The 53,586-nt window shown below is 40.3% G+C and overlaps 3 protein-coding genes across 3 annotated transcripts; 1 reads left to right on the plus strand and 2 right to left on the minus strand.

The window, feature by feature from the left end:
* The first annotated feature begins 228 nt into the window (after positions 1-228).
* Positions 229-25,938, plus strand: crip3 (cysteine rich protein 3). Its single transcript, XM_088933683.1, has 9 exons — positions 229-422; positions 4,865-4,959; positions 13,926-13,983; positions 17,541-17,681; positions 20,001-20,075; positions 22,607-22,701; positions 23,535-23,592; positions 24,196-24,287; positions 24,481-25,938. Exons 1-8 carry the CDS (start codon positions 380-382, stop codon positions 24,270-24,272), a joined length of 642 nt encoding a protein of 213 aa, XP_088789809.1. The 5' UTR covers positions 229-379; the 3' UTR covers positions 24,273-24,287; positions 24,481-25,938.
* A 1,447-nt stretch (positions 25,939-27,385) lies between these two features.
* Positions 27,386-35,125, minus strand: LOC148819929 (solute carrier family 22 member 7-like). The gene is made up of 10 exons (XM_088933682.1): positions 34,742-35,125; positions 33,624-33,727; positions 32,623-32,777; positions 31,808-31,976; positions 30,708-30,831; positions 30,451-30,560; positions 30,026-30,240; positions 28,430-28,538; positions 27,750-27,956; positions 27,386-27,470 (listed from the first exon to the last, which is right to left on the minus strand). The coding sequence occupies exons 1-10, from the start codon at positions 35,123-35,125 to the stop codon at positions 27,386-27,388; spliced, it is 1,662 nt and encodes a 553-aa protein (XP_088789808.1).
* A 3,897-nt stretch (positions 35,126-39,022) lies between these two features.
* LOC148819930 (solute carrier family 22 member 7-like) lies at positions 39,023-50,176 on the minus strand. Its single transcript, XM_088933684.1, has 10 exons — positions 49,802-50,176; positions 46,937-47,040; positions 45,191-45,345; positions 43,264-43,432; positions 42,198-42,321; positions 41,893-42,002; positions 41,075-41,289; positions 40,340-40,448; positions 39,356-39,562; positions 39,023-39,116 (listed from the first exon to the last, which is right to left on the minus strand). The coding sequence occupies exons 1-10, from the start codon at positions 50,162-50,164 to the stop codon at positions 39,023-39,025; spliced, it is 1,650 nt and encodes a 549-aa protein (XP_088789810.1). The 5' UTR covers positions 50,165-50,176.
* Positions 50,177-53,586: the final 3,410 nt, after the last annotated feature.

The raw sequence follows: 53,586 nt of genomic DNA on the forward strand, positions 1-53,586 counted from the left end.
AATTTGATCCTCTTCTTAGCCTGAACCGATCAAAGGGCAAGAAGTAACGTACATTATGATGTTAACGAACGTACCCGTTACTGCAGCCAGTGATCAATTCACAGATTAATATCCGCCGCTAGGATAACCTAGAGTATTTCAAAGGTGTTTAAGTGATGTGGTAGCGAACCTATCACAGTCAGCACCCTGCTATCCTACCCGAGTGAGTTCCTGAGGAGGCGGGTCGCTGTGGTTCTTTAAAGTTGAATAAGTTGGCGGCGCGGAGCGCAGTTCTGGGGAGTCCGGAGCCCGGAGACTGGATAGAGATCCGTGAAGCAGGAGGGAGAGAGAGAGCAGGCGGAATTAAATTTTCAGTGGCCAGGGACTAAACTTGAGCAGAATGACCTCCAAATGCCCCAGATGCGAAAAGCCTGTCTTTTTTGGTAAGACTTTGCCTTGTTTTCTCGGCGTGTTGCATGGATGTACACATACTGTACATTGTTAGGAAGAATGCAAGCTAACCAGCTAGTGTAGCCGAGTGTTATTGTTTTTAAGGTGACGTGCAGGCAGTCCCACCACTTCAATGTGTTACTTTTGTTGCAGTGTTATAGTGATTACAAAACGGCACAAGCTGCGATCATGTTGTAATGTTTGGTTTCCTATTGTCTTAATTATACTTCTAAAATGAGAGGGCTGTGTGGCGTTATGGATTTATTTTCCTGTTTAAGTTTTTAAGCTAACCTTATCTATATATTTTAATTCTGTAGCCGAAGTAAATATTTTTTATTGCTTAAAGCTTTCTTCTCTATGCACAATATCTCATTTGAAAATTTAATGTCATTATCTAATCCTAGTTGCTCAAGTCTCTTTTGTTTTCCATATAATTCATCTTAATGCTCTGACGTCCAAAACTTGTTGTTCATGGTTACCCCTTTAATCGAGCTCGACAGACGCGTATTAAACTAGACTTCCAGCTCTTATCTTTTAATTATTATGGATGTTTGTAAGTAATTGCCCACAAATGCCCTCTCTGCAATGCGAGCTGTTGTACAGTATTGTGGAGAGGACGGATGCCGTAGAAACACCAGATCTTCTACAGCGTGGGCTGTTTTCCTCTGTTGCAGCTGCAGAAGGATATCGCAGAAATATGGCAAAAATACATTAGTGAATCAATCGGTTTTTGCTGAACAAGCCTATCGCTTGCTTTTCAACGTTAATACTGAGAGCAATTTAAAAGGTTAGGCGTTACACACTGTAGTTACAGCTTGTGTTTAACATACAGTAAGTAGCTTTTAGTGGAGGTTTGAGACAGACTGGTGTGCTGGCAGATTGTCAATGGCACTGGTCTATCGCGCCAGTGCGGTATCAGGTGCTGCTACGGACATAATCAAGCTATCTGATACAATAGAATGAAGGCTTGTAAACACCCTCCTAACTGCTATTAAAATAGGTCATAACAAATAAGTTATGTAACCGTTTGGCACATGCTGTAACGCTGGAGCTCCATCAATAGTCCGTTGTCACTGCAAAGGATGGCTGTTTTTGACAGGAAGCCATTCAGCTATGCCTTAATTGTGTAGGGAGAGTTGCAGAGTGCTCGCAATGCTCATAGAGGCAAAAGACATGGACTGCCTGCCCGTTCTTATTCGGGAAAAAGACACGGGGACATAGCCTTGTGCTGGAACAGAAATTCAGGGAGTCGTATACTATGCACATACTTAAAAGACCCAAAGGTGAGGATGTAAAAGACATTAGAATTTGTTTTAAACTTTCTGTAATTGAAAAAACTGGTATCTGGGCATTTTTAACTTTTTAGTGTTAAAGAATATGGAATGCTGCGATTGACTGGTGTCCTGTCGATGATGTATCCTTCCTGTGCCTGCTGCTTGCTGGGATAGGCTCCGGCTCTCCTCACAGCACCGAACTGGATGAAGTGGATAGGAAATGGATTGCTGAATATGAAATGTGATCTGCGGATGTCATATAGAGAACGTCTTGTGTTTTCCTTTGAGTGAAGTTATGGATAAACCAGAAAGCAGCAGGTTATTTCATTAAATATTTTGTTCTCGTCATCATTTGTGTTGAACAATAGAAGGATATGATCCCAGTCTAACAAATTCTCTTTCCAAAGGCCCTGCATGTTTTTGTCTTTAGGGGAACATTTTCTGATTGGAAGTACAGCAGGTTAGAAACATTAATGGGCTATGCTATGGTCTTTTTCCCACACGGTAGTTTCTGCACAATTTAACTTATTACTAACCATTGACTTCAGTTTATATGCTGTAGGAGTTGAGGAACCAAATTCTTTGGCCTTTTGTGCAGAGTAACTTACTGTTAATAATTGTTAGTGATGGATGAATACATTTATGATGGGTTGATTGATGGCATTACATTAATGTTTTGTGTAGCGTTAAGGTTAGTGCTAAAGGAAAACGCCCAACCAATTTAATCAAACATGCACCAAGGCTGTTTTTGTATTATGCATTATTTCAGTGTCAGGTTGTCACATCAAGCAATAATTTTAATTATTGGCTCTGCAAAAAACATAGCAACTTTTGCATTACACATCCTTTCTCCTCAATGTTCACCACATTTTCAAAATGCTCTGATGCTGGTTCATGATCATTTCCATAAAGATTGCCTGTTAAAGAGAGATCAGAATTTTTATAGTTAAATACGGGGTTAGAATTCATCTTGAGTTTTTTCTTGTGTAAGGAGCAAACATGCAGACAGTACATCCTTTCTATGTGCACTTTGCAGACTATGTAACAATATAAAAACCTTTTTCCTAATGGGACTTGTAAGGCCTGATAAACTTGCCATGTTCTAATAGTGTCAGTATTCTGAGGAGTTACAGTTCCTTAATGCAGAGGAATATGGTGCATTGAGGTTTAGAAGTCGGTGCCAGACCCCATCTTTAGTGATTAGCTACAGGAAACTAAAGGTAAGCAGTTTCCTCACCACCCTATCCCCCCTACAAAAAGCATACTAGTTAATTAGTATTCTCTGGAGATTTCCTGAAGCTAGTTCCACTACCGTCTGGTCTCTACAAGGAAAAGAGTGCCAGTTGCTAAAAAATGAATGGAATGAGATCAGGCTGTACAGTCATCTGGGTTGAGACTTTAAAGTCCAGCTGGTATTGTCCTTACTTTAAAATATAAACTGTAACATGCAGGACTTTTCCAGTCAGCCTTTTACTGTGTAGTCTACATTAGCTTTTCCTGGTCAGTTGTAAAAAAGTTTAAAAAAAACCTGTAATGACATTTCTCGACATCGCAGAAAAGCAGATTGAGAGATGACTTGCTTGTCTTTTAGGGTTCTAGCTTTCTGTGTATAGAAAACTAAAACTCTTCATCTAAGAGGATGAGTGAAAAAAAGGAGATTAGAATTAGGAGAACAGTTCATCAAATTCACCATTTGTTTTGCAAGTTAATCAATAATGGGTTCAAAACTGTCCTGGAAATATCTCGTATATTACAGCAAAGTACTTGCTGCAGAAAAAAAGCTATCTGGCCTTCTGGAGCTGATGCAATACTTCCTGGAATGCAAGATGTTTTTAGTTTCAAATGCCAGGTTTCCAACTTGATGTCACCCAGCCTATTACACATCACACAGGGAAGGTGTGGAGACCCCACAGTGAGAATCTATCACATGCATTCTCACGCATTAAATGTGCTGGTGCCTGATTAGTGTTTACTCATGTATGAAATAGCCAGGAATAGTCATAACACAGGAACAGTAATGACTGGTGTTACAGTTTATTATTAACTTGCAGACCACATACTGTACCTACCTGAGGCTGTCTAGAACTGTTTTGAAACGGCGTGGTTTGTATGTGTTGAAATAATAAAGTACATGATTTCGTTAATTGCACTGACAGCCGCTATTGAAGTACAGCAGCTTTGAAAGCGGGGGGGGGGGCATTGTTTTTAAACAAGAGGCTTAAACCTTTCATATTTTTGAAATCTTTTAAAAACAATGTTTATCTGGGAGGAAAAACATGTTCCAGGCTTTCTTTTTTTCGGAAATAAGACCCAGTTTGCTAGATCTGTCAGCTGCCATGGATGCAGAAAAACAAAAACTCTGAAACTGAGAAATATCAGACTTGACTACATCTCATATCCTATGTTATCCTAATTTAGGAAGTTTATTAATATTATGCTTTTATCATAGAACATCTGTATTGTATATTAAACACATCAAGCTTCCACAGTATTAGTGTTTCTGAAGAGTATTAAACTCACACACTTACAATTTGTCTTCTTAGGAGATCTCATCGTTCAGAGAGCTTTCTGGTGCAGTGGTTCCTCCCGTTTCTTAGCCTGTATTAATCTGGTTTCAATAAACTGTGTCTGATAAAACCCGGGGCCATCCCTCCATTATTTCCTCAAAAATGGGGCTTGTAGCGGCTCCCTCCCAAATTCTCCTGTTACAGAACTGGAAACCGGCTTGGGAACATAATGGACTAAAGGTCCTTTTTTCTCCTTGTTTTTCTATAATGGACTACATTTTTTTTTTTGTGAGAATATTTTGTCAGACGCCAAAATCCCCCGAGCTGTGGGGGAATGAAATGAATGCTTGTCCACCACAAAAAAAAAAATCCAAAGACTTGAGCCCCAGCATTTCTTATTTTCTGTGTGTCTTCTGCCTTCTTCACAGGCTGTAGAACAGACAGGAATCGCCAGTATTGCTTAATTGGGTATTATGGCATTAGAGCATTAGGCATACTTGTCCCAAAACCCTGTGTTCTTTCCAAAGCATCGATGTACTGTAGCTCAACCTGGAACACTATCATTTTCAAGTCCCTGTTCTAAATTCTGAACTGCGCGGGCGGTGCTGACTCTTTCTTCTTATTTTGGTTTCTTTTTTGCCCTCCACACGACAGCTGAAAAAGTGAGTTCCCTGGGGAAGAACTGGCACCGATTCTGCCTGAAATGTGAACGCTGTGACAAGACCCTGTCAGCAGGCGGACACGCCGAGGTAAAGCCCTGCTGGAGACGCTCAACACTACCAGGGGCCCGGGAGACGGCAGGGAGAGGGAGAAATCTTGAGCCCCACGAGGAAGGAAGGCGAGATTCAGGGGGGTTGTGGTGATATGGGGGGGGGAGGCTAAATATCTGCAGCAGTGGCTACCCACGTTGGTGCCAGAGAACCAGCCCTTCAACTCTACCTTGCATAGCCTCTCAGTATCCAAATATCCTGATCTCCAGTCAGGCATCTGAGAGCTCGTTTAGGAGGCAGGTCTTCATGAGCAGGCCAGGAAACCCTAAAGTAAAAGCTCTGTTTACTCAAGTGAGGCATGACTCCAGACACTGTGGACTACAGGGATTCTTTATTCTACCACCACAGCTCTCTCATTTCACAAACAAGCATTCATTTTAATTGGTCCAACTTAAGATCTGTTTTTTTTTCAGGCCTTAAGCTGCAGAAAACCAGAAAAACAGAGCTGTCACACTTAGCGTAGGCTGCTGAGCTGGATGTCTGCACTTGTATAGCTGTGGTGTGAAGTGTTAAAAATAACAGCCTTATACAGTTTCTAAAGTGACCTTATATGATGAACCCTAGAACCCGGGCTCTTGTTTGCAGACCGCATCCAGGAGGTCAGTCACCCACCATCAAAGTGTTCATTCTTGGAAGTTACCCAGATAATCGGGTGTAATTATGACATTTGAGGTGATTTGCTACTGTACATAATGTAATCTACACTGTTGTCTTTGTAGTTTATTTTTTTGACTTATATTACTTGATTTCCTGATGGTGGGAGTTTTAATGCATGTTATTGGCTGCAATGTTATGTCTTGGAACCTTGCTAGGTAAGCACTTTTTACAGTCTCCAAGGTTTGTGAAATGTTTATGTAATCTTGAACTTGCTTAGGGTCGCATACCTGATGTTCAAAATTTGGCAGTTTTCACTCCCACACTGTTGGCGCGACTTTCTGGTGCAGTGTGCTGTTGGGCCCTGCCAGGACAGTGTGGATTTGGAATGGAAAACCCATTAATTTTATGTTGTGAAAGAGCAGCTTTGCCCGAGAGGTGCGTTTAGACATGTGCCTGTCACTCGGCACATATTCTTAAATTAGAAAGTGCTGCCGTGGAATGAGCCAGTGAGATAGAGGTGTTTGAAAGCTGGGAGAGTAGGGGCCGAATCCTATGGGCTGTAAGCTCAGCACTTCCTCTCACACCGTCCTGATCAAACAGAATCTGGTGTCCTTGTTCTTGGCATCATGCTTCCTTTACCGTTGCGTGGTTGTCTGTGCGTCACGTACGACTTATGCAGACTATGATCTTGTTATGGAAAAAATCTAAATACGGGGGTGCTTTAACTTCACAGTGTTCATTTTCTAAATTATCCTGGTCACAAGTGGGCAGCTCAGGGGATGTTACTGAGCAATGTGGATGAAGTCTTTTGGTTAATGCCAAGTTAACTGGACAAATGTAAAAACAACTTCTCCCAGCTCTTCAGGTGCTGCTGCTTTAAAGAGATTTTGACAACTTGCAGGCACTGGTTCTCCAGGACCAGGATTAGACACCCCCTGATGCAGAGTATAACACTAATTGTTGATTTGCTGTTGTTTGTAGCTGGATGAACTCCAAGTTCAGACCTTTGGTGCCAACTCAGATGTGGCACATGTGACCTCTGACCCTCAGGTCAGAGTGTCCAACCATCATGTGATCAGTGTAGCTTAGTGGTTCTCCTGTGAAAAGACAGGGAGACACATTTATATTTACTTTCAGTGAAAATGTGTATAGTACTGAATTCCTGCTTGGGCATACATATGTTATTCAAACGGAGCCAGAAGGGATGATCTTTCACAATGTGCAGGGTGTTGTCTTCAGTGTTTGCATACTGTAGATAAGATGTCTGCATGACCACATCTAATGTATTGCCCTAACTAAGAAAGACTCATTTTTCTGCTTTGGAGTAGTTCCTATACAGTACATTACCAATGGAGTGGACTTGTGCATCCAATGTATTCTTGCAAAGAAGGTAATGGAGTTCTACCTTCTTGAGTTACCCCCCAAAAATCAAATAAAATCCTAAATGTAGCATGGTTCGGCTTCCAAAATGTGCTCAAAGCATGTCTTGGCAACCTTTAAGCTGATCACTTAAATTAGTCAATTTTAATTCCATTTCTCTTTGCGTCATGTAGGTCCATGTTGTAGCTTTTTGGCTCTGTTCCCACATCAGTTAGCTACACTGTCACTTGCAGGTGGAGAATGGACTGCTGTTTTTAGAACCTCAATGGGGGTGGTATCAACTGGAACAATCTGTAAAGTAGTCACATGAATCTTCATTCATATTACGACATCATAACTGGGAGAGCTGACAATGTAGAACCTGGAGCCACCAAGCACCCTGATGCGGTTGTCTTACCTGGCATTGAATTCGAGAAACGGAAGCTTAAGTCCCACTCAGTTCCAGTAGCAGATGGAAGGAAAGCACTGCAAATATGAGGTTCCCAATAGTAACACCCATCAAGCCATACTGTATCTTAATCGTCCTTCCTAGGATTTACTTATGCAATGAATGTTCTAAAAGCAAATGGCCAGGGGCCCACCTGTCATAGTCTATCCTTGTCTCGAGGTTTAGAAACTGAAGTGTTCTTTTCACGTCCAGAACAATAGTTGGGTACACATAGTCATGAAAGGGATGACGGTACAAATTCCAGTATAAGTTTTGGTTCTAGATCTGAGATCTGTGAGTAATTCCACCGGGGAATTACAGGTCAGATGTTTGGAAGTATGAGAGTTTCTCTGAGGGCTGTGGGTATTGGAAAAGGCTTTAATTCTGAAAACCGAATTCCATTAAGAAACAGAAGTTCTTGGATCAATAAACTAATAAAACGTAATGGTCAAGGCAGGCCAGGTGGCCTTTGCTCAGTTGAGATCTAAGTTCTCATGTAACCTTTTCTCCTTTGACATCGCCATGAGCTGAAAAAGTGTAAAAATGCCATTCATTGCCTCGGTTAACCTGATACCTGTCCATTGACTGCAGGAATCCATCTCCACTGCACAACGTGTGATACACAGTGGGGTAAATGTCATGTTCAATTGTCCTGCGCCAAAAAAACCTGAGCATTTTCTGGTTCGTTGATCTGAAACCTGCCTGTTACAAATCCAGGACTTCTATTTTTGCCATGCTTGCAGTCCCTTGAGCATGCAAAGAGGTCTGCTACTAGCTGATTCCTGTTAATTTTTAATGAATCAGGGCTAGGATTTAAAATGAGACACATTAGCACTTCGATTGCACAGCAGACCTCATTTTGAAGTATCCGATTCTCCCAGCACTTGTCAACTGTGAACTGGCTGAAAAAGAAAAAGGCGGGTTTCACAATCTCTGATGAACTGAAATACCTTCGCAGTGCTGTCTGAAAGGAAGTTAAAGCAGTGGAAGAAGAACCTCACACAACCAAATGTTCAGCAAAAGTTACATAAGTGTTTGGGTTCCATTTCAGCCACCTTGCCTGTAGCTGGAAGGCAGGCAAGCTGTAATACAGGGGCCTGTTATTTACAGAACACACAATCCTACAAAACCAATCGGAGACTGTTTCTCATTTTGCAGTAGCCCAAGAGGAAGTCTTTACTACTAAAGGAACTCCCTACTGGAAACATTTAAAGGTTTTTAAAAGCTGCAGTGTGTTTGGTTTCATGATGGCATCTGAGGTCCATGTTAGAATTTTTTCAGAATAAGTTTTGTTTACTTTTTCTGCATTGCAGCAGCTGTGGTCCTTTTAAATATGCACAGGTGTGTTGTAGCACAAGTTACTGTACGTGTTTGATGGGATTTGCACTTTGCCTTTTGCGCTTTTCTCTACTATCTCCAGTGCTAGAATGTGAAGAAGAGCTGGTGTAGTGCGGTATTTCTGAAAATTGGTATTTGAAGAAAGCCGTTTTTGTGAACTCATCACTTACTATGATGTCTTCATTGCCACATTCTTATCCCAGCCACCCTCTCAAGGATATACAGAGCATTCTGATGTTCGTTTCAATGAACCTTTACTGGTAATAGTTTAGTTTAGCCAAGTAGTTTTGCATCTTCTGTAGTAATAGGTGCAGGAGTCCTGTTTCTGTAGCCTGGGAGTTTGGGAGGCATGGCAAAGGTCATATCCCATCAAGAAATAACATAATCAGTCTCTGGAAAGGATCGCCTTCATTTGGATTATTAAAAACTAGGGAAGAAAAAATCAAACTTTGAATTATCACAGATTAATTTCATGCATATGTCAGGCTTTGTATATGTTGCAGTCTAAGAGGTCTGTGCTTCTTAAGGCTACAGTATACTGGGTGATTTCTCAAGATGTTAGATATACATGAACTTCTAAACAAAAATATGAAATTACTGCAATTGTCCACTGTTCTTGTCTGAACAAGAACTAGTCCCATGATCATCTATATATGACAAGGCAAATTTAATCTGTATTCTAATTAAACTCCTCTCATTAATAACTTTTCTATTGAGAATTCATCTGATTTTGTTCCCCAAAATATTTGACAAAGTTGACCTTATCTGAAGTAATATAAAGCAGTTTATATCATAATGCAAATGGTGAATATGGTTTAGATTATCCATTCCAAGAGTCTTTAAGAAATTAATTTCCATTGGAGGGAGTGTTGGACTACTAGAGCTGAGCTTTAAACTAGGTGCATCGATTCAAAATTGCTCTTGATTCAGTTGCAGTTTATGTACCTTTTGTTCATTTTGTTTTTGTTACTTGTCTAGGGCCATCGGCCCTGTAAGTTGTGGGGTCACCTTGTTTTTGTTGTGAATAATGACCCTAGAAGTTGGTCCGAATGGCTGCCTTGCTTCTGAATAGTGAGTGTGGGATTGTCTCTTCAGAATACCTTTGGTTGTTTGGAGACTTTTGGAAGTCTCGTCAGCATTCTGCCAGCATTAGGCCTTTGTGTGCAAACCCACAATGCCATCTCTGATCAGAATGATGCTAGTGTTCCTCCTCCCTGTGGATCTCAATCAGCTGTTATATAAGTGCTCCCTTGTTTGGGAACTCTGGAAGCTGGAATAAAGCAGACTTTTAGGAAATAGTTTCCAAAATGTAAGAAATGTAGCTATCACAGCAGTCTTTACAGAGTGTATGTTCTCTTTAAATTTAATGTTATTTTAAAAATCTTTGCATTGAAAACTTTTTTTCTAACATTGAAGAACCCAGCTTCACAGAGCCATGCAGTTTTGCCTAAATGCTGCCTTAACATGATGGTTTTTCCACAGTTGCACAGTTAACAAAATGTGATCCTCAATAAGAAGAGTTCTGAAGGGCTGCAAGCCATTTCAAAATATAGCTGCTTTAAGGCCTTAAGCACCAGCCAGAACAGAAACTTTCATTTAAATTCTTGATTACCGAGATGAAAACAGAACCAGAATATTCAAGGGCTGGTTGTGTTAAGGCAATTGCATGATTCAAGATAGTGTTTGTTTACACAATGTGAATTCCTGCCTTGAAAGTTCTTTTCCCAGCCGTGTTAATTAGACATCCATAAAAGTGAACATCTTCAAAACTAATGTTTAGCCTTACAGTCCATCACTTAAACTGTGAAGTGCCTAGACTGAAGGCTGTGGCTGTATATAAAAAAAAGACTGTAATCATTATGACTGGCTGTCAGATTCCACAAAATTACTGAGTCTTGTGAAAAATGACAACCATATATGATGCTGTAAAACTTCTATTTTTAGGCATCTTTAATGCCGAGGGCTGATTTAGATGTTCATCTGTCTGCTGCTGATTAACGGGGGTTTCATATGTTTGATCTTCTGCTGGACACTTCCCAAAGTTGGGAAACAAGTGGACTAAGAATTTCCATGTGTCCTGAGTTTCTTTATCCTAGGAATTGTAGACTGTGTGCTATGTTATGCACAGTGAACATCACGCATGAACATCCATACATGAGAACCACTCCTTCGAGCCCAGGAATCTGCTCTGAATTCTCTCCAGTCCCATTGCCTGGTCCAGATGTACTGGGAACACCCTTCCAGTACTGGTATCCTAGCCTGGAGTCCAACCCAAAACCCTGGAGCTGTGTGGCAGTAGTGCACGCTGACAACATGCCACCTCCAAAATAGAAAACCTGTCTCTTGTTGGGGAATTGAACCCCACTCTCATGCATGGCAGACTAGGATACTTGGCACTACTCTAACTTGAGTAGCGGTATATAACTAAGCAGGAATTAGTGCACATACTGTAGTATTAAACATTTGTTCTAAAAGATCTGCTAAAAGCCATTTAAAAGAAACAGGTTTCTTAAATGAAAGCATTTGGAGCCTTGCAGGTCAGGCTTGGTTTGAGCAGTGCATCAGTGTCTAGCAGTTAGTACCAAACGGAGTAGGAGCAGGTCCTCATTCTGGACTGAAATGAAAGAGGGTTCACCTTTGAATGACCTTGGCGTATGGGGAGAATGTTGGGCGCGTCCTTATCTAGCTCCTGACGGTCTGAGCCCTGACATCACCTTGCATGTCTGTCTATTCCAGATAAGCTTAAGGGTGACAATAAGCAGCCACCCGCGCACAAGCCATCCCAGAAGGGGCACAAGCTCGAGAAGGACAAGGCAATAGGAGCTGCTGCCCCCAGGGGGGGAGAGCGGTCTTTTTCTTTGGAGCCGCTGGGGGTTTTTAATGGAGTACTGGGAGACGCCATAGGCTGTTATTGGTGGACATGACTCTTTGCTCTGCTTAAATCCACAAAGGCTTCTGCATTGCTGTACTTTATTGGTTCAAATGTTTCTAAAATGGTTGCATGCACAGAATCACTGAGTATTTTCTACCTCAGATAAGCGGAGGCTATAGCTTTTCAACATTGATTGGCATAAGGTAAAGACAATGTAGGCACAGTAATTACAATATCTGAGGTAACACTTTTAGGAAGATGGTCCCATTAGATTGTATTGTAATCTTTTTAACAGTGTTCTGCCCGAGTCAGCTGAAAGCTTTTTCTGTCTTACTTTAATATTTGGATGTTGGGGTAAGGTAGTGGTACTGATTTGTTCACAGGCCCAGCCGACCAAGTGAATTCTTGAAATGTTCTTGTAACCAAACCACCGGCCCGGGTGTCTGGGTTGCTTTCACTTAAAGCAACATACCACCCTACGATCACATTACACTCCTTTTTCTCCCAGATTGTTCTGTGTGAAATGTCTTGACAAAGGCAATCTCTTTTTTTTGTGTGTGCCTGTTTTTGCTTTAGAGCGCTGTGAGTTTTGCTCTGTAAAGTGTGTCCCCGAGAAACTCTTCCATGTAGGGATCGAGTGGATGGCTTATTTGTGGTACACGCAGTCTGCTTGAAAACCACACTTCGTGTTCGAGAGGAAACCCGTAACGGTTATGGAATGTTTTCACATAGCAGTGTTGCTTTCTTTGAAGATTGGCTCTGGCGGATTGCGTTAAACATTCTTGATTCTCCCCCCCACTCCAAAATTGATACTAACGTCAAGACTTGAACTGTGATCAAATTGGTATTGCCGGTTCGTCTCTGTTTTTTCCCTTTTAGCTGCATACGGTATGCAAATATTTAAAATGGATGAATCTGTTCAGTGGAGTGTTTTAAGCCTTTGCAGTATGGCACATGCTCTTTCAGGATTGTCTGTCAATGTGCAGTTGCAGATGTCGAGTGGCAGTGTTTAATCTATGAAACATTTACTTATACCTCTGAATTCCCAGAACAGAACAGAGTTATGAATCTGCCATAAGTGACAAGTCGCAAGTGTTTAAATCTTATTTGAACCCACCCTTCTTTGGCTGTAATTCACACAATGAAAACAGTGGTGTGTAAATACAGGTCACACACTGAGGTGTGGCGAACACTGGTCCAGGAAAGCAACAGTCCAGTTAGATTATTGGGTCGCACTTTCAGTAAATGATCAGTTTGCTTGAAACAATGGTGGTTTTAGTTCAGTTAAGTAGCTTAGAAATGTGTTGCTCTCAAGAACAAATCGAACCAATTATGGCACTAAATTGATTAAAACTCACATGTGGTCCAAGTCTTTAAACATTGATGTTTTAAGGTAACTGTAAGAGCTGGTGGTTTATTCTTTATTCTTCAGTATTGGCCATCTCCGTATTAAGAAATTTTGCACCTGTCTTTCAATTATGTAATTGAACATAACTTTCCAGTTATGTAACACTGTGCTGAAGAACTGTTCACTCTCTCTGTAGGAGTCTGTGAGCTGATATTCAGCATTTATTTTAAGAAATTGCGAGGGTAGGAGGTCGCATTATGGAGCATTGAGGATTTTAATGAATTTCCTGACTGCTGCTTCTCCGACATTAGTTTTTAATACAAATATTTTATTGCTTTTAGGACCTTGGAATGTGAAGAGCATATGGAAACTGTTTGCTAAAAATATCGAGATGAGAGAAGTGTTTGAAAGGAATTTTTGGCAGAGTTTTCACAGAATGCTTGTCACATCATTCAAAAAGCTAGTTCAATCCGGAGACTGAAATAGATCTTGTTTGAGGAATTATTGTCCAGTTGGTCAACTAGTGACCCTACTCTGGTCAATAGTTGTATGACGAGGCAATATTTATGAATATTTATTTATAAATAGAATTTATTTATAAGACTCTATAACATGTTTAATGTCTGTCCATCAATTTGAAAAGATTGTTGTGGATTTTGAAACAAAAAAGCTGGTGTTCTCAAGTGTTAGGAAACTGCCTCTATTCCTTTATTATGGCCATAATCAAGTTAAATTAGAAATAAGTCTGTCTGCAAACACCTACTGTATATTCTGTATTGCACTTTTCGGTTTTTGATCTCCCTGTCGATGTTGTATATTGATGGCAATACATAAATAGAAAAGTAGTCTTCTTATGTGTTTTTGAAAGTTGTGGGTTATTTCAAGGAATGGTTCACCAGGCTGAACAGCTGTAAATATCACCTGTTAGACCAACATTGCATCTGGAAAGAAATTCTAAAATGTTTTCCTCTTTCATTTTACAGCATGATGGAATGCCATATTGCCACAAACCATGCTATGCAACTCTTTTTGGGCCCAAAGGTAAGAGCAACACAAGGCTTTTCTTCAGGATATAGGCATGCAGGACAATTCATAGTTACTGTATCAGCCACCCAGAAAGTGCCGTCTTTTCCTTTATCTCATTGCTGATTTCTATAGAGAAGCCTAAATATCTTGCCCATGAATGAAGACCGCATGCAAATGAGATCTTGATTTGATCCAGTGCAACTGCATGTGGTTTTGCATATTTGTGTGAATGTAGCTCCTGCGTTGAGCTGTTGAGCAACTGGAAACCTCTTGCGAGAGACTGTGGTCCTAATTAAACTAGAAGCGAGGAGTGACGCATGAAGCCTTTTACTACAGGCTGGTGTGACATTCTTGGGCATTTCCCGCCTGTGCCTCAGTCTGTTAAATCTTTTTGGTTTCTGTTCTCGTATGCATCCCACACCCTTAACAGCCTTAAAGCAGATTGTCTCCCTGTTGATGTTGGATTTCGAGGCCTTTGAACATGGTGCATCTCTATAAAACCCTTGTTAGAACACAGTTCAGCTCTTGTGCTGATTGAATGCTGACTGGAAGTCAAGTGACCCATTTAAAACAAACGTCTTGCAGACATTGTGTAGGATTAGTCAAGGGGTCTTTCTATATCCTTAACTGACAGACCAGAACCTTCCTTGGAATCGGTGTCTCTCCTAAGTCAGTTAATATGTACTTTGTGTGGCTAATCTGTTATTAATTCTGGGATTGTCCTATGTACTAGGCAATGCCCTGGTCAAAGATGTTCATTTCTAAAATGGGGTTTTAGTAAAGTACTCGGTTAGATTTGCCGATTTTAAGTTTTCCTTTTCCATTTTGTTTTCCTGTGGCACACCTACATGTTTTTTTTTCCCCACAATAAAATAGACAAACCTGCCATTAACATTCCATGGGGAGTAACAGTATAGCGTTTACTAAGAGGAAAGCACTTTTATAGACCACAATCTGAGAAATGTTTGAGAGAACAAAGATAATTTACAATGTGAAATAGTAACAAATTAGACACTTGAGGCTTATTATAGTAAATACTTCACTGTAATTGGAAGGATGAAGTTGCACTGTAATGATATAAAATATACTCAACAGTTATTGTTGGTTTGCATGCCTGCTTCTCATTCTTTCTTCATTCCTGCCCTTTGAAAACCAGTCAGGCTCCTTTTCCAGGTGACAGGCTATCTATCCTATGGCACGATACGCCCTGAGGCTTGGAAAAACTGGTTGGTACAGCAGAATATTTAAACTGTCGACCCACTGTTTAAATATGTTTGGAATTCGCAATTCAATTTGCATTTGATGTACGTATCGAATGTTCACAGATGCCTTGCACAACCCAAATGAGAAATATTCAATGAAGTTGCAGTGGCATAAAATGTCATTATGCAGGCATTGTCAGCATTGCTGACTCAGTGGGTGACAATGGGAAATGTAATCATTCCTAATTAAAGTATCATCCTAGAATGTATTTGCATCACGCCTTTGGTCTTGAAGACTGCTAAAGCTTTTGTGTTTTCTTCCAGCTCTTGCTTAATAACTAATTTACCCAGTCGGAAATATTTAAGATGCTTTTTAAAAAAAGTGCTTTGCAGTTGTTAAAGACATGTTGAGGGGTGGAGAAACAGTCTGGGGCCTGGGAAAAGTTTAATTCAATAATTTGACAAATTATATGCCAAGGGTCTGGAAATGAGTTTGACAATGTTGGGCAATTCTCTTAAAGAGGTTTCAAAGGGAACCTGGTTTTATTGAACTACAATCCTTGGTCACTTGGTTGCTAGTAGCTTCTTGATTCAAGTTCTTTTCCAGATGTTTCCCTTAGGATCACAGGGAATCAGATTCACCAACATGGCAGATCAGTTTACACCAAGGGCTCTCTGTACACTTGGTATAAATGATTGCTTCTCAATTTCAATCCTAAATGCCCTCTTCCTTAGTTTCCACATGTCAGGTCCTTGTTTCATTGTTGTCCAAAGAAACCCTCTAGGCAGACTGTCAAGCCCTTTTTAGGACTGAGGGGATGCGATACAGGTATTCTAATCCTTTCTTCACAAAGGGATTCATTGGCTTTAATCTCCTTTGTAAGATATCTAAAGACATCTTAAGCCAGGCAGTGATGTCATTTTTCTAACATGGTGCCCAAACTTCTGGACATGAGGTCTTGCCTTTGCCTTTGGTATAATTTTAACATGCCTTCTTTTGACTTAAATTGTATTTGTTTCACTATACAATAATTTTTCGTTGGTCTTTTTTTTTCATCCTAGTCATTGGTTTGCCCACAAACACACCTTCTTATAAACAGAATGTATATTTCTCCTTTCTCACCAATCTTGGTGACATGAAATTTAATTTGCTATGTATCTGAGTACTACTGTGTGGTGTAAGACTATTTTGTCTGCATTAAGATTTCTAAAGTGTCGATTCCCTTATTTCAGTGCGTTTTGCCAGGTTTGCCTATACCAGAGTCTAGATTAGTGGTATAAATCAAAGATGCAGGCCTAAAGGTAGACCCCTGTGATGCACAACTCATGAACACAGTCCAATTGAAATTCTCTTCCCTGAACTTTTATATCCGTTACTCAGTCATCATAATCAGTCCATTTACATCATAACACAAGAAAAACAAATAGCACTACCACTCGGTGCTATATTAAGCTTTCATTTTTGACAACCTCTAGATAGTTGGTACATAGTAATGGTGCCAATCTCTAAAAGCTGGTACCCTGGTAACTTTCAAGAAATGTTTGAATGAGATCCTGGGATCAAATAGCTAGTATAAACAAATAAATAGTTGGGGTGATGACATATGTTTAACTTCAGTATTCCTTCTGCTCAATTGAAACAATATACTCTATGGCAAAATAGCCTTGAGAAAGAAAAGAGCTACAAATGGAGCCTGTGCTAAAGTTCAATGACTCTGAAAGTAAACTGGAAAGTAACCATTACTTGGTGTCATTGGCTGTAAAAACATCAGACTACTGCTGACCCTCATTGTGTGAGGAGGAGTCTGGGATACAGTGAAGCCAGATGCCAGAAATTCACAAGCATAATTTTAGATGGTGTTTTCTTCTGAGTTAAAGCCTCATGATACATAACCTGTTGTATGCACTGCATGGTTCCTAATTATTTGCATTGCCGTTGGCTACTTACTGTGCATGGTGTGTTTGTAGGACATGCAGCTTGATTGTGTTATTGTGATGAGTGAAAACTGGGTTTAACATGAAGTTCAGTTACCCCTAAACTGCAACCCCCTCTCCATACAAATTTTCCACTCCACAGAATTTCCTGTTGTCCAGAATTTGGCTAAAAAGGTGTAACATCTTAACAAAAAGGAGGACATCGCAGATGAGGAACATGGAATAAGTAAGATACAGTACTTCGATGAAACAATTTGCTGTACTTCACAAGTAGTTCACACGTAGTTTTCTTAATGGGAATAAATTCTGATTTCTCTGGGATTTGAGCCGCTGGTAGTTTCCAGGTTTACAACAGACAGCATTATAACCCTCGCAGATGAGCTGTGTGTGGGGTCTAGGCTGGAGTGTCACCTGGCTGCTCTCTCTGTTCCCCAGGTGTTAATATCGGGGGTGCAGGGTCTTACATCTATGACACCCCACCACCCACGCCGGTCAGCAAATCTGCGGACAGCCCCGTCGAATGTTCTCCAACCACCCCCTGGACTCCCACCCAGGTGGCTCGCCCGCAGCCCAAAGGTAGGGGATGCTGGGAGCAGTATTGACTGGGAGAAGTCTCCAACTGCAGCTTGGCTCCATTTTACTCGTCAGAAGAGCTTGAAATGAATACCAATCCCTCTGCAATTCGCGAATTGGATTATCATCAGATTATTTGACTTTGTTTCAATTGCTAAGAGAACTTTTACTATTACGGGGACGTACCATATAGCATTGTTTCATTAAAGCAGGACGTAATTAGCATGCCCTCATTTTGTAGAGCTGTGCACCAGATCCTGTTGGCTTCTGTGCTCTAGTGAGCATGTGCTAGCTTTTCCAGAACGAACTAAATGCATCTGTTTGAAGTTCATTATGAATGGCATTATTCCTAACTGTTTCAATTTGGTCTCTGTGCAAGATCTAGTTTTGTCCAAAAACACAATCTATAAAATAATGTGCCATATGTTGTTCGGTAACAAATTAATTGGCCTAATTAAGTTGAGTTTTTAATATATTTAATAAGAGTAGGCTCTGTAATCTTTGCAAAGTAAGAAATCACAACTCATTTTCTTCACCAGCCAAGCTGATCAGTGTGGACAATCCTGTTATACAGTAGAAAACCTAGATTGTTTCCGTTTGTGGTCAAGACTATTTTCATCTTAAACCTTGAGTAAAATCATAAAAGTGCACATTGGGTTTGTGTGAATTTGTTTAGCTGTTTTGTTTTTTTTATTATGAAGGGGTGATATGGTGAATGAGAGCACATCACTGTGAAACTGGGACCTCAGCAGCATGTAGCCTGAAGAAACAGGATTTCAATCAGACAATTTTCTTTTCGGTTCCAGAACATTCTTCAGAACTGCTCTGAAATGAGCTAGTGGGCTTAAAATAGAAGTACTGTATTATTACAGTGTCAGGGGAGTCTCCACTAAAGTTTTTAATGAGTCTCTGTGTACTTAAGGGAGGAATTTTAATTGATCAGATTTAATCTTGTTTCCTAAAATCTTTGTTTTAATGGGTCTTTTCCTACTGGAGAGCAGACAAAATATCTCTGCACTTTAGATTTGGGATATTCAAAACACAGGCCATGGGCCTTGTTTGCTCCTTCTGTGAGGGAGTCGGGCTGCGTTGTTGGAATTTGAAATTGCTTCCTGTCATCTTGCTTGTAAAGTTCAAACCTTTTTTCTTTAATGGGAACATTTGATTTAAACATTTTTCTGATTTTGATGTAGGAACACAGCCTTCTGGAATTCTCCTTTTAATGAAAATGTTGGCTGCTATTTTAGAACGATCTCTCAAAAAATGAACCTAAAACAAGATTTTTCAGAGTTCTCAACAAAATCTCTTTGGTGAAATATAACTTCATGTGGTAGTTTTCCTTGTTCTGTCAGATTTGAAACATTCCTTCAGTCATACCACAAAATATCCTCAAATAAAAATACTAGACAAAGTGCTGTATAAGACATCGTCTTTCAGGGAACTACTTTTGAATTATTGCAAGCTTGTAAAACTAGTTTTTTAAACTAGTCGTTTATAGATGGTAAGAGAAGTTAAAGATGCGACTGAGAAACCATGCAACTGTCTGTGTTGCCTGGACATTGTGCACTAGTCCTTTCTAACGTTTGGTTAGTGCCAGAGAAAATAAAAATCAACTATACTGTATATAAATCCTTTTTCTGCTGGTTGGAGGTAACATGGACATGCAAAAGTGTATTTTTTTAAGGAAAATGAAGGAGGATAATTACTTTTAAGTCTCGTTTATTGGTGAATGACATTCAAAAGAGATTTTGGATATCTAATTAGGAGATTAATCTTACCCCCACTAGCACATGGATATACACGTCTCCCACCCACAATGGGGTCTGTAGTCTTCATTTACATATTGCAGATAAGATCGGCTGTTCCAAGGCGGTGAAAATGCTGCAAACAGGTCTACACCTGAGTGGGAGTTGCAGCAAGCTTGTTGCTATGGTGACTTGAGTTCGCACAATGAGTTTTAGGACTGCAGGGCTCTGCTTATGCCTTGAAACTCCTATGCTCCCTAACTGCTGGGAATTAAATGGGCAGCTCTCGGGCTGTTCTGTTTAAACCAGGTAATGGTATTTCAAACCAGCCCTTTAAGCTAGCAGTGGTGACTGAGGGTTAACTGGCGAGATGAGAGAAAAGTTGACATACTTGGACACCCTCTCCAGACCTAAAAAAACCCCACACATTTCTAAAATGGTGTGGCATGTCGAAGCATCATTGATTTGAAAGTAAGTAATACAGTATAGTGTCATACACGGGGCTTAGATGTCATGGATGTAGATCTCTGGATCTTGGCCTCAAGAGTTTAAAGTGTGTTCACTGATCTGTCACCAGTTGGGCCAACTTATGTGAAGACGTTCGCTGGAGAGACATCACTCTGCCCTGGGTGTGGGAAAGTTGTGTATTTTGGTAAGTGATCAAATTTCCCCCCTTTGTCTGGAAAAAAAGCAGGTCAGTTCAAATACTAGCATGGTGTAAAAGGCAGGAAAGCCATGTTCATCATGAAACAATGTACAATTTACAAAAGAAACATGTGGAGTAGATTAAAGAGCGCTTAATTAGCAGAGAATGGAATAACATAAAGTGGAGAATTTGAATGAGGTTCTATGGAACCAGCCTAAAACTGCATACAGTCTACATAACCACGTTATTTTAAATAACATGTCATATACAATAGCCTTCATGAATATCCTAACCATAACACATTCTATGATTTTCCTAGTGACAAATGTTTTGTGCTCTGAATACATTTAATGTTTTGGAGTAATGGTATCAAAGAACCTCATTCAAAGTGTTACCCCGCTCTCTGCTAATTAAGCACTCTTTAATTTACTCATAAACCAATGTGGATGTTGTTATAGTGCCATAATGTAACTTCTGTAAGTATTGTGCTGGTTACATAAGACCGCATTCTAATGTAACTGTTTAATGTCTAATGTAATGTTCTCAGTAACTTCTTTGACAGTCATGTTGAGGTGCATTCTTCTGAAGTATATTTTAATTGTGGTCTGAAGTAGGAAGATTCCATGGCACAATATCAGATATTTTTCATTGTACATTTCACATTTTCAGCCCTAAGGATCTTAGTAAGAAGTATGGCTAAACTCTGAAAGGAGAGAGACTCCAATGTTTCAGTGCTGCCATTTGACCGGCAAGAACAGAAAAATACAGACAGAATTTTCTGACCGGAAGGCTGAAAAGTGTAGCTCAAGACAAAATTGTTGAAAGGATTTGCTTTGAGTCTAGTAAAATAATTACGGGTTTCAGTATTGCTCCAGATGTACTCTACAATTAGGCCAGACTAGGCAAAGTCATAGAGAATAGCATCTCTTTTCCTAAAGAACCTCAGCTCAGTGTGTGTCATTTCATTTATTTTGGCTTGCTTCTAAATTGAAGGGGAGCAGCTCTTTAAAAGCACAAAAAACTGGGAGGAACATCCATGCACTGACAGTGGAGAGATGTAATATTTCTCTTGTAAAACCTGTCACAACCCGTCATTTTCCTTGACATTTTTCTGTACTTGGTGGCATGTGGAAAGCTGAACCAAAGGCCCCTTTCTGGACCTGAGTTAGCGGTGGGACTGTTTTAGCCAGAGGATCATGTTAAATGCTCCACGTGGCTAAAATGTTGAGGCTGGTCTCTGTGTGGCAGCAGCTGGGAGCCTATTTCCTTTTCAGTATAAAGCTGAATGTACAGATTGTGCAGTTTTGTGCTTTTAAGGTCTCAGCATTTCAATAAAGGAAGCATGTCTATTTCAGGGTTGGTCCCAGGTTAAAAATAACTTGGGGAGGCTTCTCACGGCTTCACAGCATAGCGTTTTTCCTCAGAATGAATGGCTTATAGAAAAGGCAAAGTCGCAGCAGATGTATGTTCACAAATCTAGATCAATATTTTTCTTTTTCTTTAAGGAAAATTTATTTTTCACCTTGAACTGAACTGTTATTCAAATAAAATCCTGGTAATTGATGCTGAACTCTTCAATCTGTGCCTGACATCAGCCTTTTGTCCATTTCAAAGATAGCATAGTATTCCTTGGTGGGATTATAGTGCAGAAAAAAAGTCCTTATGCAGAGTTTTAAAGAAACTCTTGCTTTGGTGAGCTTGCTCTGTTTGGAATGATGAACGCCCACGCTGTGATCTTTTAGATGCCCAAGCTGCACTCTGTCGGCTGTGTGCATTGTCAGTGCTTTTTGCCTGTTGGATGTTTTCCACCACAAGTCACCAGGGGTGGCACCCTTGCCCTCCCTGTACTACAGACTGAGGCCTGTCATGAAAACTACACCCAGGCTAAAGTCAGCCTCGAGCTACTAGGATCTTAACAGCTAAAAACCAGCCTTGATACCTTTTTAATTTGCTGTCATTTAGAAAACCACCTTTCTTTATTTCCGGGTTAAATTCTCCAGTTTTTCAATTCAATTTCAGTTTTTGCTGCACTCCCTCAGCCATCAGTAGTAACCACGTGTTTGCGTGTTCTGCAACATACTTTTTAAGCCCCTTTGTTTGAAAAGGGCAGAGCTGGTGATGCAAATGCCCCAGAGGGTCAGAGATGTCAGGCCAGCGAAACCCCAAGTGCATGTGAGGAAGACCGCTTCCTTGATTTTTTTAGGGGGGGGGGGGGCTTCTGCAAGGTTAACAACATTGGAACATGAGGCTACTACCAAGAATCAGCCATTCGGCTCATCTGGTCATTGAGTAGCTGAGGTTGATTTGAGGACATGAGGTCACCCCATGGTCTTCGTGTGAACTGAGTTTTTGCACAATTAAATATAGTTTCTGTGGTGGTGTTTACAATAACGCGCAGAAGAAAAGTTCAGATCTGATACAGTTTTAGTAGATGTTATAAAACAAGGAATGTCGTAGACCTGGCTCTTTTCTGCACACCTTCTGATCAAGGGTTCAGTGGCTTAATTGTTTTGCTTTGCTTTGGCCCCTCTCTGCAGCCGAGAAGGTGATGTCCCTAGGCAGGAACTGGCATCGGCCCTGTCTGCGCTGCCAGAGGTGTAAGAAGACGCTGACCTCTGGTGGCCATGCTGAGGTATAATCCCTTTATTGCACTGGAAGAAGGCAGATTTGCAAATGGGTCTCCCCTGTTCTTCTTCATGTGTTGTGGGGCACTGGCTAGTCAAGAGTCTGTCCTGATAACACCCAAGGAAAGATTTTATTGACCTTTTGATTGCAAACTTGATCGTTTAATAATGCCATACACATGCACATATGAATGCGTTTAAGAATTCAGTAGGTGCACTGTTTTGCAAAGGAATATAAGAATTTCACTTACAAGACTGAGGACTTAATGCATAGTGGCAGTGTAAAGGTATTCCATAATTTGATTTGGTATAAAGGAGCGTCTGAAGTGGAACGGATTGTTTGCCTGGGATAGCATTGCTTTACTTGACATCACTTCATGGAATCTTTAGTCTTCATCTGGCAAGACTTTTCAACACAAAACAGTAGGCTGCCCTCTGGTGGTTTACTAATAAATTACACTTTGAAAACGAGAGCCCTGATGTCTTTTTTCTGGGTAAGAGCAGCTTTCTGCTACAGACTACACTAATGGGGTACATAGATTCTACTTGTTCAACTGAAACAACTGGGGCAGATACCTTTTCAGATGCAAAATTTCACTTTTAAAGTAGAAATGCTACATGTACATAATAGGTAGCATTTCCAAATTAATTTTAAGATGCATGTGATCAGCATTATGAATCAATGTCTGTACAGCTCACAATGACAGTTGCAACAAAGTGCTGAGGATTGATCTTCCTTCAGGCTTAAATAATGGGAATAACAGAAATCAATGTCCTCACTGTATGTATACAAAAAATGTGATATTGCAGTATGTGCTTATGTTGTATTTTCTTCTTACAGCATGAAGGGAAACCATACTGCCATGTTCCTTGCTATGGATACCTGTTTGGACCAAAGGGTCAGTTGAACTGTAACTTGATGGACTTCACTGAGCCTTGTGAACCCAGCTGCTCCTGCAGCTTGTGCAGGATTTTTTTGAATCTCTTCTTTTGTGTCTTTGACAGTGTGCACGCATCGATGCTCCTCAGTATAAGTTCAGTACAGTTACACATTTAGAATGACCCCTATTTATAAAGAGAAGAAAAACCTCTCTATTCCAGTATTCAAGCTTTGTTTCCCTTTAATTTTCTTCATTTTGCCAAAAGTGTGTGCCAAGTTCATTTACCAGTCCAAAACATATACTATAGATGGAAATGGGCTATCCTGAGTGGCTCACATGGCTGGGTACTATTCCATTTCCTGTAGCATGTAAGAAATATCAGACATCCATGGAGGGAACATTAATCTTCCAGGCTAGTGCTCTGAATACCCTGATGCCTTTGATCAATTCAGAGGTTAAGTATTCTACTTATGGCTACAATATTAGTGTCCGCAGTGCGGGGTCTGAAACTTCCTCCTGATCACTGCTCTGTGCTCCTAAACAGGCTGTTTGCATTCAAAAATGAATGTACAGTAGACTGAAAGAGGAAATTACATCGCCTGCCTTATCTTTCTGCTCTAGGAGTGAACATCGGTGAAGTTGGGTGCTACATTTATGACAAAGATAGCGAGCAGTCAGAAATATCCAGCCAGTCTTAAAAGGGAATGCGCAAGGTAGGTATTTTAAATGGTAATGCTTTCAAATTATTAAAGTTTAGTCAAGACTATACAGTACTTTGTTTTTACACTTTTTATGTTTAGCAATTTTCAGAATTTTGAAATGTGCCTTGGTTTTAATGTGACTTTTTTTTCCATGGTCATGGATGAGGCTCTTGTTTTATAACTTAATATAAATGTTTTATTTTAGATTCACTGGAAGGAACAAAAAAATGAACAGCTGCCGATCTTGACATTTTTGAGCTCATAGTTTTGGACTTACTGCTCCTTTTTATAAAACTAATATAATTCTAAGTGTATTAAATATGAAATGGTAGCCTTGAAAGTTGCTTTGTAATTATGTAATTAGCATATGTCATTCCATTAAATATGTATTAAAGAACAATGCCTTGCAATACATTATGCTCTGTATACTGCCCAATCTCTGCATTTAATATCTCGGTTGAAAAAGTGCTCTGTATTCAGATTGAATTTTCATTTTCGATATAAGCTAAAACTTAGCAGTAAAATGTATTTAAATAAAATTGGTAAGAATTCAGCCTTATCTCCTATACTTCTATTGTTTTCCCCCCCACTTTCCTGTGTCCAATCCAAATTAAGTTCTGTTTTGAAATGTGTGAATTTACTATTTTACTGCAATATTGCATTTCAGAAGGAGCCTAAATAGATGGGCTCTCTCCCTTTTAGATGTGTGGGAATCAAAAATTCTCCCATTGCAGCCAGGTCCTTATTTAACCTTTGATGCAGTATAATAACTTCAGCAATTTCATCAGTCTCTCTAGTGACCACTTATTTCTGCTGCTGTGAGCGCAAGGGAAACAGAGCACTTTTGCAATGATTGTGCTTAAAGAAACTCTCAAAATGTATTTCAATTTGTAGGATTTTTAGTGGATAACAAATGCAATCCTCAGATGTTAAAATCGCTAAGTGTATTTCAATCCTGTTGAGTTGACGTTGGATTGTTAGATTATAGAGAAATATCGTGTGCATTTGGTTATTGTTTGCATAGGCTTTGACTACATTTCTGTATGGAAAGTGTTTTGCAGTTGATCTGAACTGTACTGTATTTTACATTTGAAAACCTGGTGGCTTCTTGGTCAGGCATCAATGAATCATTCATCATTAGATTCAACACAAACACATTCGTGATTTTTTAAAACTAGTAACTTTTCATTTCAGCATTTTGTAAAAATGTTGCTTATCTTTGTTGGCTAAGACTTTTGGTAATGTATTATTATTTTTGACTTGCCAAAAAAGGTCAATGCTTTATTTAAGGATTGTATAATGAAGCTACTGTGCATTTGTCTTGTGTTGAGTGTGCACTAAGCTCTTAAGCTCATCTGAAAGATGTTAAAATGATTAAAATGCACTGCTGTTATGCTGTATCTTTCAAAATGAAGTGCAAGGAATAAATGGCAAATTAAAATAGTAGTACAATGGTTTTAATTGAATGACAGAATGTAACATTACAAAGGTCATTTGTAGAACTGTAACATGAGCTGATATGCATTCAAGCCATTAATACAAATGTCTGTAGTTTGAGCCTTGCAGTAAGAGAACTCGATATATGAATATTTAAACAAAATGCATAGTAACTGTAGTAGTTGATTCATATTTATTACAGTCTTGAATAAAATTTTTGACACTGTTGGAGTGTTTTTATTGTGGGAGTTATGAGAAATAAGCTTTCATGCTTGTATTGATACATGGAGACTTCAAGAATTTCATTGAGCCTTACAATGAATTGAAAATGCACATGATTTCTTTTTAGAAGGTCTCTGTATGCGTCTCCTAGTCATTTTTCAATTTGACGGACGCAGTCTGTCCAGGTGGAGGTTGCAGCACGTTAACAAGAGGTGCAGGGCTCAGGGAGAGACTGATCACATGGCTGCTGTCCTCCTGGACAAGACCACAGTGGGGAAACTCAAGCCAGAGTTCTGGAGCTGTGAGGTTCCAGGAGACCAATTGCTCTACCGTGCCTGAAACTGCCATAATGCTGGGGAAAAGATTTCTGAATTTCATTTCTTTTTAGTAAACTTGCATTTTAGGGGAATAAAATGCTTTTACCATTCAGCCTAGTTCTGGGCACACCTGGTAGATTGGCAAGATTCAGAGGTTCTTGAACATTGTTTTTGGTCCAAAGTTCCCAAGATCTCATTCAGTCATTTCAGGAGTGCAGCTTCAGTAACGTGGCTGAACAGCTCATTCCAGAATCCCACAATGTCAGAGGCATCTTGAGTAGTAAAGCATTTAAAAAAATGAGTAGCAGGGCAACATGAGGCAGCCGTCTTATTGCTCCTGGTCCTAGTTTTGATCTGGGCCTGGGGTACCCTCCATGTGGAGTTTAGATTCTTCTGTGGCTACAAGGGGTTTCGCGAGGTGCTTCAGTTTTCATTTCCTCCCATGGTCCAGATGTGCCATCTAGGTTAATAGGCAGGCATCTCTGAACTGTCCCCTGGAAGAGTGCGAGTGAATGTGTGCTGCCTCTGTGGAAGACTGACATCCCCATTCAGAGTGTACCCTGGCTTGTGCCCATGTGCGAGGTTAGGCTCAAGTTCACTGTGACCCTGTCTTAGACTGTCTGAATTGACTAAAGCAACAGTGGAGTTGGATGTTAGCTTTGCGAAGGTAATTCTTTCTACATCTTGCTTTAGAAGCTTCTCCAATCTATTTGCTGCACTTAAATGGTGCCACCTTCAAGGAAGGTCTTTTTTTAATGAAAAATGTAATAAATCGCTCTTCGGGGTGGGGCATGGTGGTGCAGTGGTTAGTATTGCTACCTCACAGAGCTGGGGTTCTGGGTTCAATTCTGTACCTGGGGTGCTGTCTGCATGGAGTTTGTATGTTCTCCCCGTTTCCCTCAGATTTCCTCTGCATGCTCTGGTTTTGTACGGGTAAGTTAATTGGCTTCTGGGAAGATTTGGCTCTGGCGTGACAGTGTGTGCGTTTGTATCTGTGTCTCTGCCCTACAATCTACTAGTGTCCAGACCAGGGTATATCCTGCCTTATGTCCATTGCTTGATGGGATAAACTCCATCTCCCTCAGCAGCCCTTTATTGGATAAAGCAGTTACAAGATGGATGCATGGATAATTCTTAAGCTTCGTCTTCATTTGTATTGCCACAGGCAGACCTCAGTGGAATGTTGCCTTTTTCTTGGGCTGATATACCAATGACAGTCCTGTAACACAAGACAATCTCGCAAGTTCTGAAACACTGTTGAAAAGTCGTATGTAGACTAGGATTATTTTTTAAAAGAAAACGGACACTTTTCAAAACTTGCAGTGCATTGCGTGATCCAATTTCAGATTCCAACATTCCCAAAGATTAATCCATTAATGAAATCCCTTCTGTATTACAGACTCAATTGTACTAGGAAGCTTGGTTTGTTCCTAGGGTGACGGGACTGATTGGCTATGTATGTTTAGACCTGGCATAGCTGATGCGCTGTAAGCCTTACCTGCGTTGTTCAACATCGTCGATAGTTTCTGGGAGGTGAGCATTGAGTGTTTCAGGAAGTAACCAAGCCACAGTCCCAGAAGCAATGGCCACTGTGCAGAAAATGACTTGAGGGAGGAACTTCCACACGTCCTCCAGCATCATAATTAATGGAGCAATGGACACTCCCAAGCGAGCTAGGAAGGAATTGTAGCCGAAGCCATTTTGTCTGGATGGAAACGAAGGAATACAGCAGTGATATTGACCCCAGGTTCTAAATCGGGGTTCTTGGTGTGTGAAGGGCTATGGTGTATTCTGGTTTCTGTTCTGCATGAACCAAGTTACAGTTGGCTTATTAATTAACTGAATAAATGTAAAACTTCTGATCATAAGTTGATATGAGAAAAAGTAAAATACTACAGAAGTTTCTTAATGATCAAGTTGAATAAACTGTGATATCCTATTCAATAGGTGGGTTACTCCTATTGTAAGTACTCCTAAGTAAGTTGGGGGAGAGGTGCAATTCAAATATCTTTATTAGGGTGACTCATCTGGCTGAGGAGAATGAGACCCCCCCCCCCCCTTTAATGAGGTATTCATACATAGATAGGCAGAAGTGGGCGAGACCTTGTTGACCTTCTGAATCTTTAAATTGATAGCTTGGTGCAAATAGATATTAAGTATTAAGTCCAGCTCACTCACCTCACGACTGTAGGGTAGAGCTCAGCTGTGTACAACAAGATGATAGTGAAGGCTGCTTCGCCTAGACCCTTCCCAATAATCGCGATGACGGTGCGCAAAATCTGCAGGTCTGTGTAATATGTAAAAAAAAATGCAATGTAAAGGTTTTTTCAATCCACTGTTTTAACCTATGGAGATTTGAACAACTCTGCAGATTGACTTGCACACAACCTTGAGCCATTTACTTTTTTTTAAATGTTTTTTTAAAAGCATTTTTGAAGTACACTCTCAGAAAGCCATGTTTTGTGGAGAAAGGTGCAGCAGGCAGGAGCCTAGTTTGTAAGTACAAGGTAGGAGGACTGAGGGCACATGACTCCTCTTGTTCTGTTTGGGATGGCAGCTGGTTGCAGGTCTACAGAATAAGGGATGATCTACAGCCGCCAATCAGAACTAGCCAGCATGTCTTTAGTGGGTTAAAGGAAACTGGAGCACATGACCCGGAGAGAAAATTCAAACTCCACACACACAGTGCCTTGAGCCAAGAACCTAAGAGCTGTGGGGCAGTGATGCTAATAATCAGCAATGTGCCATCTTCAATTTATCCCTCAGAAAGTCGCTTGGCCTTGTGAGAAGAACATTCTTAATTGCACATTATATGAGAAATAGGGATGGCCACCAACACTACAGTAAAGGGCCACATGCTTAAACCAATATCTCCCACACTGATGTTTCAATTTGAAATGAAACATTTCAGCTGCCTGCAGAGACTGGAAATCACATTTTGAATTTTTTGTGCTGTTCTTTGGCAAAAAGAGGCGCAATCTTATACCGGTGACAACATGTTGTTGTTTAAAATCTGGTTATTTTAGGATGTTGTATTCATGGATGGAGCGAGCCATGTCATATTAAGTCCCTAGAAGGTGGTAGTGTTTGGAGAGAAATTGCACTTAAGTGTCTGCATTCCCACGTGTGCACAGGAATCCAGGGCATCTAGGTCAATTTAAGATTTCCTTTAAAAAGGCAGTAAATGCTTCAGAATGGGTCCTCTTGGACTGTTCTGAGAACGTCTATAGGCAAACCCAGTACCGTACTATTTCTATCTTGTAGGATCACCAACAGATAGGGAACCAGGTTACTTGCTCACTGTGATTATGGGCTGAATTGGCTTGGTTTAAGCTTCATGTCTGACAACCATGGGCAAAGGGAGAAGCATGGTTTTCTGTTTAATCAGATTTAAAAAAAACCCTTGTCAATAGTGATACCATCACTGAGCTTACTCTCTGAGGAACCTGTTTGCTCCTATTAGGTAAGAAGTATCTGTGATAGATGTGTAGGGTATCAAACATAAACAGTACAGCCTGTGTTCTATTTGGATTTCTTCACCTGCTTCTCACTGTGGGTTGTACTACTTTCAGTACTTACACTGAATTTTACAGTTTTTGTCAGCTCATTTCAGAGATCTGTTTTTTTCTGCTTTCGTAATCAGTATTATCAGTGTACATTAAAAACCTTCTTGTGAAGTACCATTTTCAACATGGTAATCACATAAGGAAGTTTTTCAGCTATTCAGGAGATATGATTTGGTGTTACAGAGACAAGATAGAGTAGTATCCTTACGATTAGGAAGTGCTATGGTTATTGCAATGCAAACTCCCGTCAGTATTAAGCTCCAGGCTTGACTTTGTCTTCTGCCAATTTTATGCAGACAGTAAAACGTCAACAGTTTGGCTGGTATTTCAATTGCACCATATATGGCCTGGGTGAGATATATGTTCAGACCAAATCCAGTGATGTTCAGGCTTATTCCGTAATATGTCAGAGCAATCCCAAACCTGTTAAAAACACAGAAAAAAAAGACTGGCAATCTTTTCTTAATTCAGCCCGTACTGATATTTGGAAATATGCGCTCCTATTCAGCCAAATACATACGTGCTGGATCCCTGTATTGGAAACATGACTTTTAATGGATTGTGATGAATATACTGTAGTTTAAGGCGTGTAACTTCACGGTTTGGCACATATGATGGCAAGATGACTCATACCACACAGGCCCGGTGAGCAGTGCCAGCCTTCTCATCCTGGGTGTCCTCACCAGATCCAGGTAAGAGTAATTCTTCTTTGTCGGCTCCACTACCACGGCACTGGAGAGCATCTGAGGAGCACAGCAAGGCGCTTTGAGCAAGGACATTTCATTTCGCTTTTAAAACAAGACAAGAGACTTTCCTACTGCAGGTGCAGGGGGAAAACGAGACTTAAGGAAGGAAGGTTAAGGAAGTATAGGCGCATTTTCAGAGTTTACCTCCAGAGTGAATTTGGACGAAAACTCCGGCCTGTTGTTCATTTTGGCACCTCTGGACAAGTATCTGTGGGCCTGTTTCATCTTCCCATTGGCTATCAGCCACCTGGCTGATTCTGGGACCCAGCTGTGGAACAGAGACTAGGGGTAACATCCTGTCCGTTGTAAGCATGGACCACAACATGGTTATTAGTCATTATTGTACTCCTGTCTAAATTAAAAAATTACATCAATATACTTACATTGAAATTCCTGTATTGAACATTTCTGTCTAGAAAACCTAAGAACATACATGGTTTTTGACTCCTCCACTTCTAAACTGGGGCAGTGTGGTTCATCTATTTTCCTCACAATCAGATACAACAAGAACATGGTCTATGGGTATATTTCAATACAAATCCCCATAACGTAATCAACATCAGTAAGTAATAAATGTCTACTGCTGAAGCATCTTTAGATTTTCACTGCAAATTCATATCATGGTAGTTTTACTATTTCATTATATTATCATAATGCTGTACTATAATTCTGTACCTTATTGTAATCTAATTTAGCTAACTGTGAAATTACCGATTTATACTAAGTGAATGATCAAGTTAAGGATACTTCACCGTAAAAATTATCATTTGATGTAAGAAGGTAGGTATAAACATATCACCAGAACAAAATCATGTTACGGTTTGTATATACAGATTGATGATCAATAAAGAGGGTGATAGGGTGGCTCTTATTCATTTTGTCACACCAGGTGTTAGTAGTGATAAAATGTAGGAGTCAGCGAATAAAGGAATGGGATGTAAAAGCAGAGAAGTTCCCAGTAGATGAAAACTGCAGGAGTAACAGACCATCCATGTCCTCAGAGCTTGCAAAGATAAGTCTTCAACTCAGCCAGCCCAAGAGCCTGTATTTTATTTCAGAAGCCACTCCCACGGGCCTCTTCAGTGCTTTCGTACATATGTGTTAGTCATACAACCATCTACAAAGATCAGGCCTTCTTCCCATTCAAATGCTCACAAAGGAGATTTTTCTCTGTTCTAGGTTTCCTAACTATATATGCATTCTGGCTAGAAAGTTAAACATTGAGAAATTCTTTTTTTACTTACAACCAGGTGAGCATCGCCAGGAAGAGAGGGCAGATAACGACCCCAGTGAGCCATCTCCATTCATTTATAAAATACGCCGTGCCGGCGAGCCACATGGTTCCCAAGGGCCAGGAGAAACCACCTAGCAAACTCACCAATAACCTGTGCTTGACATCCACCCACTCAACATCTGCAATGACATATTCAGAAACAATTGCTCCGAATTGCCATGGCTCTCTAGCACTTCATTGTGATCTTTTGCTAGTTTACGGTCACATTTGCACATTTGAAGGTGTTGCGTAAGCACGGGACTGTTTTATACTTTAGCAATTAGTGTGCACTTACACGTGATGGAGCCATTAACGTAATCTAAATGTTTTGTTCTTTTGCAATGGACACAACACCAAGCACAAACAAGAGAGTGGAGACATTCAAGGGGAGGAGCCCAGAACAACCATGTTCTTGAAACTGTTGCCCTGGTTTTCTTCAACAAACAGCTGGATGAGATTCTCGGATCAATTAGCTATGAATGGGCTGTATGGACCAAATGTGCTCCCCTTGTTTGTAATCTTCCTACTGTTCTTGATCACAGCAGGATCTGGGCACTTGGCCTTGTGCATCCGGAGGCCCTGAAGAAGATACTCATGTAAAAGCCTAATAATTACGTCCTGCTGGTCCACTGTTTTTCTAAGCATGTACTGTAGATGCAGTGATATCTCTAGAAATATATTGTTTTCTTCACAAAGAGTCTGCCATCTTCCCGGAGGCAAAGGATTTCACAAGGAGATAAAAATCGCAGTTTGATTCAGAGGCAAATAAAAGTGACAACAACTCACTCAGGACTGTGGCTATAATGCTTATGCCTGTCAGGCCGAAGCCGGTGCAAAACCTTGTGATGGCAAACATCACATAGGAGGTTGAGAAGGCACTGGTTACTCCAAAAACGGCTGCTATGATGTAGGACACCAAGAGAATGGTCTTTCTGCCATACCTGCAAAAGACATCAGTCAAGGGAATCATCACTCTTGCATTACAGGACCATACTGTACCTGTAAGAACTGGGCATTTAGGACCACAGAACAGATTTGTGAAACTGATTCATTGTTATGAACAAACGGTCACAGTTGTGAATACACCCTACAATTAAGCTGGTAAACATGTACAAATTTAGAAAGGCTATCAGGGGAAAAATCACCCTTTAAATATTACACAAAATAGCCACATTGTGTTTTTACATATCGTAGAGAGGTTTACTGTGAAGCTAAGCAGGTGTGAGCCTGGTCAGTACCTGGATGGTCCTGGGAAAAACTAAGGTTGCTGCTGGAAGAGGTGTTAGTGAGGCCAGCAGTGGGTGCTCACCCTGCGGTCCATGTGGGTCCTAATGCCCCAGTATAGTGACGGGGACACTATACTGTAAACAAGCACCGTCTTTTGGATGAGACGTAAAACCGAGGTCCTGACTCTGTGGTCAATTAAAATCCCAGGGTGTTTCTCGAAAAGAGTAGGGGTGTTACCCCGGCGTCCTAGCCAAATTTCCTATGCCTCCTAATAATCCCCCTCTATGAATTGGCTACATTACTTTGTTCTCCTCCCCCCCCCAACGGCAGGCGGAGCGACGCGCCGGTTGGAGTATTTCTTGGTCGCAGTTAATGGCAACGTCAGCTCAAAGATTTGGTTCAAACCACCAAATGGAGACGGGCGTGCCGACAAGCGGACCCTGCTGATATGGGATTAACGCTAGGATGAGAGAGAGAGTAGAGAGGTTTACTGAATTATTGGTTGTTTTTTTTAATGTTTCTTCTGGTCCAAAAAAAAAAGAGCCTGGTGAAAAAGAGACCTGTCGCTGAGGATGCCCATCACCACCGCTCCCACCATCACACCTATGAAGAAGATGGTGGCAGTGGCACGATTCAGTCCTCTCCTGCCACAGACCAGGTCCCACTGCAGGGAAAGACAGGAACGCACATTCTGAGTGCAGGCAGCACTGAACAATGACCACATTCATCCTCCCGCGGGGGCAGAAAATGGAATAACTTGATGCGTCCAGGTGTTTGAAGTGGCTGGGAAACCATACAAACAGCAACAAACTTCTAAAATGATTTTACTGAACTAAGGTCGTCTCTTGTTATGCATTTGACAAGCAGTGTTTTTCTCTAGATCAGAATATCACTTCTGATATATTCTTTGATATATAAATATACGATATATTCTCTAGGAGGCAAAAAAGGTGACTGGAATACAATAGGTTTCCTCATGACAGAGGTTAGACAATGGATTCAAATGTACTTCTCAGGATGCAGCACAACTCACAATAAGCAGTATTCAAAAATCCTGACCCTGATGTTATACTTCCCCTGCAACGTTGAAACAAATGAGCCACCTGGGTAAGGTGTGGCATATCAAAGACTGCCAAAATGAATAACATTTCACTACCTTTCTTGTTAATGACAACAAAAATGTAACTGAATTACACTACAACTTGAATTTCAACGACACTGTAAAATGAAAAAAAATCACCATATCAGTTAGAAACCTGTCAAATAAATGTGGAGATCAAAGCAAAGAAATATGTTTACATGAAGCAACAACAATTGAAAAGGTATTGTTTTCTTTACTTGTCCATAAATAGCACAATGTCATAATATTTTAATTTTGGCTTCCATGAAGCAGAGTTTGCATTTCAGACTGTTCCTGGTTTCAACTTTTCAGTCTCAAACATATTACAAGATCATATGTACAAGAGCTCAGCTGAAAATCACAGGTGAAAGAAATAAGTATGTTTCTCGTGTCTGAGGTTGGATAATAGATTCTAGGCTTCCTAGATTCTAGATTCTAGGTCCTTCCTGTGGCATAAAGCATTTATGAATATATTCATTCGAGACAAATGAAATGCGATTTCTTTGCTAAAGCTCCAACACAGTGTTGGAAAAAAAACACAGAAAGAGAAATTGTTACCTCTGTAGCTATGGTTGAACGGAAAAGAGTCTTGTCATAAACCCATCCATTCTGGCACTCAACAGAGGCAGAAATATCTGTTTCAATGGAAGAGTTGTAAAGAAGGAGGAACTGTGGTTTGGAGTACATACTGCAGGCACTGTGAGTCCCATCCGAATCCTTTGGAATGCTAACAGCCATTCTCTGTTCCAGAGTGAGATTCGCAAATTTGTCCTCATTCCCCACCATGGAGATGTCGCAGTGGTGAGAAGGCACAGCTGCGATGAAGTTATTCAGCAGAAAATTACTCGGCAGAGTGATCAATGGGATGTAGAGCAAGCAGAAGAGTGAAATCTGGAACTTGCCAAAGCCATTGATTTCCGCAAGGAGGGTTTCGAAATTCATCCTTGCCTGGCAATATGGAGATGACCTGTGAGTCGCAGCTTCTTCAGAAGAAGTAAACTGGCAGTCATACACAAGCTAGCGTACAGTACCTCTGATAATCTGTTCTACACAAATTAACTCGCAATGGACTTTGAGATTGTGGGGGTAGTAAATCCCTTCTTTCTCATAAATCTGAAACTACAAAGGTTCTGTATTACTGAAAGGGAAATAAAAGATTAAGAATCGCTTACTGTTCACCTAACAAGTTCTGTCCCAAGTTTGTTTTTATTGCTATATATTAACTACACAACCTTGGGGTCATAAATCTATTAAAACAAATTTGTCTCGATATACATATATAGCTTTATCCTGTACATATATATAGAACCCATCTTCTTTGCTATGTTTTCTTCTCAAGTTTGGGGCTGTGAAGGTGTTATACATATGTCAATTGTTTTCATTTTCTGCTTTGGAAATTGTTGGGAAAAGTGTGCTTAGGAAAAGGAATAGCTGCCATTAGTGGAGTGTGCTAACTGAAGGCAGATCCCACCAATTGGCTGAAATGTAGACTGAGCATCTATGTTCCATGATTGCCAGAAATTCATCTTCCTGAATGTTAAACTGACAACTAGATAACAATGCTTTGCATTTATATAGAAGTTACATCCAAAAGGATCCCAAAGCATTTTACGTTGTAGGAGATTCACTTCAATCATCCACAGAAGTGTGAAATGGACCTGGGTGACTTACAACAGTCATTCGGCACCAGCAGCTCCACGGTACAGTAGATCAGGGCAGAACTGATGAACTGCTTCACTAATTGAATTATTCTTTCATAATCGTATAAATCTCTTATCTTATAAATAACATGGGATCCTTAATAATCAAGTACAATGTCTCATTAAAAGGATGGTATCTCTTACAGCATGAATTCCTTGGTCACCATACTGAGACGTTGGTTTGGAAATTCTGGCACACAGGGGAACTCCAGCAGCAGACCAGATGTTCCTTAGAGGCCTCCCATTCCAGTGCTGACCAGGCCCAGCTTTGCTTAGCTTCTGAGATCTAATGAGATCAGGCTGCAAAGGCTGTCTTATAAAACTATTGGAGAGTCTCCTCTTGCCCTCTCTGTACCACTCATTAAAAATCCACCTTCCCTTCATGGTACTTCATGCATTTTTCCATTAACTCATTTAAGTAGATGTAAATATTTATGTTCTATCATAACCTTATAACGAATGAAAAGTTAGGAGACACTAGGTATTTTGCTTGCTTCAGAAAATTGTGGCCAAAGGAGAGTCACAGAGTCCTACTTAACTTGACACACGACAAAAGGGAATAAAAATTGTTTGAGAGTAAATGAGTGCATGTGTGCCCTGTGCAGGACTGGCATTTCTCTAGGGTATGGCCAAGACCTTTGCCTATATGGATAGGCACTAGTTAACTATAATCCACTAAAGCTGGTGCCACAGTAGACTCTGTCTGGCTATGGATTTGATCCCAGGGGTAGGGCTGATATCAGGAGACCTGTGCCCATGTGGAGAGAGGGGCAGCATAAATGTTTCTAGATTCATCTGGTTGGCGCCTATGGACTACCACTAGTATTAAAAGCCCCTCTCCTCCAGGTGTCACCAGACCTGAGTGAAATATGGAAGCCCTGCAGAGGTACAGGGAGTCTGGGATAGGGGACACAGAAGACTGCTGCGCACAATATATACTGTACAGTACAGTATGTATTTCTTGCTGTTCCTGTTAAAACAGAGGGCTGTTATGCTTTGGACTGCCTGATGGGTCCTTATTCCTTGAATCCCTTAACTCTATGAAGTATTGTTACAAATGCGTGTGGACATAAAGTTGCTGAAAGCCTGTACTGGTTGAATTGTAATCGTACTTAATAATCATCTGAAACAACACCAAATGAAGCCAGCAGCCATATCACCTTGCAGCTCTTAACTGGCAGCCCTCTGAAGCTCAGCAGGTGGGAGCCTGGTCAGTACCTGGATGGGAGACCTGCTGGGAAGCTATGGCTGCTGCTGGAAGTGGTGTTAGTGGGACCAGTGGGGGGCGCCCACCCTGTGGTCTGTGTGGGTCCTAATGCCCTGGTATAGTGACAGGGACACTATACTGTAGTGGGCGTCATCTTTCAGTGAGATGTTAAACTGAGGTCCTGACTCTCAGTGGTCATTAAAGATCCCAGGGCATTTCTTGATAAGAGTAGGGAGTTATCCCGCTGTCTGGGCCAAATTTCCTGCCTCAGCCTTTACCATGGCCTCTAAATTGTCCCCATGTATGATTGGCCTGCACTTGCCCTGCGATGGACTGGCGTCCTGTCCAGGGTGTACCCTGCCTTGCACTCGCTGCTTTGCCAGGTAGGCTCCGGCTTCCCGCAAAACCATATGGTATAAAGCGCTTTGGCAAATGACATGACATGACATGACAACACCTAATGAATCTCATACTTGTGGCTGAATGGCCAGACACATGTGCCCAACATCCCTATGATTCCTCTCTATATTTGAAACCACCTCTGTCAAGTTCATACCACTCATTTTGACAGTAGCCAACTGCAACACCAGGGCTGGCTCCATGCCTTTTGGGACATTTCCTGTGGAATGGGGCGTCCTTTCATCCGACTGACCCACTGTGGTGCCAGGTGCTGCTCACGTTGTGATGATACTCTTTATCAAAACATAAACACGAAGAGCTTGTCCTGGGTAATGTCTTGAATACATTATGGTAGATGACAGAAAGAAGAACAAATGTTGGACAGAACCTGGTTTAATTGTTATGTACAAATAATTAACAGAAAAAGAAAAGGAAACTTTTAATGTGGTGTTTAAAAGTTTAAAATTATGCAACGCCCCTGCGCCATGGTTGAATTTAATTTTAAACAGCTAAATGAGATCTAGAAAATGGCAACATGACCAGAAATAACTGTTTGTTTAAACATTTAAACTTCCTTCTCTTAGACAGTAAGATAGTAGTTAAACATGAACTTTAGCATTTAAACATTTTCATTGTAATCTTAGTTATATAGAAAGAAACATTTCGAGATAATTTCCAGGCTATTTAAGAAGAAAAAGAGCTAAATACAGTATTTAAAAGCACTTATTGCTTAGCACCTTTAATGGATTTAAAGTTGTGAGTTAGTTTCCTGTCTTTATGGATATAGATATATAGCTTTATACTGTATATATGCAATAGAACCCATCTTCTTTGCTATGTTTTCTTCTCTAGTTTGGGGCTGTGAAGGTGTTATACATACAGTATGTCAATTGTTTTCATTTTCTGCTTTGGAAATTGTTGGGAAAAGTGTGCTTAGGAAAGGAATAGTTGCCATTAGTGGAGTGTGCTAACTGAAGGCAGATCCCATCAATTGGCTGAAATGTAGACTGAGCATCTATGTTCCATGATTGCAAGAAATTCATCTTCCTGAATGTTAAACTGACAAATAGATAACAATGCTTTGCATTTATATAGAAGTTTCATCCAAAAGGATCCCAAAGCATTTTACGTTGTAGGAGATTCACTTCAACCAACCACAGAAGTGTGAAATGGACCTGGGTGACTTACAACAGTCATTCGGCACCAGCAGCTCCGCGGTACAGTAGATCAGGGCAGAACTGATGAACTGCTTCACTAATTGAATTAGTGGGGAACTTTTGGGAGGTCAGATAATGCAAGCCCAGAGTGGAATTCAGCTAGGATACCAGAGTTAATGATACCAGAGTCTTTATGGTCCCTTTATGGATCTTAATCAGTAGTGGAAAGCTTTTCAGAGCACACACAGACATGACGTGACTGAATATAAGTGACATTCATTATTCCAGTCCTGCAGGACAAAGCCAAGGGTATTTCATTCCAGTGATACCCATTTGGCCCAGGATCAAAGCCAACTTCCAGGGTAATACAAATCCTTTATCCTCTCTCAGTTCCATTTGGGGTCATTGGTAATAAATTTATGTCATTAGGACTCTCACAAGTTGTCTGGCTTTCAGTATTAGATTTATGCCTAAAAGTAAAAAAAAAACAACATTTTGTATTAAACTACCAGATAAATACACAGGTGAAAAGACAGATAATAGGTTGGGCTGCAGTGAACAGATTAATTAAAAGCAAAAAAAGAGAGAGAGAGAAAAAAAGAGAGCAAATTAAAAGCACATCCTGCCCATGCACAGCAGATAAGGATACGTTTCCATAAGCACAAGCAGAATTGCTGCAAATAATAGGCTTCTCTTGAACTGTGAGTACCTTCCCTCTTCGACGTCGGTGACTGTCTCCGGTAGTTGGATGCCCAGAGTTTCGGACAGCAGGAATACGATGCACCCGCAGAAAACAGCCATTCCCGCAAAGACTAGGAAAGGTGCGAAGGTCCAGACGTCTTCCAGGAGCATGATCATCGGCGCCAGTGAGCCCCCCAGCCGGCCCATGAAGGATGTGTAACCTAGACCACACTGCCTGCTCACAGAAGGAGAGCACTCATACACATCACTGAGCACTGCAGAAAAGCCAGTCTGAAACAAGAGTTTTAAAGACCCTAAACACACAGAAAGGTCTGGAAATGAGAGGAGGACTTTAAGCCAGTCTGGCTCCTTTGATTTCTAGTAGCTAGAACCAGGATCATGTTTAGAAATTGGAACTAGCCAGGTATCTTGTTGCAAACCCTACCACCCTTTAACAAAATTGCAATTTAAGTGTACCAAAATACTTCCTGTTCTCAGAGTACAAAGCTCCAGTGCTGTGTGGCAGTAATTATAATAATAACTCCTTACACTTATTCAGAGGTTTTCCAGACACTCCACTCAAAGCGCTTTACTGGGTAATGGGGATCCCCTCCACCACCACCAATGTGCAGCCCCACCTGGATGATGCGACGGCAGCCATAGTGCGCCAGTACACTCCCCGCACTCCAGCTCTCAGTGAGGAGGAGAGCAGAGTAATGAAGCCAGTTCATAGTGGGGATTATTAGGAGGCCATGATTAGTCAGGGCCAATGGGAAATTTGGCCAGGACGCCGGGGTTACACCCCTACTTTTTTCAAGAAACGCCCTGGGATTTTTAATGACCACAGTGAATCAGGGGGTTGTCAGTTGTGAGTTGCAGGGTGATAAGATAATCACACTTTGAACAGACAAGTATTTAAACTGTGTATAGAGCCCAAAGCAATCAATTCATTAGGACTCATGACTGCTTTACAACACACTGTAAGCAGTTGATCGCAATGGAGTGTTCTTACCTCAGGACGGTGGGGTACAGCTCAGTGGTGTAGAGGAACGCTGTGGTGAATGCAGCTTCTGAAAAGCCCTTTCCAAGAACCGCTATGATTGTACGTAGAAGCCCATGATCTGAGGAAGGAAGAAGCGTGCTCTGAGAACCCAGCATGGTCCCACTTAGAACTACTGTGTGTGCGCTGCTCTAGGTTTATAATAATAATAATATTAAATAAGATGTATTATTAAATATCTTATACTAAATATTACAAAGGTGATCCATTGAAGCATAGCTTTTCCTAAAGTATTTCCCAGAGCACTTACAATTATTAAATTAGAACAGATAGCTGTGGAATATCCAATGTAAGACAAAGGGTGCATTCTGTGAATTCCTTATGAATTTTGATATTAATGGAATTCAGTGTCACCAGAAAAGTATTATAGTAAATTTAAAGATAATTGAAGACTGTCACATGAATAAGCCTATTAAAATAATCTGACATTACAAAAGTAGAGAAAGATAAATGGGTTGTACTGTACAGTATGTCTTTACAATAAACATCATTAAAAATGTAAAGTTGCAACATACTTAAAATTTCAGTGTGTTATTTTGTTATTGGAAAGAAATGGGAAGTTATCGAGTTACAAAATATATTGTTCTTTCACGGTGTGTTCTTTCAGAACCTTTCTCTTTAATGAGACGTAACAGATTGCATTGGTATTATGTCATTTTTGTAGGACAGCTATGTTATTTCTGTTACCTGTAGGGATGGCTGTATTAATTCCAATCAAGATCCCTGTGATAATAAGGGACCACGCCTGGCCGTTTCTTCGCCCAATTGTATCAAGGACAAAGTAGGTACCAACTTTGGCAGGCACCTCGACTGCGGCGTATATAAAATGTGTGAGGTACATGTTGACACCAAACCCTGTGATTTTGAAACTGATGCCATAATATGTGAAAGCAACTCCAAACCTATGAAACAAAAAAAAAAAATGAAAGAAGGTCAAATTAAATTAACGCAATTGGATTGGAAACAATTCAGCCAGGTGCTGGTAAAATGCAACTGAGCAAATTTTCTTTCAAAAACAGTCCGATTAAAAATGTCCACTGAAAGCCTCTAGCCTTGATTCCTGCACTCTGCACACAGCTGCTGTGCTTTGGAGGTATCGAGAGAGCTGTGGCTGTGTGTAACATTGTGGGGACACTAAAGGAGCCATCGGTACTCCTGGACAGTTTCTAAAAGTACAATAGTGTGTTCGTGAGGAGTTAGTCCTAAAAGGTAATTTCTGATTTAAGGTTTGTTAATTTTAAAACAAAATATGATGATGTTATATTATTAAGCTTTACTTCACACCTGAAAGGGCTGCTAAATATACCTTTTTCCCTCCATACCTCATGTTGCAGAGTAAAGCAGATCGGTACTGAGGTAAGGAAGTCTGTGAATCTGTAACCAGCTGGCTCGTCCTCAGTACTGTGGTTTTGCCAGCTGCCAACTGTGGAGTTGCCATAGGAGTTGAAAACTGCAGGAGTGTTGTTAATTAAGGGAAGAGACAGAAGTTTACATGGTGTTCTTACCAGACAATTCCACAACAAAGAGTGATTCTTTTCATTTTCGGTGTCTTGACCAGATCCAGGTAGGAATAGGTTGTGTTGGTATCCTCTGCTATCATTACTTTGCTCAGTGCCTAACCAAACACAGACACAGAAAATTGGGAAGCAATTTTAACAGTTCTAGAGCATAACGTGATTATCCAAAAGTGGAACTAGGTAGCTGTATAAGAACCATGGCATTGAGGTTATTGTCTATGGCTGCAGTCATTGTCATTCAGATTCACATTTGACATACAGTATAGCTGCTGCAGTCTGTGTCCATCACTTACCTCTGTGTTCATCATGGAGGATGAACTCTCCTTTCCATTCATTTTTGCACACTGAGACAGATACTTATGAGCCTGCTCCACTTTCCCATTAGCTAACAGCCATCTTGCAGACTCTGGGATCCACCTGGGAAGATAAACACAGAGGGAACTATGTACCATCACACAAGGTTCAAGAGTATCAGATAGCCAAGGGTATCAGATAGCAACACCTATTGTAATGCTTGAAAAAAGGCTTGAATGAGGAGTTCATCCTGCAGCATGCTTAGTTAAGTGTGAATTCAGTACTAGTCCCTGTGGCTTGTCATCACCCATGCAGCAGCTCCTTGGTTTATTCCTAACATCCTTATGGTCTTGCCTTCATTCCCTCAGCTGAGTAGGTTAAAAGCAAAGCTGTATCTCAGACTATTCACACACAGAACTGCTCAGAGCCTAGGCTTAGTATAAAGGTACTGAATGTATTTCCTTGATCAAGGCCTCCAGGCGTGGTAAAGCAGTAGTTACTTAAGCAGTTATTGGGGTTATAGGCATCATGCTACAAGCCTTCTTACTATAATTTTGGGACAACGGGATTATTGGCAGCTACGCCTTGAGTGGGATTTGTTTAGATTTAGGGTTAGAGATGTGGGAACTGCTGAAACCATAACTGTCATGGGGAGCTACAGCAAACACGCTGAAAAGCTCACAGAGGAGGTGCAGCACCCATTGAGCACCAAAGGCAATACATGGCTTCCACTTTGCCCCTTCTATGCCTGCGAGAAGATGAAAACCAGCCATTACGGCTGTTCCTTTCTTCCAATTTTAATACTGCAAACTGCAGTGCTGTGAGAGTGGAAAGAAGTGCTCAGATAAATATACCGTATCATTCCCCAGTGCACCAATTTAGAACATGATTTTGACTGCAACATTCCTTGTTTCAGTTGACTCTCGTTCACACAAAGACAGGGCCTCAGCTGCTCTGGCTGCAGTGAAGGCCAAAGGCTGGATTGCTGAGAACTGCAGACTGTTTCGGATCGCCACTGCTGTGACAGTGGTCGTGCTGGTTTGTTTGTCCAGCTGCTGCTCTTACCACCAGGCGACGATGGCGACGAGACAAGGGGATGTTGCCGCCAGGGTCAGCTGCCTCCAGTCCCTGATGAAATAGGCGAGCAAGGCCAGCAACATGTTGCCAACCGTCCAAGACAGGCCGTTGATAGTGCCAGTAAAAGTGCGATGCTCAACATCAGTCCATTCTACACCTGGAAAAAAGATGAGAAAATGTTTATATCATTTTAGATCTGCTGCTGTGATTTTAACTTCTGCTCTCTGAAACGTGTGAGGGAGTAAAACGGAGAACTTTCCAATCATCCATTCCTGGGATATGAGTTTTCGATGAGAGCTCATCTTCACTGTAGGCAGATGGCCTCCCAGTTTGAAGTTTCAAATTAAAACCAGACCAGAATTTAATATCCTACCCCTACTTTTTATTCAGAAAATCAACAATTACATGTTGCTGTATTCATCAGATCTGGAATTGCCAGTTGTGTTTCTCACATCTCTGCTCACAACTGTGAGCCCCCACAACTGCACCCAGTGGAGAATGAGGTGATGCATGCAGACTCCTCCAATCCACCTGCCTTCAGGTCATTTGCCTTTTTACATACCTCTTCACCAATAACATTGAAGCCTGTCAGCCACAAGAGTCCATGTGTTGCGGAGAGTCCAGAGAGCCCTGGCCAACTGATCCCAGTCTACCCTCAGAAGCACTTAACCATTTGTGTGCCCTTGCTTGGGGGAATCCCAGTCCCAAGCTACTAAAGAAACTATCCAAGTGCTAGTTTCTGATCATAGAACTCAGCCTGTGCTCAGGAGAGCTGAACCACCTGGCCCTACCCAGCCATCTCTTGTGCAGTCATTGTAACTGTGTAGGACGTCACCCACAGAAAACCAGTAAGAACTGGGTCAGCAGTGTCAGGAAGTAGGTTTGGCTGGTCTTTGGCTGCGATCAGTGATCAGCAGCAGAGCCAACAATGGTTCTTTGGGTTCCTGTGAATGAATGAATGACCTTATTAATGGAAAGAACAGTGAGTTCAGTCCCTGTTTTACAGCCATGTTGAGATAAGCATCTTTAAGTACAAATAATTTGAATTGTGATTTAAATAAAATATGTTATTGATGAAAACGAAGTGAATTTACAGGCTCCAGGGGCTTTGAGAAATGATCGGTATCCATATGCATACACACATATATTTGACAAGGAACACCTTGTGTGGTAAGGAGGTTAGGGTGTGTGTTAAGACTATGCAGTCGAGCTGAATTCTGGATATGAAAATTAATAATTTCTTCATCCAATCACAACACTTTCGAGAAAGAACTGCCAGTTAATTTGCCCTTATGAAAGGTTGTGTAAAAATCTATACTACAAGTTGCATACTTACGTGCCACGTGTTGGATATGAATAAAACAAGGACACTGACAAGCTTAGTTCTCTTTGAGAACGAAAGCTGGTATTAAGAAATGCATTTCCTTTTTGAATCTTAGCTTCAAGATTATCAACTAATCCGCAAACAGGTGCAGATACAGTTTTAAAAATGAAGATTCCTTGAATTATTTAAACTTTTTATGTTTCTACACTGAAAAGAACAGACGTTCTGCAGATATTTCTCAATCAGAACTGGAGCTGGTCATTAAAATGTCCAAAAAGTAATTGCAGCTTAATTCCTTTAGATCAGAGACTCCTTTAGTTCCTCTAGTTCTCCATGTATACAGTATTGTGTGAGTGTGAAAGTGTATTTTGTATTGTGAGTGTGTGAGAGTTCTAAATATAACAAAAAGTATAAAGTGGGAAGGAAATCACACGCATGTTTCATGTAGTGTCTTATTAAGTCATTTCCAGTCACCTGCTGAAAAGACCATATAAAATTCAGAAATCCTGTAGGTCAAAATTAAAATAATAAAACATTTGGGGTACAGCACCCTTAATGTTTGGCAGAATAAGAAAAACCAAATTCACTTACTCAAGGCAATGGAAATGATGGACATTCCTGTCAGGGAAATACCACACAGTGTCCGTGTTACAGCAAACATCACATAGGAGACAGAGAAAGCGCCGATTATCCCAAACACAGCAGACGCTACGAATGAGACCAGGAGCATGGGTTTGCGCCCAAACCTTCAGACACAAAGCACAAGGAAAAATGTGAGCTCAGGAGCTCCTCAGACATTTGAACTATCACAGTCATCATTCTCCACAGCAGGACAAATCCTCTTATATCTATATAATATATATGTATAAAATCCCCTTATAATGTTGGAGCCTCCGGTCATTGAAAGCATGGTATGTGTCTTTATTGTGAATCCCACTCTGACACCTACAGTTTGTTTACTAAGCTTTATAAAGGCTACTGTTTTCAAGGTAGAAAGTGCACAAAGTTTCTTTCTACTAGGAGTATTTGTGTATTACTGTACATTTTGAGTAACCACCATTCGTTCTGAAAATGTTGTTAGGGTTATCAGATGTAACCTAACCTTTCCAGATGTAATTCATGATTCCACTAAAGAAGCAGAATACATCCACAGCTTTATGCTCAGGTATGCATGCTGTAGCATTTCAGGTCTGCATGGCACCCAGATTGATCAGTTCAGTAAATATACTGTCCAGTCTTTGGTTCTCATGATTATGCCACAGTGACTATGACTGACTTATGGACAGTTATGAATGTGTTCCACAGTTATGAATGTGTTCCACAGAGGACAGTTGTGTCACATACAGAGCATTTCTTATTTTAAATACTGTTACAATTGCATAAACTATGCCATGTGTGTATAAATGTTTATTTATTTCAAGGAAAATTTAAACTGCAGAAGCCAGTTTTATCTTGCCAGCTGTTACAATTCAACAGAGAACAAGCAGACTGAGCAAAAGGTAAATTATTGTTTCTTGTGTCAGGCTTCTAGATCCCAGGTTAATTAGATTTAATTGCTCTTTTCTTTTAATGAGAAAGAAGAAAACAATGCACGTTGTTACAAACTAACTTATTGTCCTTTGGTGGAAAGTTTTACTGGAGTTTAACAGCTGAAAGGTTTCATGAAACAAACATATTTGTCATTACACTGACCTGACTTACTGTAGGTAAATCATTCAGCAGTCATTTTTATTCCTGGTGGTTTATGTTAATGATTCCAAAAACACACATCTAGCGACATTCTTTTGATTAAAGATAATATTTGATTTACTTAAGTAATCATCTTTATTTGATACGTGACATTTTTCATGAAACAATTTTCCATTAAAATATGTTTCCTTCTGGAGCCTGAGAAGTTAAAAAGACATGATGTTCCACAGATATAAAAAAACCTACTGTATATATCAATAATTAAGCACAACCAGATCTCTGTACTGCACTTACATAATGTTCAACATGAGTTCTGAAATCTGTACAGCACTTCTATAATTCCCAGCATGTTAAGAAATATGTACAGTAGACTGTTTACATAAGGCTCAGCATGAGTTCAGAAAACAATAAGCAGCTGTATTTCTGAAAGGATTTGCAGTGTTAAACTCATAATGAATACATTTTAATTCTATAGTTATCACTACCAAATAGTCCTACGAGATTCATACAGTAGGTGTTTATTATGTTACTTGCTATCTATTGTACATATACAAAAAATTAAAGACACAGAGAAGAATTAAGACACAAAGTCAAAATCTTAGGATTCCTAAACACCATTGACTGAAGTGAGGGACTCTGAAAACGTACTTATCTGACAAGAAGCCAAATATCACTGCTCCTAGAGTGACTCCAACAAAGAAGAATGTCGCGAGAGCTTGGTTCAGTTTTTTGTTGTCACACACCAAATCCCACTGTCAATACAGAAAAAGAAATGGTTAAAAACCTAAAAGAAAAACCATATATTCAAACAAAGACATAATAGTCACCAAACCCAAATGTGAAAAATTAAAGGAAGTTTATTGAATCATTCTTAACATTGCTACCAGCACTGGGTTCTGAATACAAGTGCATACTTAGAGTGCAAATTGTAGTCAGCATTGTCAAATGACACTATTTACAAACTATTTGCTAACCAGTAAACTTGCACAGACATTTGTGAATTGTGAATTTTACTATTCACATGAATTGTATTTTACTACATTTTTTGACAGGTGTATTGAATAAAACAGACATTCACATGGCAGAAGTGCAAAGAATAATGTCACTGGGAGATTTACTGGCTAATTTTGTTTCAGAATGAAAACTGAGGCTATAATGTCATCTGCAAAAGCAATTAAAAAAAAGAACAGACTGATATCACACTAATGTCAGGCACTAATGAATAAGGAAATTTCTTGATGTGCATCAATATGAATATGCACTGATGACAAATGATTGGCACATGCATTCAACTTCAGCCCACTCATCTGGTAAAGGCTGCTGCGTGACTGACATAAGGAATGGCAATTTAAATACAGTACGTCTGTGAAGACATTGTAAACCTTCAACAAAAAACTTCACACAGCTCCCTCCCCTAAACATCAGTGGGTTTGGAACCCCTGTATCCCCAGATTTGCAATCGGTTCAAGTTTTCCTTTTATTCATATTCATATCCTTTCTTTCTCAAAGTTTGCACCCTTCTTGCCTTTACAAACTACAGGAAAGTATTATAAGGGAATGGGGTGTAATTATAGCTGGCATTCATGGAGGCAGACGCGAACCCTTTACAGTTCCTTTGGCAGAATTGCAGTAGCCCTGTCCTGACCTCGACAGTGCTGTCTATTACTTAATAAAATCGGAGCTGGTTAATTTTGATCCATAGCCAGGTTAAGCCTAACGTCTAGTTATTTGGGGTTTTAAAAACATGTACAAATTTTACTGGCAAACCAGAGGGAATATTTTTTGACATACCTATCTGTTCCAAATTATTAGTACCTAAATTAAAGCTACAAGCATAAAATACCCAGGCAATGGTACTGGGCTCAGATACAAAAGTTTTAAACTATATTTTGCAAGATGAGTTCAATATACTGTACAACCCCTGTGTCTGTTTGGCAAGATCGCTCATTCAGTCTTGTAACAGATAGATTATAGCATTTATTTTTATTTCATTACTTAGTGCTATCCAGTATCAGCATTTGTTTTAGCCAGTCAAAACATATAGATTGTTCTGCTCTTTCTTATAGTCACAGCAAACTCAGTTCTCAAGTAACACATGATGGGCTGCATGCTCCCAACATAGAGGAAATTTCTGCAGTTTGTTAACATACATTGCCCCTCTTTTGTCAGACGAAATATCTGAGAGACAAACACGTTATTCAGGGGGCTCACCTAACATGTGATGTTCATTGATTGTGTGGTGAATAAGGGGAAAAGTGCTCATAATATCCATCTCTCTAATTCCAGCGAGCTGTGACACAGAATAAGCTGTTTGTCTAAAAAACACTTAAATAACAGAATGTCTGGAATAATTTCACTTCAATTACTTAATCAAAGACAACATTACAGTGCCGAGGGAAAAAGGGCTGCTTTGAAAATTTCAACAGACAAGCTCTGTTCACATGTGTGCAGTACACAGGTGGCAGCTCTTAAAGAACTTTTTTTAAGGAAGCCCCCAGCAAGCAAGATTTTTCTCATGGTAGTAGAAAGCAAGTTCTTCATTCGGTCCTATTCGTTTTAGAGCTGGTTTTCACAGAGACCCTTTATTCTGCCTGGGAACACAGCTGCATGCAGGCTGCTGCTTGGGTGTCTTGGCCTTATGTTGGTCATTATTCTATCTCAGCAGAGATTTCTTCTTCCAAGAACATGGGTTAAAAAAACTACTTAAAATACAGAAGCCTGAAACTGTGACAGCCCAGGGCAATGATGATAACTCAGTGGAAAACCACAGGTGTTGATATCACAGAAAGATTAACTACTTTAAGTCTAGTCAGGTAGAAAACTCAGATTCACTATTCAACAGCACAGGTGCAGACTCTCTGGCTGTCTGGAATTCCAGCAGGAAACACATTGGGCATGAGGGATGCAGGAAAATTCCTAGGATTATTTTCCATTTGACTGCTTTTTCATTTTACACTGATTGAGGTGAGGTTCAGTTCTTTATTTAAGGGGATATTAGAAAACAAATATTTTCTGTTAACATTCTCAGCCCTACCTTACGATTCTATCGCTGCCTGTATCTTTAAACAAACATGCAATCTGTATACCTGTATCTTTCATAATCATGGAAGCCTGTGAAGTAACAGCTAATTCTGCAATGTTGCTTGATTTCAAACTTGAATGACCTGATCAGATACGATGTTGCTTTTTAACACAATCAAGGCATGCTCCATATCGTGAAACATCTGCTAGAATGTTACTTCTGGCTACATCTTTTTAAGTATGACACTAAAATAGTGATAGTGAGAGAACAGCTGTCTCAGCAATCCCCAGATGAACACTGACTGCTGTTTCTTTTTACAAGCCTAGCTCACTAACAGTCCCTATTCTTTTACATTTCAGACTAAAATCAGTGTCCATATGACATGGAATGGAGCTCCTGCTGGAGCTTTTTAAAAAAAAATCCTTTAAAAAACGGATTTGAACCCGAGGGAAGGGAAATGAAGTGGAAACATGCAGCCTGGCATAACTCACCTGCGTGGCAGTGGTGGAGTGGAACTGCGAGGGGTCGTACACCCAGCCGTGCTGGCAGGGCACAGCAGAAGATCTGTTGGACAGGTTCCCGACGGGGGATGGAAAGGCAGAACAGGAACTGGGCGAGCCATCAGGTTTCTGGGGAATGCTGTGAGCGAGTGTCCTGGCCTCAGTTGCTTCGGCCAAGGCGCTGCCATTCTCCAAGGGTGGGTTGGCACAGTGGTGAGGAGGCACGGCAGAAATGAAGTTGTGCAGCAGGAAGTGAAGGGGGAGGATGATTCTGGGAATGCAGAGGAGAAGCACCACCATTCCCTGGAACCTGGAGAAGGCTCCCACCTCTTTCAGCAGCTCCTCAAACCTCATGTCGACCTGGAAGAGCAGCGAGTGGAGACCGACGGGGGCGAGCACTCACAGGGAGTTCAGGGGGATCGCCAGGAGGACGTCCTCAATCATACAGAGACGCACCACATGTTTAATTTGATTAACAGTACTGCCCTCACAGGCGGATGGGAAGGGCAATCCTGTGACACTGTTACTGAACTGATTTTGCTACAGTCTCCTTCTCGGGGGTCATGTTTCTACATGAAGGTTAAGGAGCAACAAATACTTCATTGTGGGACCGCCTCACGAGACAAAATGAAAAAGGTCGACTACACATCAGCTATTTCTTGTCAGCTTATCATTATAAGCTGACAAGAAATTACCAAAGGAAAAATATTATACAACATTTTTTGCTAAGCATACTACTTTTGTAAAGTAACTATGTAAAGTTGAGGTTACTGTTTGTTTGCATAGTGATCATTACCAGCCTTTATTCATGATATTTATTTTAAAAAATGAAAAACCCAGTTCCAGCATTTCGAAGCGTTGATTGCATCAACCAGAATTGTGACAGTTGTAACCGAATTATCTCAAATCTAATCATTTTTATGTTGAGCTGCTTACTAGCTTGTTTACTGTACTAAAGTTATCCTTATCTGAATCACATTGCTCATCCCATCATCCTATAAAGGAAGTGCTGTTAATCAAATTAAACATGTGGTGTTTAATGTGGTATTGTACAAACATTTAGTTGCTAAATCAAATTAGGCTGGACAGAGATCTTGAAGTCCATACTACCTTGTAATTCCATGACATATTGTCTCTATCAGCATACAATTGATGAGAACTCTGATGCCATGTTAAAGATCTTTTTGATCTTGAATCAAAAACTTGCCAATTGATTCCACTAGAAATGGTTAGGATTGATGGAGCTGAGGATTTAAAGTCTTTGTATGCTGTATGTGAAATAGGTGGCTTGCATATCAATACCCAAGAGACTACTGTGTAAAACATATTGCGCGTGCTGTGCTGACTAAGCTTATGAGAAAATAGACATAAATTTCTTTAGCCAATAACATTCCCAGAAGTGCAGTGATGTACCTTATAGTCAAACCTTTAATTTCAACTATTAAGGTGAAATTATGGTGTTGTGGTGAAATTATCTAGGAGCAAACAACAATATAGAAATTCTTCAGATGTATTTATTGCATCTATTGTAGAGACAACTAACTGGTTTTCAACCCCCAAACTACACTTAAAGAGATCATGACTTGGCAAACTAGCCCCCGACTGGTAGAGTCATGCCCAGTCTTGAATAGACTCTAGTTTGCACCCATATCTCCACAGCAATCAGTCGAGCCTCCACTGTGCCTGTTAATTCTCTAATCAGTTCCACTGGTGCACAATTAAACCAGTACTTACCTTTGTTTATTTAAAGACCAGTAAGGGCAACATCACTCGTCCTAGTCACTGAGTCTATTCTCGTGGTTTGGCAGTCTGACTTCTGCTTGGTTTTGACCATTTCTCTTGATCTCCCTCTGTGTTTTCTTTCTCTCGTGCTTCCGCCCGGACTGTTCCTGACTTTGCTTTGAACTTCTTCTTGTGTTTTACCTGCTGGCTTACTTGCACAACTTTCCAACTTTCTTGGCTGGGTTTTGCGTTCACTTACCTGCGTACAAGTTACAGAACCGGAACTTGGATGGAGCCACCTGATTCACGGAAATCCATGATGTTAGGGCCCCCTTCCAAACCACACAAACAGTGAAACCAAACCTCATTCGTTGAAAGTAGAAGTATTGCTTTCGCTCCCAAGATATGGCGCTTTTTTTGGGGAGTAGTCACGTTAACATCCTTCAACTGAAGGAGTGGACAAGAATCTGATCCCTGGGAAGTACTGTACCCCCCACAGCTTAGCTATACAGTACATTTTCAATAAACACTAAATGGTTAATGTACTTAATAGTTTGCTTGATGTAAGGAGGCTTGGCACCATTCCTCTTTAACTGTATATTTGCTGTGCACAAATTGTAACAGAGCATTGATATTGAAAGGCAATTACTTTGTTTTAGCTGAAGAAGATCCCTGTAAATTGCTTTCTCAGTCTCTCCAGAATTTTTTCCCATTTTTCCCATTTGAATGACAGTAGATTATCTGTATCGTTTGTGTGAGTAATAAAATTAAATCAGTCTCCAATATCTTAATGCAACTAGAAAAGCTGCTGTGTTAACCTAAAAAAGGGAATATTACGATAATATTACTTTTTCCTGAAAGATTTAATTAGCATGTCATAAAGCTTTGTAGGGGTGTCAATATTGTTTTTAATGAAAAAGTAATATAAGGAGTTTCTTATTCTAACATTTTTTAATATAAATGCCATAACAAATTTTGTTTAAAGTTTACACCCATCTTTCAAAGTATGTATTTAAAAAGATTAGAACAACAAACTCCTTAGAAGACTAGTGTTTTACTCTTTTTATGGAATAGTAATATATAAACATGGAAAGGTTGTGTTTGGATGATCATATTGGAGACAGATTTAATTTTACTATTAAAACTAAATTGATATTGAACTTCCAATGGCACAAACAAATGTGGCGGGCTTTATTATTTGTGGTGCTGGTAGGGGTGTCAACCTTCACAGAGCTGCCTAAGGACCACTGCATTAACAGTACCAGGTGCCAGGTGACAGGGACAGTGCAGGAGTGCTACTGGGCTATGATAACAATAGAACACAGACATTTCCCAGACATTTTATAAGTTACTAATCATACTCTTTCAGTCAGAATAAAAAATCATAGCTTCAGAACCTTGGGCAAAATGCCTAGTATGGCTATCTTGTTTTTGTCTTCTTCGTGGACTCACTACTCCCTTCACCTACTGTAAGTTATTTTACAATGGTTGGCTGTTTTCCCAGTGTACAAGGTCTCCTAACATCTGTTGCATGTTGAAAATTTTAACTCTTGTATGCGCCAGCACCTCATGCACAATCAAGCCTCCTACCTGTAATTTCAGTCTTGCTTTCCAATGTCTTTTCCGTCTCATTAGAGTCCCATCTTCACTTCTGTTTATGATTTTTAATGAAGTGATTAACGGCAGGCTTCCAAGCTCAGATCTGGGTAAACAGTCAGGTCAGGGTATCTCCCTGAGGCATTCAAAAGGTTTAAGGTTCATGAAACTATGCTAATCTGTAGCTGCAATCATTGTTACTGAAGATATAGGGGGCATATGTTTCAGAAATTTCTATCATTGTACAGTATATCTGTGAAATTGCATTTAACTCTAGTTAAAGGATTTCTGCTTTTTCATTACATGATTTTTTCATTTTATTTTCCATGAAGTCCATTTCTTTTTTTTTGTTTAAACAGAAAGTAATCTACTTAATTAATTCAAACATCATCATTCTGTTGGCGAACAACATTATGCTCTGTACTGTAGCAATTAAGAAATGACACCGCTAGTGATAT

This window comes from Atractosteus spatula, chromosome 15 (genome assembly GCF_055471065.1).
Source record: "Atractosteus spatula isolate fAtrSpa1 chromosome 15, fAtrSpa1.hap1, whole genome shotgun sequence".
NCBI classification, from domain to species: Eukaryota; Metazoa; Chordata; class Actinopteri; order Semionotiformes; family Lepisosteidae; genus Atractosteus; species Atractosteus spatula.

What these genes read in the sequence shown, in the direction of transcription:
- crip3 (XM_088933683.1), top strand. Translation starts at nt 380, where the DNA reads ATGACCTCCAAATGCCCCAGATGCGAAAAGCCTGTCTTTTTTG. An exon ending in CAGCAGGCGGACACGCCGAG is followed by an intron (nt 4,960 to 13,925) that starts GTAAAGCCCTGC and finishes TTCATTTTACAG; the next exon opens with CATGATGGAATGCCATATTG. An exon ending in GGCTCGCCCGCAGCCCAAAG is followed by an intron (nt 17,682 to 20,000) that starts GTAGGGGATGCT and finishes ATCTGTCACCAG; the next exon opens with TTGGGCCAACTTATGTGAAG.
- LOC148819930 (XM_088933684.1), bottom strand. Translation starts at nt 50,164, where the DNA reads ATGAGGTTTGAGGAGCTGCTGAAAGAGGTGGGAGCCTTCTCCAGGTTC. An exon ending in ACTCCACCACTGCCACGCAG is followed by an intron (nt 47,041 to 49,801) that starts GTGAGTTATGCC and finishes CTGTATTGACAG; the next exon opens with TGGGATTTGGTGTGTGACAA. An exon ending in TTTGGCTTCTTGTCAGATAA is followed by an intron (nt 45,346 to 46,936) that starts GTACGTTTTCAG and finishes TTGTGTCTGAAG; the next exon opens with GTTTGGGCGCAAACCCATGC.
- LOC148819929 (XM_088933682.1), bottom strand. Translation starts at nt 35,125, where the DNA reads ATGAATTTCGAAACCCTCCTTGCGGAAATCAATGGCTTTGGCAAGTTC. An exon ending in CGTCCAAATTCACTCTGGAG is followed by an intron (nt 30,561 to 30,707) that starts GTAAACTCTGAA and finishes TGTGCTCCTCAG; the next exon opens with ATGCTCTCCAGTGCCGTGGT. An exon ending in CTCTACCCTACAGTCGTGAG is followed by an intron (nt 27,957 to 28,429) that starts GTGAGTGAGCTG and finishes GTTTCCATCCAG; the next exon opens with ACAAAATGGCTTCGGCTACA.